This window comes from Polypterus senegalus, chromosome 4 (assembly GCF_016835505.1).
Source record: "Polypterus senegalus isolate Bchr_013 chromosome 4, ASM1683550v1, whole genome shotgun sequence".
In the NCBI taxonomy this organism is placed as follows: Eukaryota; Metazoa; Chordata; class Cladistia; order Polypteriformes; family Polypteridae; genus Polypterus; species Polypterus senegalus.
Genome location: NC_053157.1, coordinates 251892979 through 251949685, shown reverse-complemented (window position 1 = coordinate 251949685; position 56707 = coordinate 251892979). Strand labels below are relative to the sequence as shown.

At 40.9% G+C, this 56707-nt stretch overlaps 2 protein-coding genes across 2 annotated transcripts; one reads left to right on the top strand and one right to left on the bottom strand.

Moving 5' to 3' along the window:
• Positions 1-4131: 4131 nt before the first annotated feature.
• Positions 4132-20200, bottom strand: LOC120529045 (tripartite motif-containing protein 16-like). The gene is made up of 7 exons (XM_039753106.1): positions 19997-20200; positions 19622-19963; positions 14391-14486; positions 8459-8692; positions 6710-6920; positions 5800-5865; positions 4132-4673 (listed from the first exon to the last, which is right to left on the bottom strand). The coding sequence occupies exons 1-7, from the start codon at positions 20198-20200 to the stop codon at positions 4132-4134; spliced, it is 1695 nt and encodes a 564-aa protein (XP_039609040.1).
• A 19511-nt stretch (positions 20201-39711) lies between these two features.
• LOC120528473 (zinc finger protein 391-like) lies at positions 39712-53064 on the top strand. The gene is made up of 2 exons (XM_039752642.1): positions 39712-40179; positions 50650-53064. Exons 1-2 carry the CDS (start codon positions 39774-39776, stop codon positions 51531-51533), a joined length of 1290 nt encoding a protein of 429 aa, XP_039608576.1. The 5' UTR covers positions 39712-39773; the 3' UTR covers positions 51534-53064.
• Positions 53065-56707: the final 3643 nt, after the last annotated feature.

Sequence of the window (56707 nt, the reverse complement as noted above, 5' to 3'; positions counted from 1 at the left end):
TACAAATGAAATAAAATTAAAATAAAACACAACACATAAATCACCATACGCAGATTTGCAATGTGATGGCCTGGCAGCCTTCAGCAGACCGAGACAGCGATCTGTTAAACTGAGGATTCATTCTACTCATGCTGGTGCTCTTTATTAATCAAAATGTCCATGCCATAGTAAGTTCTCTTTTCTAGCGTATCAAAGTTATAAGAATGTTAGGAGGAGAAGAACCAATTGATTGATGTTAATCTGTCTAATAACTCATAACCAGTTGTGTCAATGCCAGGATTTAATTTTATTATCACTAAAGCTCACACTTTATTTTCCTTACCTTTCTCTGTAGTTGAAGTTCCCAGCTGTTAGACTCCCATTAACGTAAACAATGCACCTCATTTTATGAAACAGAATAATCCATCCATCCATCCATCCATCCATCCATTCATTCATTATTCAACCTGCTTACACAGTGCAGGGCCATCGGGAAACTGGAGCCTATCTCAGTAACCATTGGGGGGAGGCAGGAACAACCCCTGGAGTGGGTCCCAGTCCATCACAAGGTGAACACACACACACACACTCAGGCCAATTTAAAATTTATTATAAACACAAGGATTATAAAAGTATGACCCTGATTATATATTGGCATATTGTAATTGTCCCAGATGACATCCATGTGTGTGTGTGTGTATGTGTGTGTGTTTGTGTGTGAGTGAACCCTACCAAGTACAGGCCTCCTTTTCTCAGTTGTTTGCTGTCTTTCCTGTGGTCTTCCAGGTATACTCATGACCCTGCACTCCACTAATGGCTTATTTCTCTTCCTATCCACAGCCTTGTAAATCAGTCCTTATTATATAGCGCCACTCTTTCACTGATCAAACTTAATCCACTTTGCTAAGCACACACATGAATGTGTTAATGTGCTGATCAGCTCCATCATGGTGTGGTATGTGGACTGTAGTGCTGCAGATCACAAGTTACTACAGAGGACTGCTAGAACAGCTGAGGACGGACTTCATCGGTGTGTCTCTGCACTCCATACAAGACACCTATAATACATACACAACCTTCACAAGGTGTCCAGCATTGTGGCTGACCCCTCACACCCAGCACATGGGCTCTTTGAGCTCCTGACGTCTAGCAGATGGTATTACAGTATCCGAGTCAGATCATCCAGACTGTGTGACAGTTTCTTACACCCTGCTGTCTGACTCCTTAATATCTGAGCACCTCCCACTACTCGATGTTGAACTCTGAACTGTTACGTTTAAACTATTTGCGCATTTGAAAACTTCTAAATCAAATGTACACATTGCTCTTTATGAGTGATAAACAGTTATTAAATTTTTGATGTACATTTGTTATCTTCTTATATTTCACCTATTTAACACAGTAATGTCTCGTCTGCTGTTAAGCTGTTACTGATCCAGTTAGAACTGATCTGCCTAGAACTTGTCCTACCGTTGTCGGGTCAGTTTACTGCACATTGTCTTGTCTGTTTGCACTGCATGTTGTATTTGCACAAAGATTTAGGTGTCAGTCACACATCAGGACACGGACTTGAGCAACAAGGAATACAATCTGTGATCACAGGACGGCAATTGGAGTGTGCCAAGTCAAAGAAAAAAAGGTCAGACAAGATGAACAAATCTCAATTCTTTATTTATTCAGGTTATCTTACAGTGGCACAGACACACAAGCAGCACACTCACATGATTCACTGAGCTCCTTGAGGTTGTTCATCTTGCCCTTTGTCCCTCTGACAGTCTCCTGTCTCACTATCACCCCTCACTCCTTCTCTGCTTCTTTCACTACCTTTTAACCCCCGTCAGTCTCCACCTGCTGCTTAGGCCTGTAATACAGGTGGTCAACCAGGACCTTAATCTGCCTGTTTATACAGACTGACGTCAGGAGACATGCAGCATATTCAGGGGTCCTGAGGGAATTGTGAATTAGGGTTAGATAAAAGTGTTCAAAGGTATGACATGTGGTGGGTACTTTAAATGTTGACAGTGATGGTACAACAACAACAACAACATTTATTTATATAGCACATTTTCATGCAAAAAGTAGCTCAAAGTGCTTTACATAATAAAGAATAGAAAAATAAAAGACACAATAAGAAAACAAAAATATGTAATATAAATAAATATATAATGGTGAAGTTAGTCAGCTGACTCAGCTATGTTTGAGCGACCAATTGAGGGCAATAAATGTTTGGTGAGGGGACAGCAGTCTAGTTACCTTTGTCACTCGTACACATGTCTGTCAATAGCTCTTTATACTGAGGCCTTTATAAAGTCTTTCATTTGTGTTGCTCCAGCCGGTCCACGTGTTTGTCCTACCTAACAGGTGACATTCAGGGGACACAGCAGTTATTGATGTCCCAGCCTTTAATATATGTATTTTAGCACAACAAAGTAAGTGACCCCTTTAGATTTCCATGGATTTGATTTTTACTGAAATGTGCTCTGATCTTCATCTAAGTCACAATTCATAGAAACAGAATTTGACTAAACTAATAACACACAAACTGTTCTACTTTCCATGCTGTTATTAAGCACATTGAGTCGTCATTAGACAGTACAGGCTGGACAAGGTAACAGACCCTCAGTGCTAGTGACTTCTCCTAAAGCTAAATTCAGTACATGTACGTTGTTTCAATAAAGGGGTGAAATTATAAGCCTGGCAACTGATAACTCTGATCTTTTCAAGTTAAAGTGGTTAGTGTGAACCTCACCTCAATTCAAACAAATGCCACAGGACCTTAGAAGACTCATCGTAGAAATGCATGAAGCTGTAAAAGGCTACACAAGCATTGCTAAAGACCTGGTTGCTCATCAATCCACGGTAAGATAAAATGTCTACAAATGGAGGAAATTCAGGACTGCAGTTACTCCCTAGGAGAGTCCATGATGTAACAATCACTCCAACAGCACAAAAGGCAAACCTGAAAGAGGTGCAATAGAACCCAAGGATAACAGTGACAGGTCTACAGAATGTGAAAGTCTTTGTTTATGTGCCCACCATCAGAAAGCCACTAACAAGAATGGTGTTCATGGATGAACTCCAGGAAAAGGAAACACTGCTGTCAAAAAAAAAAAAAAAAAAAATTGCAGCAAATCTTAAGTTTGTTCAGGACCACCTGGATGTTTCACAATGATCCTTGGACAATGTTAAATGGACAGAAGAGACAAAAGTTGATCTTTTTGGCACAAATGAACAATGCTAGGTTTGGTGAAAGAGGGCACTGCACATTAACACCAAAGCCTCATCCCAACTGCAACACAAAGTAGAAGAGAGAATCATGGATTGGGTCTGCTTTGTTAATTCAGGGCCAGGACACAACACAAATAATAAGGGAACAAAGAATTCAAAAGTCATTTCAATATCAAGAAATGTAAGGGCAGCAGTCCATGACCTCAAGCCTAAGAGAGGCTGGATGATGCAGCAAGACACAAGAACATCAACTAAAGAATGGCTGATAAAAAAGTTAGACCAAGTCAGAGTCCTGACCGTAACCCCTTTGAGATGCTGCAGTGTGACCTGAAGAGAGCTGGGCAACCAGAAATACTGAGGAAGTGAAACAGGTTTGTAGGGAGGGATGGTCCATAAGTCATCCCAAAGATTACACAGGTCTTATAAGTAAGAAAATGAAATGTTTGGTGGAGGTTGTGGTAGATAAAGGAGGATCAACGTGTTATTAAATAAAATTAATTAAATAAATAAAGCTTGGTCAGTTAGTTTTACCAGTCTGCAGTGTGCCTGACAAAGACATGGAAAGTGCAACAGTTTGTGTGATTTTAGTTTAGCCAGATTATGATTGTCCAGAATTGGGCCTTAGGTTAAGGTTAGATGACATTTTAGTAGGAATGTAAATGTAGTTGTAAATCAACAGTGGCCCCTGCTGGTCAGACTGCTATGTATAGATCTGAGGGGTCACTGCACCTCACAATGACACTCACACCTCATTTGCTACTCAAAGATTAAATCAAACCCAATTTTAATGGGGACCCTGACATCAGCACTCGCCCTGAATTCTACTCCCCAAATTCAGTCACATAAGAGCTTCTCCACACCCATCCTGTGAAATTCATTTTGACACTAAACTGGAGACATCAGATGACGATTGGAGTGTACTGGTCAGTGGTCACCTGCTGTCAGATGGCAGATTGTTACACTGGAGTCACAACCAAGCAAAAACCCTGGATAGAGGGGCTCAGTGAAGGAGGTGTTGTACCTGTGCAGGAGAGTCATTCTGTGTGAGACGCTATAAAATGACAGAGAGCCAGCAGGCCAGTCCAGATACACACCTATTCTGGGGCTGTAGGGGGCGCTGATTACAGTGTCTTTGTTATTGTGACACACAGAGTACTCAGAATTAGAACAAAACAAACTCCAAGACTTGTCGTTGTGTCCAAGGCAGCAGTCTAAGCTCCATCCTTTCCTACTCATTCCTTTATATGCGACTCCTATCCTGAGACTTTCACCAGTACACTCCACCTCCCAGTAACGGCGAGTCTCAGTCAGAGCCTCTCTGCACAGAACTTGAGGCCAGCAGTCAAACCTCTCAGGATGATTGGGGTATTTGGTTTTTGTCCTGTCATGTGTCACCTCCTTGTTCCCATCAGACAGACAGAGCCATCTGTGGACTGTGTTGATGTCCAGTGTGAGGGGACAGAAGTCTGAAAGGAGAGAAAACAAAACGAGTGAGGAAATCTGGGAGTGTGTAACGTGACTGGGGGCGGAGCACAACACAGACAATTAACAAGAGCCAATCAGGAGCTGCGCTGAGGAGACTCCAATGTGCTGTTGATAGTAAAGAGCTCATCTGATTGGACAGAATTCTGTGGGGATTTAAAAGGAAATAACAAAAAGTTGACAACAGACAACAAAGGCAAAGACAGGCAAGCCATACATTTGGAAAGAAGTCTCAGTTGACAGGAATTACGATAAACGCCATATGTTTACCATTGAGGACAGAGTTTTAATGGACAGTTCACACTGACATTTGGCTGCCTGAAAAGTCAGTGAGGAAAATATCCTGACATTTTTAAATGGTTACACTTACTCAATGTGTTCTGTAAATGACCACAACACTTACTGGAATTTCTATTATTTTCAAAAATAGTCACAATTCACTTTAATATTTATTTTACCATTGATTATCTTTATGAATATTAATACTGTATGTTAATGGCAATGGATTTTGAAAATTGTGTTTCTAGCACATGGGCTTCATTCATTAGATAAAAACAACAACATAAATAATTATTACAGTATTATCATTAATATTTTAAAGGCGAACAAGCAAAATAGAAAAACATGCAGTATGGAGAAACTAGAAAATAAAAAGTGCAGTAAATGTACACAGGAAAAGAGGCCAAAAGAAAGAAGATAAACAACATTGCATTTCTAATACAGCTGAAAATCACACAAGTATTGTCTCACTGGGCTTTAACTGGCCTTGTTCATTCACTAAGAAGATGAGAAAAATAATGGATGTAGGACTTGGCGTAGTCGGCAGGATTTCATTTGCTGTTTTTGTGTTTTTAACTTCCTGTGAATTCAATTGACTCTTAAGATTGATTGATTCAAGTCCAACAGACTGCTTTGGTACATCAAAGTCCAGAATCTCTCGTTCCCATAATGCACCTGTCACAGGACCCCCATCATTTTCAGCTCAGCAGTCACACAATATTCACACCACACATTCTGCTGGTTACACTTTCATATCATAAGCCTGGACTGAGATATTAAAGAGAAATTATTTCTATTGTGATGATCCATTTAATTAAAGTACAGACTCACATTGTAAAAACTCCTCTCTGCTCTGAGATTCAGGAGGCTGTAGGGTGAAAACTGGAGCTTCACAGCCTGACCATAAAAAGAGAAGAGAAGAATGGAAACTGTGAAGATGATATTGTGCAATGGTAGTAAAATTCTGAAACACATTTTAAAAATGAACTGCAGGAAAATAAAACACAAAATGACTTGCAGATAAAACAGACAATATAATCACACAACGACAATGGATGAAGACCTACTTCTTTGTGAAATTAAAAAATATTTTTTTATTTTAACTCATTAAAGCTGTGAATGTAATTAAAAGAAGGTTTTAAAAACATTTATAAATTCAACTGAGTGTCATCAGCCTACACAGTGAAGATGATATTACATTTCAGAGTGACATCTTAAAATGAGCAAACAGGACCAAAACACTAACAGCCACAACATCAGACCATGAGGACGGCAGGAATTGGAAGTTCTGTAAATAATAAAAATGAGTTGATAAATAAGAAGTAAACCACAAAAGGAGAGCATCTGACCATCCAGCTAAATCTCAAAGGCTAAAATCTTAATAAATTGTGTTCAATCAGAATGTCATTTATAATGTGAGTTACAGCAGTTTCTGAATTGGCGCCAGGTAGTAAGGCACAGTTAGGTTTATCTTGATTTAATTTTTTGCAGATAACATTTGAGTGGCTTCATTACCTGATTATAAATTTGATTTCTTTAGCATTTTTAAAAACAGCTGTTTAGAAGGCATCAGAGAGAAAGTCTTTATATAAAGATTTAGTAGTAAATACCCATGTGACCCTGTAGTTAGGATATAGCTGGTTGGATAATGGATGGATGGATGTTAATGACACTATATTTCAGTAAAAACATAACAGCAAAGGCTGATGGGTAAAGAGCAGCTCCTTCTAATACATCTCACCTCTCCGTGTCCTCTTATTGGCACTCTGGTGACTCTGAACAGACGCTCCACCTGATCGCGTCCATGTGATGATGTCCTCCTGGCTGATCTTCTCCACACTCTTCATCAGACATGACAACTCCTCTCTCAGGTCCTCAGAAGAGAAATCAGCAGTGAGAGTGAAGCTGAGTGAGTCTCCATCATCAGGAAGGACACACAGAGATGAGAAAGTCTGCATCAGGAGAGACAAGGAGATGAGATTACATACAGGAGAAACAAAGAGAGATTGAGCTAAGAAGAAGCTCTTCACATTTATGTACTTGTGTGGTGGGCATTCAATATGGTTTTTGAAGGGGTGATCACATCTTTTTAATTTATTGGTCATTTATGACATTATTTCAGTACAGTGGAGCATAGGAGCTTATCGACTATGGCTTTCAGTAAACATTTCACACAGGACTCCATGATGGGTGACTCATCAGACTGTAGAGGACTGAGGGGCCATCAGGCAGGATGGTGTAGAACTGATCCAGAAACCAAGACATCATGTTGTGAAGAACTTTGGAGGAATTAAAGTCAAAATTGGAGATTGCTTTTTTACAGTTCTTTTGGGTTTTTATAATATAGTTGAAATAATTCAATTAAATATGGAAACCTGCACTCATTAAATGTAAGCTGTTCATTATAATTATACAGTTAAAGGTCTGCAGGTCAAAAGTGTCACTAGTGGGGAAGACCTGGAAGACGTGTACTCATCACTGTCTTCAACTGACAGGGTAGATAGGGCTGGTGGGAAGTTGAATTATATGAATTGTATCTAATCTATTCTAATCTAATCGAATTTGTTGTCACTGATGGGAGTCTGAGGAGCATCAAAGCTAACAGTTTCTTCTCTTTTCCTTTCCCTAGCTTTCTGAAACAACCCATAGAAGGCAACTCGGCCACGCCCCCACTCAAGTAAGCCACACCCCTTAAGGTTGGATGGTATAAAGATAAGAGATCATGGAAGGTGGCTTCTCACTTGAAGCAGACCCTCTAGAGAGAGCTGATTGTTTCTAAAAGCCAATGAGGCTAACAAGGCCATTATTATGCCTGTTTTCAGTTATGCCACTGTGTGCTCATTTTTGTTCTATGTTTTGGACGATTGCACTACACAGGGTTGCCCAATTAGCACCCCAAATTTTTTTTGGCTCTCCTGGCCCTTACTTATCACCTCCACACTCCATATAGCACCCACAATTTGTGGAGAATAAATCAAAAATAGAATCTCCCTAAGCTTTACAACACACTTGGGATTCCACATCAGTATTACTGGATGCAGTTTTGGTCTCCATATTAGAGAAATGATGTAACAGCATAAGAGACAAGGCTGGATGGTGGGGTTTGACCGATGAAGAAATACTGAAGGATTTGAATCTCATCATTTTAAGTGTGACAGAGGTGTTTAAACATATGCTTTTTAGATAGTGTCATCTTTCATTAGATGTCATTTTAAAGAAGTGTGAATTTCATATAATTTTAGTTTCTCACACAGACAACTGTAGATAGATAGAACAAGTCACCCTGTGGTGGAGATTAAAGCAGAAACTTTGACACTTTTATATGTATTGGCAATGGTAAACCAATATGAAAAGACAATCTGTATTGGGCTGAATGGCCTGCTCTTGTCATGTTGGATAAACACTTCAGATCTTTTGAATTTTCCTCTAAATGTTCTTCAAGTTCATAACCCCCAGGCTGATCAGATTTCCAGTGAAGTGTTACTCTCACCTGCAGGAAGTGGACGTGATCCTTGGTATCTAAAAGCTTCTTCAACTCCATGTCTCTCCTCTTTAGCTCCTTCATCTCCTTCTCCAGTCGCTCCATGACTCCTTCAGCTTTCTCCACTTCTTTCTTTTCTTGTTCTCTGATTCTCTCATTCAGTTTCCTTTGAATGTCCTCAATGCAGTGAATCAGATCAGCTAAGCTCTTCTCATTTTCTTCTATCTTTCTTTCTGCAGAGATCTGATTGGAAGGAAAAAAACATTGAATTGTCACATCTAATAAGAATGTCCAGTTACAGGACACTTATTGAATTTAAATGTTGTAAAGGAGAGTTTGGGTGGGTTGGCACACCAGCTAAGATGGCTAGTGGGACCTTCAACAGATTGGAGGTCAGAATAAAGGAACGGAAGTGGCAGACTGTCTCCCTGGGAAAAATGTTAGTCCAGTATACTTGGTGACAACCTCCTTCTGGAATTGCATCCCACTGAGCACCCAAACGTCTCTATGATGGTGTTTCTCAACCAGTGGGGCGCGACCTCCTGGGGGGTGAGAGATATCTACAAGGGGGGAGGTACGAAAATAAATGGAACCTTAAGTAGAAGCTATTTATTGAAACAAACTCGTTTGCTGCAACTGTTTATGGTAGAAAATCACACCGAGAATGTGGACTATCGGTTCCATGGTGTTCGTGTAAATAACCAAGTGTCATGTCGTTCGCCTCTAAGAGCCGATTCTTTATAGAGAATGAGAGGAGCCAAGTCCCGTCAGGGAGAGCCGAATCTTCAGAATCCATACAGGCAGGGGCGGGACGTTACCTTGATGGACACACCATGCGGCCAATCACAATCAAAGACAGACCAGGATCATACCATCATGTGAAAGAAAGAAGGGGGGGCAGACACTCTGAAGACAGCGAGTGTAGTGGTACATGCCAGGTATACAGAGTGACAGAGACGGGGTGTCAGATTGAAATACAAACGCGTCGGGAAAAAGTGAAGAAATAAATGAAAAGCGAAAAAGAAGCAGCATCTGGCTACATTTCAATGATATTGGAGACTGCAAAGCTGAGTGCAGAATTTGTAAAATGAAAACATCCGTCAGAGCAAAGCAGGGTCAACACCAAACCTGCACAGATATCTAAGGCCAGGTTTACACTTCACGCGACGTGGCGCATGCTGCAGCGGACGCTCCTGCTATGCAAGCGTTGTACTGTTTATACTTGCGTACGTACTTTACGTAAATCTGGAAGAATCCACTGAAATCACACATCCAATGTATGTGTGTGCTTGTATTCACCTTGCGATGAGCTGATGCCCTGTCTAGGGATTGTTTCTGTCTCGTGCCTAATGCTTGCTGGAATGGACACATCACTGGATTGATGGATTTAATCATTAAACATCCTATTCATAGATATTGCGGCAAGGTGTCATCAGAATTTAATGGCTGTTCCAGGCAATTCACAACACAGCGAAGCCGAACCTGTTCTCACCATGATAATATCTTGCACTGCCACCTGGTGGACTCTTCTAGATTTACATATTGTACGCGTGCAAGTATAAACGGTAACACGCTTGCGTAGCAGGAGCAGGGCCGGATTTTCCTATAGGCTAACTAGGCTTCAGCCTAGGGCCTCAAGATCAAGAGGGGCCTACATTCAAATTGTTAGCAATTTGAACAAACTTAAAAATGGGAGGTGAAAGGGCCTCATAAGTGGAATAGCCTAGGGCCTCTTTTCATCTAAATCTGGCCCTGAGCAGGAGCATCTGCTGCAGCATGCGTCACGTCACATGAAGTATAAACCTGGCCTAAGAAGCGCTCAGCAGTCCGTGCCGCTGGAGGTGAGCTCGTCCTCTCTCCTCAGACTGCCATCCACTGACCTGTGAAGAGTGTCCTGTTTTGAGCCAAGAACTTCTGCTGCAGCATCCACTGTCTTGTCTAAATTTGCAGGTGTATCACAGCCTTCTGCCACTCAAACAAAATATGCACATTTATTCCTAAACAAATGACCCCTGCCAGACAGGTAAGTGTCAATGAGAAGCTGATAAAATGATAGCCTGTGACTTTCAGCCATTTTCATTGTGGAGGACAAACGATTTAAAACTTTTGTCCAGGCCTTAAACCCCATGTTTGTTCTCCCCAGTAGAAAAACCTCATCCCAGACAATAATTCCATGACTATATAACACGGAGCGTGCATTGTGGCGAGATAGGGTCAAAAAAGCTTCAGCAGTTTGTCTGACAAATGACATCCAGAATGACCTGCTCATACGTGTCTGTCACTTGTCACTTTATTGGAAACTTTAAGGTGACATCCTGCCTTCTTGGCTGTTGTGAGTTTACTGAGAGACGTACTGCAGAAAACCTGCGGAGGAGCTGCTGAAAGTGACAACAGAGTGACAAGTAGATGACCCAGTGGCGTGCTGTGTTACTGATAATGCATAACGCGACATAACATTTTGCAGTGGACCCACCAGCCATGTCTTGTGCACAATAAACCTGATGATTAAAGATGCGCTGAGGGCGGTGACACCAACTGTGGACAAGGCTGTTGTTGAGTTTTTCCACAAAAGCTTGGTTGCACAGAGAAGCTGAAATCTCATCAGCCCTTCCAAGTTGTGGCATCTGGTATTTCTGAATTGTTTAATGTAAAAAAATGTCATAGAGTAACAATAAATCCTTTGTATGAACAAAAGAAATTTAAATAAACAGTACATTTAACTTATTATTTCATTATTTTTTCATTGTATGTAAAATTTGTATGTTTTTTGACAAAAATGGAGGGTACCCTGTATCGTAAAAACTGGATGTGATAGCAAAAAACTGGATTCATTTCTGGATTCACCACCCCAAAATAATTAAAAAAAAAACAAGTGCAAGATCTAACTCAACAAAAAATTAGTTCCCCAGTGATATGTTCTTTCATTTATTCATTTATTCTGTTTCTTTGTAAAATGTTAAAAATTGTATGTTTATATTTTTTGTTTATAGTTTTCACGGTGCTCATGACGGTATAACAACGTTAATAAATAATCTAAAGTTTGAGACGTGAATAAAGGTAAAGGCACCAGTCTGTGACTCTCTGCGTGCCGATTCAATTAAATTAAAGAGGCTCATACAATTAGTGGCGTCACTCGTCATTTCAAGACTCATCTAGACATGCGTGTACAGTAGTTAGGGCTGACCGCCCGCAAGCAGACATCAGAATTCAAGTGCAGTCCTCTCTCTCACCGTTAGACGTAACTTCTGTAATCGCTAATACTGTATGTCAGTTATTGTTTTAGAAATAAGAAGTGATAGTATTTATAATATTTGTAATTTAATTATTATTATTATAGAATGGACTCATTTAAAATGTGGAATTATTAAAATTATTTTTAAAATTAATGAAATTTAATGAAAACCACAGAAATGTTTGAGTTTTACATATATTTTATCACATGAATTGTAATTTGTAATTGTAAATGTCTGACTGTATATTTTGATGATTAAAAAAATATTAGCGATGCTCCAGTCTGATCCAGACTTAAGCATTTCTGCCAATAGTGCATTCCCAAATTAAAATTTAGTGCTGTTGGATGGATCTCAATATAATCAAAAATTAGAAAATGTGCATAAAAACGTAAGGGGGGGGGGGTGGGGAGGCACAAAACAACGAATATGAAAAAGTGGGACACATGGAAAAAAGCTGAGAAACACTGCTGTATGGGGTATAAACAGACAGCCCTGTAGATATTAAACTCTAGTGCTAGTGGTTGGTCAGGGGTTTCTTACATCATTTCATTTCATGAACACTTTGTGTTAATACTGCATCTCCATCCTTCAATGTTTCATTGCAATACTCAGCATTGTAAGTCTTTTTTTTTTCCATGGTTGATGTATTTGTATTTCATTTACTGTTTTAACTCCTCATTATGCCATTGCCATTACAACTATGGCTATTATGAGTATAACTCACCCAGGTATCATTTGGAGAACTGGCATTTCAAAATAGTAAGAGAGGAGACTCCAAACCAGAGGGATAGTTAAAGGTAGGTAACAGTTGGACGTAAGTGAAAGGTAAGAGGTGAACACTGTCTAGTGATCTCAACCCCAAAGCTAGAAGTGTCCATCCATTTTCAGTAACTTGCAGACCTGGACGGCTAAACTCTGATAAAGTACGTAGGGATGGAAAGCCCCAAATGGTCACCTCAAAACAAATCCCCAGAAAGAGGGAAGTATGATAGTCAGGAACTCAAATGTTAGGGGAAGTGTGATGCAACTTTTCTACAAAGGCAGAAAGTCTAATATGGTGTACTGCTTTCCTCGCATGTAGGTGAATTATAGCCCTTGACAATGGGATGGAATCCTGGTCAGGGTAGTTGGAGGAAAAGATGTCATTGTCAGTGCTGCCCAGTTGTCCCTGAACAAGTGACATAAGTAAGGTCAGGCTGCCAGACTGCAGGATAAATTTAAATAGTTTGGTACAAAGCTGGGGAGCAAAACTGACAAAACGTCAAACATCTCCATAGGTCTTATCAGTCCAGTTAGAGTGAGGAGATTAGAAGTCTTAACACAAACTTTAAAACCTGGGGTAGGATAATGGAGTCAGTGTGGGTTAATTTGAACTAGATGACTAATAATGTAAGATTAACTTGTATCAAAGTGAAATTAATTAAACCGATAATTAAGGAAAGTTTGAGCAGCACATATCAAAAACAGGAGTATTAGTGGACAGTAGTGATGAGTGAATATATTCTCTTCTGCAACCTTCTTCTCCACGTACTTAAACATTGTGAAAATGTATTCTGGTGTAGAATACGGACAGTGGGATGGTGCAAACAGACAATATACTGGTTTTGATGGAGCTGTGAAGAGTGAGTGCTGATGGTGTTACCTCTGATCCCAAATGAATGGTGTGAATAAAATCTGTTGGCATGGATGTGTTTGCAGGCAGTGCATGAGGAACATGAAAGTTTGTGGAGACACATGGAAGGAGACATGAAGAATGGGGGTAACAGCATTAGCATAGTGAGTGATCAAGGAAGAAGACATTAGAGTAACCTTTAGAGACCTTTATTTATTGCTTTCAGCCTCATACAACATTGACTACCCCTAACAAAGAAAATAAAAAGCATATTAAACAGATTTTTGTATTTTATTTTACAATTGTGAAATTGCATGCAAAACAAATTTCATAATGAAAATCAGTTTGTGAAACAAAACTTTGCCTTTTCTCTCCTTACTAGTGAGCAGTCAGCAGGGGTTTAGATGGGGATTTTAGTTTTCAGCAATATGCAGCAATTCAATGAGGGAGCAACAAAAGCAGACAAGCATAAAATCAGTAAACCAGTGGGGAGGCCATTAGGTCAGGCCGGCTCTCCCTTAGTCACTTGTCCTTACTCGACTGTCATGTCTGTCACTGTCTGACTTAAAGAAACCCACACTGCCAATCATATTGGACCAATTTAGAGTTGCTGCCAATGAACCAAATCGAAATATAGGAATGTGGGAGAAAAACTGGAGTAGCTGGAAGAAAACACAAAATATATTGGAAAAAGGGATAAAAGTCCAATGGACAATAAATGAAGGACAGTGGATCTGTAAGGCAGCAGAAGTGAATAGTAAATTTAACACATTAAGCTGTGAAGAGACTATTAAGGAATGTTACCCCAAATGATCCAATTCAGTGCCAACCTGCCGTTAAGGTAATGTGGAGGGGGTACATGTTTAAAGCTCTGGGGTGACAATTAAGTGGTCATTAAGGTCATGCTGTCTTAATCTGTAAAGAATAACACAATAAGCACAGTTGATGATGAAATGGCATGAAGGACACAATGAAATGTCCTCTCCTTATCCCCCTCTTCCCTGCCATTACATGTCACTGGTAGAGAAGCTGTGCCAAGTCTTCAGGTTTAATTTCTTATGTTTCTAATATGAAGTGTCATCTTAACTTATCTCACCTTCATCTGCCCCATCGCTGTCCTCGTTTCCTTCAGTTTCTTCTTTCTCTTCTCAAGTCTCCTCCTCATTTCACTCAGTGTCACCCTGAGCTCTTTCTGTTTAGAAACACAAGAGGACATTGGTGGTCTTATCAGAATTTACTTTCACTTTATAATTTCTTGTTCTCTTTCTGTACCCTGAAATTAGGGTTATGGTTAGGGTTAGACATGTACAATACATTTGTCTTATATTACATGGCACAGCTTACTTTTTCAATCATACTTGCCTTTACGTTGAAATTAAGACTTGACACAACAAATATGAATAACAAGAAAGACTAAAAGCAATGTTTAATTTACATTTTAGATTGAAAATAGAGTTTGTGCGTAAAGAGTGTTACAAATAAAGAAAACTGCTCAAAGGCAAAAAGGTGTCTGAGTTACTTCATCAGATTTGGGAGACATCACATCGACGACCAGGATATCAGACGTTCCCTCATTAAAAACAAAAATGAACTTTTAGTAAGACAACATGCCTTTAGCATCTTCAAATTCCAGCAGGACTTTTAAACATAATGGCTGAAATTGTAGGATCTAAAAGGCCATTCCAGAGTTCACACTTGGGAGAACATTGTTTTTATTATTTCTTTGAGTCAAATGAGATGATTGAGGCCTCCAAGATTGAGCGATTCTGAGGAGTTCAGTAAGAAATGAAACTAAAATACTGATGAGGAGTTTGATGAGCTCAGATTACATTTTGGTAAATCATTCATTTTCAACCACTTATCCAAGACCAGGCTGTGGGGTGACAGTCTTAGCAGTAAGGCCCATACGTCCCATTCCCCAGACACACTTGCCAACTCATGCTGAGGGATTCAAAGTCATTCCCCTGCCATCTGGGAAATATAATCCTCCCAGTGAGCACTGGGTCTTCCACAGTGTCTCCTCTCAGCTGGTTGTGTCCATAAAACCTCCACAGGGAGCCATCCAGGATGCATCTCTATCAGATGTCTGATCCACCTTAATTTGCTCCTCTCGATGTGTTGGGTCAGCAGCTCTACTCTGAGCCTCTTCCAGATATCTGTGATTCTCAGTCTGTCTCTAACAGAAAGCCCAGCCACACTACAGAGAAAGTTCATTTCCTCTGCTTGTACCCACCATCTTGTCCTTTTGGTCATTACCCGAAGCTCAAGGCCTTAGGTGAGGGTAGGGACATAGACCAATTGGTAAATTGTGAGCTTGATCTTCTGGCTCAGTTCCTTCTTCACCACTACAGATCTTTATAGCAACAGCATAACTGTGTTCACCTCCCCTATCCATCTGTAGTTCTCACCACTCTTTTTCCTTCACTTGATGTAGTAACTCACCTCCTAGGACAGTCCACCTTTTTCCTACAGAAGACCATAACCTCAGATTTGGTGGTGGTGATCCTTATCCCAGCTGATTCACTCTCAGTCACAAACTATTCCAATACATACTGGAGTTCACATCCCAAAGAATCCAAAAGGAACACATTGTCTCCAAAAAGCAGTGACACAATTCTAAGGCCACCAAAGCTGATGCCCTCTCCTACCCAGCTGTGCATGGATATCCTGTCCATGAAAATTGCAAACAGCTTTGGATATAAAGCACAGCCTTGATGGAGTCCCACACCCACTGAGAACAGTGGCGATATTTAACGGAGTATGTGGACACAGGTCTCACTGTGATTATGCAGTAACTGAAAAGCCCTTATTAAGGGCAATGGAGCACTAAATCTCCCAGAATCCCTAGAGGATCACAGTCATTCACCTTCTCAAAGTCCATAAAACACATATTTAGACTGATTGGCGTACTCTCAGGCTCCCCAGGATCATCATGAGGGCATAGAGCTGGTCCACTGTTCAAATGGCCTGAATGCAATCAACATTACTCCTTCTGGATCTGAGGTTTCATGACTGAGTAGAGTCTGTTTTTTCAAAAGTAGGGACCACCTCCCTGGGACACAAATCTTGATGACAAAAGAGCATCATTCATGACAGCCCAACAATGTTCAAAGCCTTCAGCATTTCTGGACATCCACCTCTCAGGGCTCGCCGCTGTGGAGCTGGTTAACTACCTCAATGACCCCATTAATAGAGATGGGTATTGATTCCTCATCAGCTTCTGGCTCTGTCTTCCATGTTCGTTGGGTTCAGTAGCTCCTCAAAGTTTCCCTTCCACTCCCACACTTCACCCTAAGTATTGGTCAGCTTTTCTTGACCCTTGCTTATAACAACTGAGTGAAGGCCTGCCTTCCCTTACTAAGCCACATGATGTTTTGCTAGGACCTTTTTAAGGCTGATCGATAGTCTCTTTCCATGGTTTGTCCAAAATCCTCACAAATCTGGGTTTATGCTTCCCTGACAACCAATATAGCAGACCTTTTGGTACCCCTATGCTACTTTGGGATTCTCCTGTGGAAGGCCTTCTTCTTCAGCCTGATGTCATCCCTTATCTCTGGTGTCCACCATTGGTGCCTTGTTTGGCCACCTTGAGAGGCACCTATGGCCATAAGGCAGCAGATGGTGGTAAATCAAATGAGAAAATAGTGAAAACATTTAAAATACACAATAACTGAAATCCAGAGAAATTGGAAATGATTCAAAATGCAATTCTAGGAATAAGAAGAAAAGTGAAAGTTAATTATCACAACTTTCAGTTATGAAAGTTAACAAATGAAACAGGGTGGGCTATTATATGGTATAGAACAGGACCACATTCAGCCTTGATTGCTAACAGTGAGTGAAGTGACAACTGTGAATGGACAGAATTGAACAGGCAATTGAGACGGTCAATAAAGACAAGCAGGACTTGCAAGACAAACCAGGGGGCTGCCGCCCGAGGATGCAAATCAATCATTGACATACAATCTTGTCATGAAGGTGACACCAAGGGATAAGGTCTGCAAGACAACACAGAACAGGTAGGCAGGTGAACTCAGAGCAGAAGAATGACATTTCTGAAAACAAAAATGTCAGCAAAAATACAGTAAACACAACACAAATCAAAAACAAACACAGTAGGAAACTGCACAGGGCTCATTCACGTGTTGATGGGTTCCAAAGGAAAGCAGAAGCAAACTAAGATAAAACTGGAATTCTGTCACATTAGTAAAGCAATGGTGTGGAGGTGGGTAACATAACTAAGACATTTAAGGTGGAGTTAGCTAGCATGAGATGTGATAGAGAACTGGAGGAGCTAAGCCAGGTGACCTTCATAGAGATGGTGGTCACACCTAAAGTGGCAAAGCCACACCTTAGAGGATAGGTAAGAGGGGCACTCTGTCTGGTGGTATCAGCCCCAAGGTGTAGGTGGTAGGTGGTAATGAGGAGCCCAGCATGTCACCTCTAAACCAGATACAGCATGGGGGCTCTTTGCTGTGGTGAAGGTTCATTAGCAGTTCCTTGGTTGTGCTGATGTTGCAGACAGTTCTCAAAGTTCTCCAGCTGACTCCTATTCTTTGTGTTAGTAAACTCCATGATTGCAGACTCACCTGAGAATTTCTACAAGTGACCTGGCCTGATGTTATATTTATAGACCGAGGTGTAGAATGTGAACAGAAAAAGTGACATGCCTGTTCCTCGTGGTGCTCCGGTGGTACTCACACAAACTGTGGCCTGCAGGACAGACAGCCCACTATCCAGGAAACCACAGGCTCATTCAGCTGACTTTACCCTTTAACATGTTGGCTGGATGGTATTAATGGGTACTTTAACTCTTGTGATCACATACATGTTTAATATTGATTTAGGTGTGAAATCAGACACATTTTCAAATGTTTTACACTCCTAATGGTGAGTTGGTGGGGTTGGTCATCATACAGTACATCTGGTGGAATTATCAGTCAGGGTGTTCTAAATGTTCTTATTACAATATGAAATTAAATCATCTCTGTTCTCTAATGGAGTGCATAATTCATTAATTAACAAGAGAACAGCTATACTGTAATACTATGCTGATATTTAACAATACTGTAAGAATTTTAGAGCTCATTCCGAAGAACAATATTGTAACGGCCGACCCCTTATTCCCAGCCGGCAGCTACACCTCCAAGACCTGTGGCCTGGATAATTTACTGAGAAACCTTTCCTGTCCAGCCGTACTCCTACACAGATAAACTTTCCCCACAATCGACGGTTTGAAATGCAAAGACACAATAGGCAGAATGTAAAATTAAACAGGAATAAATGTATGAAATGAGACAAGACACGCCACAAGACAAATGCACACCCAATTATTCCTCCACCCCAACAATCCCAAAGCAAAACTGAAAATATATATACAAATCCCCTCCCTTGTCCACGTAACATATAACATACACCACACAAACGACAAATGACTAGCAAACAGAATGATTGTGAACTTGAGTCCGATACGTGAGTAAATGTCCTGAATACGGATATTGATTAGCGGCAATTGTAGCGTTTGTATTTCCCGGCGTTTGGAACAACCTCACCGTGATTCCTCGGCGTGTGGCGAATGATGATTCGACCCTGGGGTCTTCACCGGCAAGCAGGTTGAAAGGCAGTCCGGATGAATGAAAAACAAACTGGGTCCAAGCGCAATGAAAATGAATCGGCAAGCAAGTTGTAGTCGTGAATGCGATATTGATTCTCCTCCCTCTCCCTCTCCCTCTCCCTCTCCCTCTCCCTCTCTCTCTCTCTCTCGTGCTAGTTCTCCTTTCGTCTCCTCCTCTTCTCCTTAAATAGTCCGTGACGGCAGTAATCGATTGATTGATACACAGGTGCTTTCCAGATTAGTGGTTGTGAACTCCTCCCATCATCCATCCTCCTTTACGGGGACAACATTAACTGCTACACATACACACAGTCAATGGGACAATGAAACGAGACACACACAGAACTGACATTTAAACACTAACTATGTGGCACCGCTACAATATTAACTGACATGTGACAATAATGTGTTTCTATATGAGGCTTGAGATCTTCAAAACACAAAGTGATCAGAACACAAAGAACCTCAGCTCAGTTTAATGACAGCTCTCAGCCCACTCAACTGTCCATGGATAACACTGGGGGTCTCATCTTGGGTTGTTTCGTGTCTTACACCAATCTGACCAGGATGGGCTCCAGTATTCATTCTATCTATACAGTCTGCACAATCAAGTTTATAAAATGGACAAATGCATTTTTCTCTTATATTACATTAATAAATCCCTTAACTCTTTAAACTTAATTTGTTTCTACTAGACATTAAACCCCTCTCACCTGCTTTTCGTCTCTTTTCGTCTCCAGTGTGACCATTTTATGACCTTCATGTCCACTCACCACACACATCATGCAGATGCACATCTCATCTGTGGTACAAAATATCTCCAGACGTTTCTGATGTTTCACACAGAGTTTCTCCTTCAGATTTCCATCAGGATCAGTCAGCATGTGGTCCTTCCAGGTGTCAACTTCAAAGTGAGGCTGCAGGTGAGTCTGGCAGAAGGAAGCCAAGCAAGTCAGACATGAATTCACCGCTCTGAGCTTCTTCCCAGTACAGAAGTCACACTCCATGTCTCCAGGGTCAGCGTAATTCAGAGACTGATGCGGGCCAATTGCTGTCTTCTTCAGTTTCTTGATCGCGTCACTCAGCACGGTGTTTATGTGTAATTCAGGCCTTGTGGTGAAGGTTCTTCTGCACTGAGGACAGATGCACTCTTGGCTCTGATCCCAGCAGTCCGTGAGGCACTTCATACAGAAACTGTGACCACAGGGGATTGAGACGGGGTCACTCAGGGTCTTCAGACACACCAAGCAGGTGAACTCATCCTGAAATACTAACAGATGTGCTTCTGCCATCTTCAGTCAGTGGAGTGACAGTCAGGCAGAAGAGGAACTGACTTGTGAAGAAATAAAGCGAAAGTTTATCTTTACTTAGTGAGAATGAGGTGGACTTTTAAAAGGAAACCTGAGAGCACACAGAGATTACATCTGAGAAAACAATCGTCATGAACAATTAATGTGAGACATGAGACCAAACACTGAAGATGGTGTCCTGATGAGACAGGAACAGAAGAGATGAGCAGCGCTGGGGTGTCTGTTAAAGTTTAGTTCAGTTTAGCTAATGTGCTGAGTATTTATAAGGCCTAGTGAAGTTCTCACTGGGCAGACTGAGGGCTTTGTACACTTTTATAAATTTAAAATAGTCAAAATAAAATCAAAGCACATGTCTCAGCATGAACAGACGTGTATTGTGACCACCGTACAACCCTCAGCAGACCAACACAGAAGCCACAAATTCTCTTACTCTCAGCTAGTCCTCTGCAATTAGCAGCAATTAAAAAAGAGTAGCAGCAAATAGTTTAGTACATGAGATTACTAAAACAAAACACAAAATGTAATAATAATAATAATAATAATAATAATAATACATTTATATTGCACTTTATATTACTAGTACTTACTATGTACTACAAGTCACACTAAGTGTACAGTCAGATTTACTGATGATGTATCCAAGAAGAGGCTGCTCCTCATCCTGGCAGTGCCAACTAGTAAGGGGTGCAATCTACTTCCTGATTGGGGCGCAAACAGTCCATGTTCAGGATGAGTGACATCTTCCATAATGAAGGAGGCTTTACTTTTGAACCAACTGGTGTAAAGTGTCCTCTGTAGGGTGCTGTCAATGATCTGTTGTGCACATCTGATATAGGCTAATTCAATAAGAAATAAGCAAAGAGAAACACGAATTAATATACTTATAACAATAAATGACAAATGAGAAACCCTACAAGAGATTGCACTGAAAAGAAAGAAAGAAAGAAAGAAAGAAAGAAAGAAAGAAAGAAAGAAAGAAAGAAAGAAAGAAAGAAAGTCCTGCTCAGTCAAATAGTTTGTCTTGAGGAGCTTCTCCTGGTAGCCCAGACAGCAAGTCTGGAGCTCAGTAACTCTTCCATCATGAGATGTTATTGGCTTGTTTCAGGTTTAAAAAATCGCTTTGAATTTCCCAGTTTGATTTTAAATGTCAGACTTAAAGAAATTCTTTATGCAGAGATTGATGGGAAGTGGAATTTAAATACAAGGACAGAGTTCATGCACTTTAATAAAAGGACAAGTGTCTGTCTGTAATTCTTTTAATAATTCTTTGCATTTATATAGCATTTTTCTCACTACTCAAAGCGCTCAGCAATTTCAGGTTAAGGGCCTTACTCAACGGCCCAACAGAGCAGAGTCCCTTTTGGCATTTACGGGATTCGAACCGGCAACCTTCTGATTGCCAGTGCAGATCCCTAGTGTTTCTGTCCAGCTGCTGCGTCTCTGTCATTCCAACAGATGGCTCAAATGGCACATCTTATATATATGTAGTAGTAAAATGACGCACCATCTGTTGGATATTTATTACTACAAATGTCTGTAGTGATGAAAGGCACTATATAATAAATAGAGGACTGTTGGAATGAAGCAGCGCTGCGCTGTGCCACCATGCCACCTTTCAATTTAAATGTAAGTGGCACTCTGTCAGCGTTTAATGTAAAGGACCAAACATGTGAAGAATATTGTGAAATTCTCAACCAGTTTTTCAAAGCAAACAATATTCCAGACAAAGATCGCCAAGCAGCCATATTGAATCGTGTGGTCTGAGCACTAACGTAGCGTTTAATGTGTAATCTTCTCAGTCCGGAGAAGCCTAAAGATAACGCCTGTCAGCAGCTGGTAACCTTACTGAAGAATCATTTGGTCCTAAAGCTTAGAGATCCAAGTTTGACTCGCACTCTCGTAAACCGAACGAGTCAGTAATGAAGTTTGTAGCTCCAGACTCAAGACTGTAACTATGGCACGATGCTGCAGCAGATGTGTCTGTCGAATTAATGACCAGAGAATGCAGCGACTGCTTTGATTGGAGGCAAACCTAACAATCGAAAATGCCTTAAAGATCGCATTACTGATGGAGGCAGCACAGAGGAATACGCAAGATTTGCAAAGTAGAAATGAAGCCACGATGTGCTGTAAAATAAACAGACACACAGGGAATAAAGAATGTTACCGATGGAAAGGAGTCAATGACGGCACAGCCGAATGTAGATTTAAAAGTGAAAGATGCCGTGTTTGTGGAAAGACAGGACACATTGCCAGAGCCTGACAGACTAAACTGAACAATCAGGGGCAGATGAGAGGAAATAAAAGTAAATGGAAGACGAGGCATTGCTCACATAAAGTGGAGGAGAAGTCATAGAGGGCAAGTGCATACAATCAATCAGAAGAAAGAAGATCCTTAGACTGAGGACTTGGAAGTAAATGATAAAACAGTTCAATCTGAAATGGACGCTGGCTGCAGCCTTACAATGATGAATGGACGGAAGTTCCAGAAAATGTGGAATAAATCAAAAAAGCCACAGCTTAAAAGAACTGAAATCAAACTTGAAACATACACAGGACGGCCTATTAGAGTAACTGGAACTGCACAGGTTTCACTTCAGCACAACAGGCACAAGAAGAGTCCTGGGTCAGGAAATGGACCTAACCTTTTAGGAAGAGGATGGTTAGAAGAAACTTCGGTTTGCAGTGGGATCAGATAAAGCTCTCCTGGGAGATGCATTATAGGAAAACTGCAAGTGAAGCCTTACAAAGAGTGAAAACTGAATAAGGAAAGGTGTATATTTAGGAAGGATTTGGGCACCATGACAGGGTTAAGCCCACAATTCAGGTTTCTTCTGATGAAAAGCCACGTGTATGTCGTCCATGGTCTGTGCCATTTGCCACGAGGGCTGAGGTAGAGGAAGACTTACAAAGATCAGAATAAGAGTGCATCATTAAACCTGTCCAATTGTCAGACTGGGCTGCATTAGTAGTTCCTAAATTTAAGTCAGATGGTTCTCTGTAGGACTCTGCGGTGAATCGAATAGCAGCATTGGGACATTAGCCATAGCGAGAGTGTAAGACCTTTTGCTACCCTGTCAGGAGGCAGACAATTCTCCAGACTCGACATGAGCCCTGCATCCCAGCAGACAGCAGTAGATGAGGAGACTCAAAGGGGTTTGACAGTGAAGACCCACTGAGCTCTGCATGTCCATCTATGCAAGGCTCCCATTCAGGTCGGCCTCTGCACCTGCCATATTTCAGCGAGTAACTGAATGTCTGTTGCATGGAATGCTGAAGATTGTTGCATATTTAGATGGCAGACTTGTCATGGTAATTGACCTGGAGGAGCATCTTGACAATTTGGACAAATTCTTAAAGAGATTGTCTGATGCAGGCTTACGTTTGATACGAAATGTGTGTGCTTTCTTGAGTGACAAACTAGAATATTTAGGGCTCAAAGTGAATGCACAGGGACTTCAAAGTCAAAGCTATCATGGAGGCACCCTCGCCTCAAAACACAGCAGAACTAAAAGCATATTTATGGCTGTTAAATTATTAGGGGAAGGTTTTGTCCACCTTGCTAGCACCATTACATTATCTGAAAGGAGGTGCACTGGGAGTGGAAGAAGGAGCAGGGAGAGGCCTTCACATAGTCAAAGGTGTCACTCCAGTCGGCCAGTGTTTTAGTGCACCACTCAACAGACAAAGAACTCACACTGTCATGTGACACCTCACCCCATCGAGTGGCTGCATGAAAGATGGATGTGAAAATCCCTTGAAGTTTGTGCCACACACTGTCACATCTTCAGAGAAGTGCTACTCACAGCAGGATGGACAAGGAAGGCTTAGCAGTGATCTTTAAACCTCCATAAATTCCATAAACATCTAGATGGCTGACAATTTAAAATGTTCACAGACCATAAGCCACTAATAGCACTTTGTAATGAAGAGAAGAGCATTCCCCAAATATGTTCACTGAGAATCCATAGGTGGGCTTTGCTCACAAGACTACCATTGTATATAAAGCAGGGACACACCATGTAAATGCTGACGATCTGAGCAGACCACCAGTCCTGGAGGCTGGAGAAGACGATAAACAGACAGAACAAGTGTGAATGGTAGACGTAACAGGTGAGACCCCCGTAGAGACAAAGCCAGCAAAACAATGGACAGATACAGATACAGGTCTGTCTCAAGTCCATGAATTTCTCCTTACTGGCTGGCCTAGTGAAGTCAATCCAGAGCTCAAACCATTTTCAGAGTAGGCCAGAGCTACCTGTGAGGGTGGCTGTGTTCTGGGGGGACCCAGGGTTGTTATACGGATACAAGGATAAAAAACACTGCTTAAGTTGTTACACCAAAATCACACAGGTAACTTCAGAAGGAAAGGTTTAGCCCGGTCTTATTTATGGTGGCCAGGCCTGGGCCAGGATGTGGAGAGCGAGGAGCAACTATGTGAAGAATGCCAGCGGTTACCCCTTTACATCCTTAGGAGTGTTTAAAAACACCCTACTTGGGAAGCCATGTTGACTATGCTGGACCTTTACTGGATAAAACATTTTTAGTTATCATGGATGCTCGTTCAGAATGGACGGACATTTATGTGATGAATAATGCAACTCCTCAAGCCTTCTCAAGTTTTCAGACTTCCCCAAAATTCTAATTTCTGATAAAAGGACATGTTCCACAAGTTGTTCATCAAGCAGAATGGCCTACAAGATGTGAGATGAGCAGACTTCTTCAAATGGACCAGCTTAGAGAGCGCAAAGCAAACTGCCTGATGGAACTGAAGAAACCCAGGAATCTGATATCAGAGAAGCAGTTAGGCCAGAATGTCTTCAGGAAACTGCAGAAGCGAAAATAAACGCTGAACAAGCGGCACCTACCTGTGTAGGTCAGCAAGAGAAAGACATTTTCAAAAGCACTGAAATGGTTTGTAACAGAAAACAGAGAATTTTCTCCTCACAAGTCATAAATGTTATGAACATTACGCAGTTTGTTATAACAAATGTGAGATTGAGAAGTGCTAAATAATTACAATTCAGAAAAGTTAGTATTTTTTTTAAGCTTAAGGGGTGAAGGGGATGTAATATATTGAGGAAGAAAGTTAATTGTTAAAGTAGAGAGGTAGTAGAGGACCCCTCCCTAGTAAGTACAAGCAGCAGCTGGGGTCGGCTGGTAAAAGGGAGGTGCGTGAATCGTGATGTATGGCGCTGGCATTTCTCTAATGTATAACGCTGTGCCTGAATTTGTCTTGTTTTGAGTGTTGCATTAAAGAAATAACCTAACATGCAACTGTGTGATGCCAGAATACAAGTTACTATACCAGGTAATATGGCCAGGGCCGGATTAAGACGAAATTGGGCCTGATGCTGCAGCACAAAAAAAGCTTTTTTTTTTCTCGGCATTGGTGCATTCGACACTCACCATACATGCGCACTCAGACCAACCAAGGAGCCTTAACTGCTTGCGATGCCACCAGCCAGCCTTTACTGAACATGAATACTAATAACGACATAGTATCGTGACAACTCGAGATGAACATCAAACTATGTAACATCAACATTCAATAGCAATTGTCTGAAAAGTGCACTTAATGCAGAAAACCTAACAATAAAATACACAAATTTTCACAATTCTCTTACGAAACAGAGTAAGAAAAAATGAATTTGCAGAAACATTGGGTCAAAGTGACTCAGTTCAGGCTCTTGAGGGTAAAAATTTGTCCACGATTTAAAATTTCATAATAGACCAGAATCCTGTCGAGGATTTTAAAAATTCTAAACACCAATGTAGGACCCGCAGGCCGACTTTTAGTTTTACCTTTACAGATAACAATTAAACAGCCATCGATTTTTACTGTACAACTAACTTTCAAGGTGAAAAATTTACCAAGTGGCACTTACCAAACAATAATAAAGTGGCAAGAATCCCCAAGATATTGCAAAAAAACGCAGCTAAATTACTAAGTAAACTGTTTAACGTAAAACTGATAGCATTAACTTGAAATCTTCGGTTAACAATAAACACAACGACGTTATAGTTACGTCACAGCGCAAAGAACAATAATAGGCTACTGTATAATAAGTAACGCTGTGTCTAAGCGTCCGAAAGCCGGACTCCAAATTTCATTCTAAGAATTATTTTGAGGTTAATATAGCAAAGGAAAACTGTTCAGCTTCCGGAAAATTCTCGTCTGTTTTCATCTGGGCCGATTTCAGGAATGGGCCTAATGCTGCAGCACCAATAACAGCCACCTTAATCCGGCCATGAATATGGCCACCAGTACGGCTCACTACCTCCTGTGATGTCGTAACACCCCAAAGCCAACTATGATGGCCCTGAACATCTCAGCAGGAAAATAAATGAGCTCATGTAAAAGGTGACGGTGCTGTCACGCTCCGACTTCATGATGCGTGTTTGTATCTGTGTCTTTCGAACTGAAGTCAAAGTCTCTTGAGATCTCATAATTTGAAAGTCGCGTCCTGACTGTTTAATATGAGCCAGTGAGCTGCTGAGGACCAAACCATGCACTCCGCCTTCAAATCCACGTCAGCACTCCAATTGTATGCGGCTGCAGGTCGCAGACTCGGCCTTCCGCGCCTCCAGCCTTCCAAGCCACACCCCAAGCATTCGCATCCGTCCTGTGTCGCATCGCTTTCATTGAAAAACTAGTAACGCTGATTTGCCCTGTAATCCTAAACGACGATATTAATATGACTTCTTGCAATCACGAGTTTCTCTTTATGGGATTATTCTCGTATTTACTTTTAGAAACAAAAACAGTTTTATAATTTCTGAGTCAGGTTTCGATATAGTTAAAAGAAAGAGAGCATAACATATTTTTAGATTAAGGAAACACCTTACTAAATATGAATGTGGTTGCTCTAACTGCTATTATACAGAATTCTATCATTCAAAATATATGAAGTTAAATTTTATGGTACTTTTGTACTAAATGGCATGTCTGACATTATTTCTGGAACCTCGTTCAATAAAGGAAAATTCCGTTAATTTATTTTATTATGTTTCAAAATAAATGATGATCAATAACACAACATAACAATCGACAGGCATGAAAATGAAGGTCTAAACTTTCGAGTTCTCAGTAAAAGAAACTTTTGAAATTGTTTGAATTGAACAAGTTTTTAAACGATCCAGCTTATTATACAGTTCATATCTTCATTTCCATTGTCTGTCTTGAATTGTGTTTTCTTAATTTTGTTCTACGCTGCTGCTATAATGTTGATAAATTTCAAGTGGAGTTATTAAACTTTCAAATGTTTACCCGTTTTTTAATTTTAATGCATAATGTTCTCCCTGAGACCCTAACTTATAAGTATATACTTATCAAAAAAAGTGAAGCAAATATCTTAAATTGCTTAATAGATATTATATTGTTTGTTTTTCTAAAGAAATGTAAAAATTAGCATTATTGAAAGTTGCACTTCCGTAAACCGTCTTTTTTATTTATTTTGGAACTGAACCAACAGATTTTAAACTTAACTTTAAAAATGTTTTGTTTTGGTCGATGGAATAATTACAAGTTTTTTAGTGCTTTTAAATCCTTTAATCACCATATACAATTTCTTGTACTGCATTAGGAATTTTGTCGTTTGTCGCATACCCCAACTTACTCTCCAAACGGAGATGTACTTTTTTATAAATAAGATTACTGTTATTAGGTCATCGGTCTCACTACTTGCTAAGGATTCATCTCTTCCCATATTGTGCTCAGCTGTCTTTGACCATTTTGTGCCTGTGTGTGTCATCATCTCTGTTGTCTGAATCCTACAAATTGCCCCCTGGACAGCAGTGTCCCCTCTCGATTATTCGGTGTTTTTTGATTCTGTCACACCAAGTATTGTTACCTTAATAAATGCTAGCTTGATTTCTTGTTCTGTTCCTGCTGCCTTGAAACACGCTGTGGTGCAGAAATGTATTAAAAAAAACAAAATAAGGACCCTCTAATGTGTCAAGTTTCAGGCCAATTTCTAAACTGCCTTTTTTATCTAAAGTCTTAGAAAAAGTTGTCCCAACTCAAACATTTCTACATGAAAATAGTATTCTGAAAAAATTCCAATCCAGAAACAATTGTTCTTGCAGCACTGAAACATCCTTGTTAAAGGTTAATAGTGACCTCTTCCCAATTACTAATGCTGGAGATTCTGCCGTTCTTGTACTGCTAGATCTTACCTCAGCTTTTGATGTTGTGGATCTTACGATTTTGACATCCTGCCTTGAACAGTATGTAGTCATCCAAGGTAATGCCCTGAAATGGTTTAAATCTTAGCTAAGAAATAGGAGCGTTTCTATTCATTTGGGTGAGTTCTCATCCTCTGTAGCTCCTTTTACTTGTGCTGTTCCATCGATCCACCTCTTTTTGATAGGCATGTTACCTTTAGGCTCCATTTTTAATAAGTATGGCTTCTCTATACTGATGACACTTAAATATATTTGCCACTAAAATCAAAGCGAGAAAATACAGACCCTCCATGCATGCTTGAATGATATAAAAACCTGGATGGCAATGCATCTTCTTAAACTAAGTGATAATAAAACTGTGATCATGGTGTCCAAAAGTTAAGAAAGTTTGAGTGTCTCTGATGTTGCTCTTGGACCCCTTGCCATATACAGTATGTATCATAAAGCTTCAGTTAGCCCTGGCATGATCTGTGACAGCTCATTCAGACTTAACAAACAGATAAATTGTGAGGTTAAATGAAGCTTTTTCCAGCTGAGACTTTAAAGGCTTTTCTTTCTTTCTGTGATCTTGAAAAGGCCATCCAAGCTTTTACAGCATCTCATTTGGACTATTGCAGTTCTTTGTATGTAGGTGTTGGTCAGGACCTGTTATGACACCTACAACTATTCCACAAACTTGCTGTTCACTTATTGAATGGCTCTTGTAAGTGTGGCCATATTTCACCAATACTGACCTTGCTGCATTGGCTTCTGGTTCATTTCAGAAATGATTTTAAAATTCTATTTCTTGTTTTCAAATGTTTGAGTGGATCAGCCCCATCTTGCCTCTTGGAACCTCTTCACTTGTATGTGCCAACAAGACGCCAGCGGTCTACTAGCCTGATGCTCTTAGTTGTGCCAAGGTCAAGGCTGAAGCAAATGAGGAATCGGGTGTTAAGGTGGCTGCTCCTTTTCTCTGGAATGGCTCACCTTATTATGTTAGGTCTGCTCCAGCACAGGCCATTTTTAAGTCATCATTAAAGTCTTATTTCTTCTTGCCGCCATTGGACTCTGCTAGATGTTGCCATTGTTTGTATATGTTGGCTCACGTACATTCATGATTAGAAATATGTACGTATGAGTATTTAAAGTTTATCTTTTATGTAATGGTTGGTTATTCTTGCAGTTTTGTGCTGTGTACACACAGTATATTTGAACTGCTTCTTTACCCTTTCTTGTACAGCACTTTGGTTCAGTTCTGGCTGCTGTTGTAAATGTGCTTTAAAAATACAAATTGCTTTGCCCTGCTTTATAAAACATTATTTTAATACAAATCACTAAGAAGTGCAGATCTGAGACAATGGACTGTAAAGATGAAGTTGGTTTGCACCATTTATGACAAAAAGTTAAAGAATATATAAAATATAGAACAAGAATTGTAGGTTGTAACTGAACAATAAGGGACATGTATGTTTGTTGCATTTTCTGACAAAACAGTCATTTTCCTTTTTCCTCTCACGTTATCTAAAAACAGATGCATGTCTTCCATATGTGAAATAAAGGATGATGAAGGGTCTAAAGACACATTCCCTCTCCTCTTCTTCTGGAAATGCAGACCTCAAATCAAATTTCTAAAGGGCCTCCTCAATGTCGTCTTTGTCCTTTGACAGTAACGAGGGAGTGAGACGTGCCACCTGAACACAGAAATGTTCTAAGCACACCACTTCTCTACTTTGGTAAGATGCTGAAGGATTCTGTGTTGCTGTAATACGTTTTATTAAAAAAAAAAAAAAAAGAAAAAGAAAACTCTTTAAGTGGTCATCATAAAGATTATAGCCATTTCCTCCACATTTACAAGAAATGTAAGGAAAGTAAAAAAAAAAATAATGTACAGTATATTTAATTTGTTATACGTTAATAACATTACTGCTTTCAATCACAGATTCTACAAGTCTTCAATGTTTCTTACCATTACCACACTATTATTAACACAGCACACAATGCATTTCAAATGTTTTAAGGCCGTTAAGAGTTGTACTAGCACTCCAGTTTGTCAGAAGATGTAAAACAGGCTTTTAGTCTTTTGGGCTTTGACTCCTACTGGTTAACGATTAACAGTCGGCATCTGAGCCAAGCATGAAGTCTTTTTATACATTTTATTCACTATACCATAGGCATTGTAAGCCAGCATCAACAAAACGTAATTCATCTTTCTTATGGAAGTTTATAAAATGAGGTGTCTGTACCTGCTCATCAGTGCCCTGTGCCGGATGTTGAAGGGTGGCTGACGTTTCTTCTAAAAGTAAACACCTGAAACCTGCAGAACGCAGTCCTATGGAGCAGAATAGCAAGACTTTTTTTTTTTTCCATTTCAGATGTAGTGCCAAGTCTTTACTCTGTCTTCTCATTAATGGCTCAATAAAGTCTAAACCTAAAAACTGAGAAAATGATATTTACCTAAGGAAATGTTAAAAAAAGAACTAAAAGAATAAGCACAATAAACGACCCTGTCCTGGCTGTCCATTATTTTTGTACCTTCTAATTTTTTGTTTGGTTCTTGGCCTTCACTTAGAAAGATGTTCGCTCACTCAGTCTGATGTGAGCAGTTACTTCAGTGATTTCAAAAAGTAGCATTAAGTTTATACTGGTAAACATTTTGACTATTTGTCTTTGATTAACAATATGGCTAAGTTTATTTGTCACATTACCGCAGAAGTGAATAAAAGTTATTAAAGGAAACTTAAATTTCTTTTTCCTCTTGGTGCTGGAGTTCTCAAGTAACATTCTACACCAGCACTTCCTCAAAGCTGGCATGTCATTCTAAAGTGAACTGAGCAGAGTCACATTGTTAAAATGGAGTTTAATGTAACAAAACTATTTATGTAAACCATTATAAACATACATTTAAAATATCTGGATTTTGAAAGGTAGGTGCTTCTGGAACTTCAAAACCACTATGGGCAGTATGCTGAAATTTAAAAAAAAAAAAAATCAAATATAATAAATTAAACATAACACAAATCGTAGAAGGTGACAAAAATGGGAACCAGCAACCAGATATAATCCTCCCTCTACAAATACTACAATGAAAGAAGAGAGGACTAAAGTTGAGACACACCTCGTTAAAATTGAAGGGGGCTTTGAGGATGAAATACAGAGACACCACAAAAGGGTCCTTTGGAAATCTAGACACAACATTAAATACAGACATACAAGAAAAGATAGTTACAATATGAAATGGTCACACCATCAACATGGAAATTTCACAGTAATGGCTAATCATCTGACTTGGAAGGCCCTAATACATCCATCTATCCATCCATTATCCAGTCCACTATATCCTAACTACAGGGTCAGCCAACACAGGGCTCAAGGCAGGAAACAAACCCTGGGCAGGGTGAAGGCAGGGCTCACACACACACACACACTAGGGAGGCCCTAATACAAGGGGTAAAAAAAATTAATCAAAGAAAAATGTTAAATACTGACATACAGTAAACTGTTGATAATGCCTTTTAAACAAAAACGACAATGGAATTGCCCGCTTGTTACACACCCTGTGTTACGGTTCAGTGACAAAAGCGCGATAGACATATGCGCCCTGACAAAACTGCGACGGACAAATGAGCGCCAACAAACCCGCTAACTGGTTTTCGACAAATGCACGCTAACAAAAATCGCCACGACAAAGCCGCCAGAGAGGCAAAGAGAGTGGGATGCATACGTGTGCATTAGGTACACATTATGTGCTAGGTTATAACTGTTATAACTGCTGATGACATGCCGCGAACAAATAACTCAGTCGAGGGTTGGCATAACGCGTCGTATACAAAGCGGAATTACCAGCAGTCAGGCAGCCAGCAACTCTAAATACGCTCAACTATCAAGACGTCTTGCTGCAATTCTTCCTACATATGCAGGGCGTGATCTTAAGGACTATCTGCGTGCCATGCTGATGGCATGCCACGTCTCATAATATTGACTTCTAAAATAAACATTATTATATATGCTTTAAACTAGTAATTCATAATTAATGAAACTTTCGCAATTTTGTCTGCGCGATTTTGACGTCGCGTTTTAATCGGCGCTATTTTGTCGGCGTGCATACAGTATGTCTATCACGCAAATGTCGGGTCACATGTGTTACATCTGTAAATAGTAAAACCTGCCAAACAACGGATAATGCTCAGCTTTTTAAACTGTATTTTAAAAAGTTCCCATTCAGAAATCTAAACGTCAGTATTGTTTGTAAGCACACACTCCTGGCATACACACACTATCTGCATACTTGACACTGTGGTCTTCATGACTCTGAACAAAGAGGGCACTTGGATTCATTTGGATATTTAAACAATGTAATCAAAGTTGGTTTTATATTCTCTGCCTTTATGGAGAAATGTGACTGTGGAAATTAAGACAAAAATAATATGGAATACTGATTTGGCAGAAAGCACTAACATGCTTTTATTAATAGCTAACTTAACTAAAGAAAAATCAAGTTAAATAAGATATTTAACAAACGTTAATGATGACGATAAACATAAATACCTTTCATATTGTACGCTAACATTGCAGATTCTCTACATAATATCTCATAAATAAGTGAAAAAGTTAATATAGATGAAATAATATGGCAAATATTAAAAAGAAATAATACAAGAGGTATCCATCCATCCATCCTCTTCCGGTAATCCTGGGTCGGGTCGCGGGGGCAGCAGCTTGAGCAGAGAGTCCCAGACTTCCCTCTCCCTGGCCACTTCTTCCAGCTCTCCCGGGAGAATCCCAAGGCGTTCCCAGGCCAGCCGGGAGACATAGTCCCTCCAGTGTGTCCTGGGTCTTCCCCGGGGCCTCCTCCCGGGAGGACGTGCCTGGAACCCCTCACCAGGGAGGTGACCAGGAGGCCGGTTGTAGAGAGACTGAACAGCTCTTATCAGGGGGTCCGGTACCCCATACTCCTGAAGCACTCCCCACAGGATTCCCCGAGGGACACGGTCGAACGCCTTTTCCAAGTCCACAAAACACATGTTGACTGGTTGGGCAAACTCCCATGCACCCTCCAGGACTCTGCTAAGGGTGAAGAGCTGGTCCACTGTTCCGCGACCAGGACAAAAACCACACTATTCCTCCTGAATCCAAGGTTCGACTATCCGACAGACCCTCCTCTCCAGAACCCCCGAATAGATCTTTCCAGGGAGGCTGAGGAGTGTGATCCCTCTGTAGTTGGAGCACACCCTCCGGTCCCCCTTTTTATAGAGGGGGACCACCACTCCGGTCTGCCAATCCAGAGGCACTGTCCCCGATGTCCATGCGATGTTGCAGAGACGTGTCAACCAAGATAGTCCTACAACATCCAGAGCCTTAAGGAGTTTTTTGACCACCTCGGTGACCACCTCAGAGTCCCCAGGCTCTGCTTCCTCATTGGAAGGCATATTAGTGGGATTGAGGAGGTGTTTGAAGTACTCCCCCCACCGACCCACAACGTCCCGAGTCGAGGTCAGCAGCGCACCATCCCACCATATACAGTGTTGACACTGCACTGCTTCCCCCTCCTGAGACACCGGATGGTGGACCAGAATCTCCTCGAAGCCGTCCGAAAGTCGTTCTCCATGGCCTCCCCAAACTCCTCCCACGCCCGAGTTTTTGCCTCAGCAACCACTCCACTTGGCCTGCCGGTACCTATTAGCTGCCTCCAGAGACCCACAGGACAAAAGGGTCCTATAGGACTCCTTCTTCAGATTGATGGCATCTCTCCAAGCCGGTGTCCACCAACGGGTTCGGGGATTGCCGCCACGATAGGCACCGACCACCTTGCGGCCACAGCTCCGGTCAGCCGCCTCAACAATAGAGGCACGGAACATGGCAAATTCGGACTCAATGTCCCCCACCTCTCTCGGGACGTGGTCGAAGTTCTGCCGGAGGTGGGAGTTGAAGCTACTTCTGACAGGGGACTCTGCCAGCCGTTCCCAGCAGACCCTCACAACACGTTTGGGCCTACCAGGTCTTACCGGCATCTTCCCCCACCATCGAAGCCAACTTACCACCAGGGGGTGATCAGTTAACAGCGCCGCCCCTCTCTTCACCCGAGGGTCCAAGAAATATGGACGCAAGTCCGACGACACGACCACAAAGTCGATCATCGAACTGATACAAGAGGAAAAAAAAAATTAAAACGATGTGCTTAAAAATAGGATATGTCAGTAATGACGATAAACACAGAACACTTGGATTCGCTATATAGTATCTAATCGTACATCTCATTAGTTTTGTTTAATGAATCTAAAGTTTCTTTAAATATACTGAGCTTTTTATTCTGTGAGTCCATACCTGGTTCTGTTGTGCCATTGTTCCGTGTCGGAAAACGTTTTCAGATCGTTTTCTTTTTCGAATTTGAAAAACTATACAGCAGCTCTTGGCCTTCTCTTTCTACGGACTGTGGGCGGTTGTGGGGCGGACTGTGCAAGGCAGGGGGCGTGGAAGGCCAAGTCTGCGACCTGCAGCCACGCGCCTCGTGCAGTGCGCGTTCCCGCTGATCTCAACGCGCAGCACCGGACTAAACCAGTCGGGCATTCCGTGAAGCGTGCATGTCAAACTGAGACTTAGCTGAGTGAGCCTCACGGGAATAGCCGGAATGGTGGAAATCTGTCAGAACTTCAGCTGCTGCATAATCACTATTAATGCGTTAAAAACATGTGGTCATTTGTTTAACCCAACCCCTAAATGTGTTAATATAATCCTGTAAATTTGATTGTGCATCACATGCTTCTCAAGCGCAAGGGTCTCATAAAAGCAAACCAATGACGTGCCGCTGGTTGCTGACGTATCGAGCTTTCAAAGCGCCGCTATGATGCTGATTTGAAATACGACTGTCACGTGATTTTGAGGCACTCGTCGTGGCGTCATTGATATCTGCGCAGTCAGCAGCCGATTGGTCAGCCCCTCATCTGCTGACCGGTTTTGGCTTAAGAGCAGTTGGCCCTGCTGTGACTGTAAGGTGTGCAGACGCGAGTTTAAATCCTAGTTAGGTTCCTATAAGGCCCCTGCCCAAAGATTAGAAAATGACTTTTCAAAAAGAGTTATGTAGTACTTGTCTGTAAGTTAAGAAATACGATTAGCAGACATTATAAACGATTAACATGGGGCACGTCGTTTCTTGTTGTATAGTCTTGTCCACCTAGAATCTGTAACACATTAATAAGCATATCTTGCGTAAGGCAGCGCGTATTATAACAATCCGGCGTCTCTTCTACCCCATGTCGATCATATCAGAGAGGCCAAGAAACGCTTCACCAAAGCCGACTTGTATCTGCGCACGACACTCCTCATTAAACGTTTTTACTACTCAGTGATTCCCAGATCTGTAGCTGATTTGTATTATTGATTTATAAAAAGCAATGTGAGTAAAAGCGAGCTCTGCACAACTAATCACAACTGTCTTTAAAACAGAATCAGTGCAATCGACAGCGTCTTCTACAATTTAGGGAAAGCCTCGGGATTTCTGCGTTAATGAGACAAACATGTTGAAAAGAAACTTTGAGAATTTATAAAGAGGTAAACATAAAGATCACTCAAGTACTGACAAAAAGGAGCACCTGGATAAGCACATCTGGAGCTAAACTTTCAAAAAAGCACCTTCAACATCCATTCCTTGTGAAATCATCTTTAAAAGGGGGTAAATAAATAATCTTCCGAACTGCAACACAACAGAGTAAATCATTGATGGAAATAGAATTCTTGAAAGTCTAAGCTTTTGTCGTTTCTGTTTTCTTAAACCATCTTCAGTCCCACAATCCCCCGCAGTCACTGACACGTTTAACGTTCTCTGCTCCTCACCTGTCGTGTTACCCAAAGCATCAACACTGAGTTTCATTCAAGGCTTTACCGTCCGTCCTGTCACACACATAAAATAAGACAAACATGTCCTCTACATACGTGTTCAATAATAATAATAATAATAATAATAATAATAATAATAATAATAATAATAATAATAATAATAATAAACTGGCAGGAATAAGAGTCTGTAAGGCATCATGGTGAGGAGGTGCCTTGTCTCCCGTTACTTCAGCTCGTCTGCCGCCCCTCACTTACATTGGGAAGGGGATGTGGTTTGGGGGCGGAGCAAATGCAATGGAGAATACCGACAATGTACACCTTCAGAAGTGGAATAAATCGACTGTACACTGAAGCATTCCATTGTCAAACGTAAAAATACAAAGGAGAACATTTCAGATAAACGACGAGTTTTGTTAATTATAAACAATACAACATAACTGTTATATGTGTTGTTACTCTTTTATTTATTCTCACCAAACATTACATACATACATGGGAAATGAACATGAGTAATATGTTTACAATAATTCTGATTAAAATATATTAATGAACAAACTGAGACACATTGGCCTTTTATCACAAAGCGTGTGCGCTGTCATTTAGGACACAATGCATTGTTAACGTCACGCACTCTCTACTGACGCGATGTCACGAAAACAAAGAAACAGCGCAGTCCATGAAACTCACAGCTTCCTTGATTTCTGACCTTATGATTAATTGTCAATATCATATAAATAAAGTCATTTTAAGAAGATGACAAGTCTGCTATAGTCAGTTCAATAAAGACTCTGTTTAAAATGTTATACGGAATATAAAACAGAATCTCAATGAAGCGGGACTCGCGAGTCGTTACGAATAATATGTGACACTGAGAAATTATAATTCATAATAACGGGAACAAGTAAAACTACGACTTCCTACAACGGACACTGTAAACTTAGGCATTTCCATAACTCATTTAGGAGGCTATTCTGTCCTAAATGACAGCGCTAACACTTTTTGATAAAAGGCCAATGTGTCTCAGTTTGTTCATTAATATATTTTGACAGTGTATTTTAATCAGAATTATTGTAAACATATTACCATATTAATTTCCATTTAGATATGTAAAGTTTGGTGAGAATAAATAAAAGTGTAAGAACACATATAGCTATGGTGCTAATGTTCTCCTTTGTATTTTTACGTTTGACAATGGAATCCTTCAGTGTACAGTCGATTTATTGCACTTCTGAAGGTGTACATTGTTGGTATTCTCCATTGCATTTGCCCCCCAGTGTAACGCGTGCCAGTGTAAGTGAGGGCCGGCAGACGAGTTCACGTAACGGGAGACAAGGCACCTCCTCACCCTGATGCCACGCAGGCTCTTATTCCTGCCAGTTTATTATTATTATTATTATTATTATTATTATTAGTAGTAGTAGTAGTAGTAGTAGTAGTAGTAGTAGTAGTAGTAGTAGTAATGAACACGTATGTAGAGGAAGTGTGTGTCTTATTTTATGTGTGTGACAGGACGGACGGTAAAGCCTTGAGTGAAACTCCGTGTTGATGCTTTGGGTAACACGACAGGTGAGGAGCAGAGAACGTTAAACGTGTCAGTGACTGCGGGGGATTGTGGGACTGAAGATGGTTTAAGAAAACAGAAACGACAAAAGCTTAGACTTTCAAGAATTCTATTTACATCAATGATTTATCTGTTGTGTTGCACTTCGGAAGACTACTTATTTACCCCCCTATAAAATGATGAATTCACAAGTAAAGGATGTTGCTGACAAAGTCGGATGTTTTTAGAAAGTTTGGCTCCAGATGTGCTTATCCAGCTGCTCCTTCTTCTCAGTACTTGACTGATCTTTATGTTCACCTCTTTATGAATTCGCAGTTTCTTTCTAACATTTTTGTCTCATTAACACAGAAATCCAGAGGCTTTCCCTAAATTACAGAAGACGCTGTCGATTGCACTGATTCTGTTTTAAAGACAGTTGTGATTAGTTATGCAGAGCTCGCTTTTACTCACATTGCTTTTTAGAAATCAATAACACAAATCAGCTACAGATCTGGGAATCACTGAATACTAAAAACGTTTAATGAGGAGTGTCGTGCGTGTATACAAGTCGGCTTTGGTGAAGCGTTTCTTAGCCTCTCTGATCGACATGGGGTAGAAGAGACGCTGGATTGTTACAATACGTGCTGCATTACGCAAGATATGCTTATTATTTTGTTACAGATTCTTGGTGGACACGATTCTACACCAAGGAGCGAGGTACTCCATGTGAATCGTTCATAATGTCTGCTAAACGTATTTATTAACTTACAGACAAGTACTACATAACTCTTTTTAAAAAATATTTTTTTACTTTGAGCTGGGACCATACGCGAGGTCCAACTAGGATTTAAACTCGCGTCAGCACACCTTACAGATGCAGCAGGGCCAACTGCTTTGAGCCAAAGCCGTTCCGCAGATGAGGGGGCTGAGCAAGTCTGCTGCTGACTGCGCAGATATCAATGACGTCATGACGCTAGCGTGCCTCAAAATCACGTGACAGGCGCATTTCAAACATGCATCCTAGCTTCAGTATCCAGCAGCACATCGCTAGTTTGCTATTGTAAGACCCTCGTACTCAGATTTCTTCACGGCCATAAGATCAAGCAAAGGTGCGGAAGGTGAGACAAAGTCGAACGTGGGGATCGCGGGAGGCAGTGAGGAAGAGATCGCGACATGCTGAGCGGCTTTAACTTTGAGGAGGTGCCTGACGCCGTGTGGTTCGCATTTAAGTGTTGGGGATTGAGCGCTACGTGGAGGAGGAGGCGGCGGCACAGCAAATCGTACCTTCACGAGTTTATTGCGGAGGACGAGGGTCGCGCACTTTTTTTGTTACTGCTACGTTACTTTATTTTCCGGTCTGTATCCCGTGATATGGAATGCTACATCTGATTTGGCGCAGGCGCGTTAACTCGGGACTGCTTCTCTCTTCGCACTCCTGAACCTCCTAGAAACCCACTCTCCTCAAACCCCGAATGTTCCACAAATAGGAGTTCACATGTATAAGGTATAGAATATAACAATTTAACAGAATGAAGCTCCTGATGCGCAGTTCAAGTCCATCGAGGATATCCAACAAAGCCCTAATTATAACGACTTTAATAGACCTGTCATTGCTGTGTCCAAACATAATGGTGCTGAGGAGATAAAGTGTTGTCATATCTACATGGTGGCACTGAAATGTATGCAAATCTCCTTTAATGAAGGTCTGCAGTGCACTTTGACCACATCTGAATTGTCTGATTTGTTTTTTTAAACTGTGCGATAAAGGAGGAAATCGAGATAAATGTGTCTATGAATCAAACCTCATGGAGGGCACTGTGACCCTGAAGTGTGGTCATTATTTTTACTGACTTTATGATGTTAATTCTACACTTTTATTTTCACAGGGCTTTCCCATTTCACATGGCCATACACTGAGGTGTCTAATGGCCTCCAGCTCAGGGCTGTCCATGTGAGAAGTGAATCTGAGAAGAGAAGGGCAAACACTTAAAGAGAGAGAAGAGTTTCCCACAGAGCATGGCCTCTGCCAAAGAAGATGGTGTGAGTGAAAGAACGGTGGACATTAAAGAAGAGGACTGTGAGCGGCTCACACCAGAGGATGTGTGTGTGAAGCTGGAGGATCACGAAGAAAGAATTTCAGATTTTAAAGAGGAGGAGGAGTGCAATTGGGTGACTGTTACCATTAAAGCTGAGGATTTGAATGATTTCTCCGTTGGTCATGAACTTCAAAAGTATGAAACTGAGGATATTTTGAAGCCTGATGCCTGTGAAGAATCTCCATCCAGTTTACAGCCCTGGTCCACTAATACGGGACGACTGGCTACACAGGAGAATTCTGCAGAGCTGAAATCAGAGTCTGAAGAGAAAATCACCAAGCGAAATGGGAGTGAAGGAGCAGAGTCATCTGGGAGTGCTGGAATAAGTGAGTAATGTGATTTAATATAAAAGAAAGAGAGCATTTATAATCTAAAGAGTTGAGTGCATGACTTGAACATCATGAAGCTTTGACTGAAGCTGTGATGTATGTTAGTCCAACAGTGCATTATGTTTAATTAAAATATCAAAAGTCATATTTTGTTAAAGACTTGTATATTTCTTAAATTGTGCAGCAGTTAAGACTGAAATGTCCACAAAAAGAAATAAATAATAAGAATCAAATACTCCCCCTGTGCACTAAATAAGAGTGAATTTGCTTAGGCCAGTGCTCACCTAATATGTGCCTCATCTTTCTAATCGTAATCTCGTGCACTTTGATGTTAACAGAGCTACCTGAACGAGCCATGATGACATTCAGGGGGGTCTCGGGGTCTTCTTTCAGCATCTTGTGTTCTGCTCTCAGCCTGAACTTGCTGGGGCAACATGGCCTGGACAAGTTGGCAGTGGTGTGAAATCTTCACTTGGAGATGATCTTTGGCCCTTCTGTCTCCCACAGTCACATTGGTTCAATTTGGAGTCGCCACTCCACTTCACCTGCATGTTTTTGAGGATGAGGGGAAGAACCAGAATAACCAGAAATGTCATTCAGAGTCACTGTGTAGAACAACTGTGGGCAGGATTTGACCCCAGGACACCTGAACAATAAAGCAGCTGTGCTAAACACTGTGACCCCCTGACACAGGTGGATATATTTGTATGTTTAATTTTAGTCCAGATGAGGTTCTAGTGGATGTAAATATCATCACATACTTTACAATGAAGAAGAGAAAACACAAATTCAGACACATTATTGGGTAGGAAGGCTCTGATCTGAGTCTTTAGAGCTGATACTGATCACCCATTCTATTCCATTTGGATCTGCTGATGTCAATAATAATAATACTTTTTTTTTCTTTAGAATAATAAATGTAATTTTAGCCATACATAAACTTCACATTCCATAATAAAGTGCTACTGCATACAGTGTACACAAAGAACATTTACCCATAATGCACACATAATGGAACAAAAACAAGCTGAGCAATACTAAATGCATGTCTTAATCATACTCCACATTTCTAATCAAGTAAACGTTCAATTAGATATTTATAGCCGTCGACTACGACAAGAAGAAAACGAGACAGTCTTGTTGAACACTTCAGGTTCTTATCTAAGAATATAAGCATCTCTGCTTGTTCTGATGACAGTCTGGTCCTCCTGTCATCCACGACGTGTGCTGCTGTACTGAACAGACCCTCGCTGTCCCCACTCGTATAAGGAGGGCACAGGTAGGACGACGACTTTTATTGGTCCTCCAGAAAGCCAGTGACCCAGCATCTCTTGTGGTATGAGGTTCACAGAGATAAAGATTCACCTCTGATGCTGCTGGCTCAAATATCGTTTTTATCTTTATTGACAATTTCTTCATGCATTCTGCAGTTCTGTTGGTGTGGAGTTTCTTTGGATCTCTCGACTGTCGTTTGTCGCTCTGAGTGCGTCTGTGTGGTCAAGACACCGACACTAAGCAGTTTATGTGTTTGAGATTTGCTGTCATCTGGGTAGTATGTGTCCTTGTACCATTGTTTAAATTGGGGAAAAAATCATTATGAAAATAATATCTGTTACAGAATTCATAATTGTATAGGGACTATTCACATTCAAAGCTTATTATGCATAGTTTTATTTTATTAGGTCTAAAAACTAGGCTCGCACCATTCTACCCAACAAGCCAATAAGAGGGCAGATTACAATTTCTAACTAATCGACGTCCACTTGATAACGATTTATATTTATGTACCAGCTCAGTAAAACTCTGTATCCCTTTCCTCCCATCTACCTACACATTCACTGAAAGGCTAATAAAAGGGATTTTAGTCAAAATAGTTAATGGCTGGTTAATTAATTAAACAAATAAATGAGTCAACAAACACTCACTGGCAGATGGAATCGTGGATCTAAATGATCTACAAGGTGACATCTTCCAGAACTGAACGTGGCTGGTTGTCCAGGCTTACGAATTCCACTGTTTTTGCTGTCACAGTAAGTCTTTGGCGTTCTTCCTGTCAGTATTATAAGGTTGAGTTTTCTAAGTGCTGCCATTATTGGAGGTCGAGTGAGAGTAGGCGACTGAGCTAGACTAAGCTTGATGGTCACCTCAGCCTTTGAACAGCTCGCTCTTCACACCAGTCCCTTTTGTGTTGACTTCTCAGATGATGAATAAGATTTGTATTGTTGAAAGTGTTAGCAGAGAATCCTCCATCACTGACTTCTTTTTGCACATTTATTACAAACCACAAATTTGTTATCTCTTGTAGGAAGACAATAAAACTGTTAGACTGGCGAGGGCGTTTTTCTCTATTTTGGTAATGTTGGAACTTTGTCTTCCATTCTCTTTATCATTCAAGATCAGATGTTAAGATCAGCTAATTTGCTGATTATCGGTCAAATCATTTGGAGTCAAAATTTGATTTATGATCGATTGATCAGATCAGGCCTCTCTTTAGCATAGGAGAGAAAGGTGGAGAAATTGAACAGACAGCAGCAGAACATGTAAAGACCACACGTGGAGTAGCCAGACCATAAATGGCACTTCAGTGTGTGGAAGGAACTCCAGCCAGTGTGCCACCACTTTACTTGTACTGTGTCATTTATTTTTAAAGGTGGGTAGTGGTTAGGAACTTGGACATCAATCCCTGAAGTTGCTGGTTCAAATTCAGTCATTGACACCATGTGACCACGAACAAGTCACGTGACCTGTCTGGGCTCCAGTTGGAAGAACAAGTGAAATGTAACCTGTAGCTGCGTTTTCCCCAAAATTTCCAAAGTTCAGCAGCTCTAATATTCACCATGGGATTCAGCAAAAGCCTCACGTGTCGAAATGATTCTGCAGACCAAATATCTTCATTTGTAAAAGCTTTAGGAAAACTTCTAAGTAAAACAGTTGACACATTAAAGAGAAAATCAATATTGCAAAAAAACAAAAAAGAAAAGTTCTTGTTAAGAAAAGTTGTGTTATAAATCTTGTTTCATTTCTTATCTTTACATAATCACTTCTAAACGTTTCTGGTCCATTTCAGAACGGTCAGATAACTGCCTGCCTGTCCCATTTCTATGTTGTCTTTGAAGTCCCTGTGCACTCGGACCTGTTTAAACATCAACTGACTCAATTATCACACTGAGTCTCAGTTATAGTTAGAAAGTTCAATCTGTTATGAACTTACAGGCAGTAAAGACCATCGCATTGTCTATGGCTGTGACTAAGCAGACACTAATATGAATTTAACTTAACGCATTACTTCCCAAGTTTGGCTCTTACATTTCCGTCCCTAATTGGCTACGTAGGAGCACAGACCGTTACTATACCATACCTCAATATGAGACGTCTAATTTTACTTCTACATTAACTGTGGTTTTCAAATCACTAGCAGTAACACTGCAGACAAACATTTAAACAGTTCTCATTTCAAACATTGGCTGTTTCTTGGATTTGGTCTGCACACAAACTTAGGGCCCTATGGAGTCAGTTTTATTTTTTCACAAATTCCGTTTTGTTTTTTCTTATTTTTGGTTTTTACCATTTAATTTTTCCTTGATTTGGATGTTTAGGCTTTTTATTATTATTTATTTATTTTAAATATGGTAAGTAGCAACAACTGCAACCTCCATCCATCCATTATCCAACCAGCTATATCCCAACTACAGGGTCACGGGGGGTCTGCTGGAGCCAATACAGGGCACAAGGCAGGAAGCAAACACCGGGCAGGGCGCCAGCCCACCACAGGGTGCGCACACACATCTACACACACACACACACACACACACATACACAGCCACACACCAAACACACACTAGGGACAATTTAGGATCGCCAATGCACCTAACCTGCCTGTCTTTGGACTGTGGGAGGAAACCCACGCAGACACTGGGAGGACATACAAGCTTTATATAGGGAGGACAGGGGATGCGAACCCATGTCTCCTAACTGCGAAGCAGCAGTGCTACCCACTGCACCACCGTGCCACCCTACAGCTACAACAAAACAACTGATAATGAGATGGCACTTTACATTCCATTTTATGAAACAGCACACTAGCTCAGCTGAACCTTATTTTGCAGTTCCATTCATCAGGTAGGAGCCCAGATCCTCCATGATGTTGTGTGCTGAGACTTCACTAGGACAGCAAGTGCCCTCCACAACTGTAAGAGTCATTTAGTTTGACACATCCTCCTGAGATGAAGGTTCGCTTCACTTTTACAGTCTGGGATATTTGTTACAGCCTGAGCTGATGTGTTCTCGACCAGAAAGAACTCTTTGTAGAGGTGAAAATGTTCAGCGAGGTACTCTACTGATTCGCAGATTGAAAATTTGCATCATTACGTCTGTAGCTTCATGTACTGCATATCTTAAAATAATTAATTACAAAGCAAAAGCAAACTAAGCTGGAAGACGCTAAATCCGGGAATTAAACTGAATAAAGAAAGAGAGACCCGCTCTTAAGGGCTCGTTGCATCTGAGGAGACGCCTGCTCTTCTGCTCAGATTTGTAGGGCCGAGTTTTTAATGGAAGAGTCAAATGTGGAGCTCGCTTGCCTCTTCATCACCAGGTGAAACGTTTATTAAATCAGAAACATTGTTGTTAATTTATAAAAGGGAACCCGTTAACAACCAGTGATGTTCACTAATAACAGTTTACTACGGGAAAGACTGTTAATACCGGTTAAATATAATTTCATGTACAATTAGAACTGCCTCCATAAAATAATCACCATACAGCCGAATGTTTACTCGCCTATCACTGTGTTGAAAACGCGGTGCTCTCGGCTATCTGTGCTGGCATCAACTACAACATAAATTTTCTTGCCATGAATCTTTCAAAGAATGGCCTCCATATGTTGTTCAAAGACACGGGCCAATGAGTTTGACGAAGACTGCTCTCTGTTTCTGGCAGTGCAGCTCCCTGTTTATGAAGTTAAATAAAGAAGACGCATCTTCGTCTTATTTTCGAGCAATACGTCTGACTTCGCACAAAAGGCCCCAAAGTCTTCCACAAACTGGTGTCTTGCATCTAACGATTTTGTTATTTCCTCTGTTGTTTCCTGAAGGTGAACACCTATTGATCTTAATTTCGCCTTGTTCTTGAGATGGGTTTTAGATTTGACGCGGCCATTACAAGTATCTTTTCGTGTCCAGTCCATGGCGTGCTGGCAAAATGTGCAGAAAAGTCGCCAGGATATTGCTGTGTCCTCAATCTTGCAGTTAAACTTTTGTTTCTTAGTTTTATGGACGTAGTTCTGATATCTGATACTGCTGGCTTTGACATTTCTGTCTCGTGGAGCTAGCTAATTTGTGTGTCTTTAACGAGAAAACATACAAGAAAGACGCACACAAACAGATAGAGGCGCAACTGAATTCCTACAAAGAATTGCGTTCGCTTGAAAAGCAACAAACTACAAAATAGTATCTGATTCCGTCCGTGTTTTCTGCATCACAGAAATCATAGGGCCCTACAAACTCTTCCGACTGCACCTTTGGTATCTGCCATTGTCTTGATGACTCGGCCCATTACCCTGGAATTGTGGGGTGCAACATCATCTACAATTAAAACAATGTCCCCTAGTTAAAAATTTTTTCTTGCTGTTAGCTGTTTTTGATGTTCTTGAAGTATTGGCAGATCATCTTTAGACCATCTTTTCCAAAACAAATGAGCCATGTGCTGAATTTGCTTCCAGCATCTTCGAGTGTTCTGGTAGTTTGTAGAGAAGAGCCCAGGAGGCATGTCAGGTTGTGTCTTCAGTAAGGGATTGGGTGTGAGTGGCTCCAAGTCGTTTGTATCATCTGATGTCTTAGTGAGGGGTCTGTTACTGATAATTGATTCCACTTGACACATCACTATTTGGTTTAGTGTTGAGTTTAGAATCTTTCTTATGCTTCTGATTTGTTTCTCCCACACTCCAACTTGGTGAGAGGCTGATGGTGGATTGAAAATCCATTTGATTTCTTTCTTCATCATAGCATTGCTGATTTTTTTTCTTGGTCAAAATTTTTACTAGCTTCTCGTTGCTCTCTTTCTGCTCCAACAAAGTTTATTCCATTATCTGAGCGAATGATTTTAACTTGTCCTCCTCTGCACATGAATCTGCGAATGGCCTGGATACAAGAATCAGAGTCTGAGCTGAGTGCAGTCTCTATGTGGGCAGCTCTGGTTATTAGACAAGTGAAGATTACTCCGTACCTCTTGACCAGACTTTGTCCTCTTTTGACGTGAAAGGGACCAAAATAACCAACTCCGACATTGGTAATTGGTGGTTGGTCAGGTACCAAGCGATCTTCAGGCAAATCTGCTATTTTTTGCCTACCTGCTTTCTCAATGTATTTTCTGCATGTTGTGGACTTTGAAATGATTTCTGTGGTAACTGTGGAGTTTGCTTGAGGTATCCAGTATTTCTGGCGTAACTGTGAGAGTGTATAGTTGTGCCCACAATGTCCGATTTCTTTGTGAATGTGCTGCAATTTGAGAGAAGTGATATGTGAATGTTTGTGAAGAATTGCAGGATGTTCAGCTTCTTCAGGCATTGCAGCTTTGTTGAGTCTTCCTCCAACTCTTGATACTCCATCTTGTATGATCGGGTCATGTTTGAAGATTTGACTGTTCTTGTTTACACAAATCTTTTTCTTTAAAGCCTTTAATTCATCTGGAAATTCTTGCAGTTGACTGAGGCGTATAAGTTCTGTTTCAGCTTTAGCCAAGTCCTCTGTAGAAATCAGGCTTGTTTTTAAAGTCCGTTTATATCTTTCTAAGTGTTCTGTGATGAGTGTTTGATGTTCTTCTGAATTACTTTTAGATTGACTGACTTCTGTTTGAAATGTTTTTCTTTCTTTTCTTAAGTATAGCAGTATGTCTTTACACTTGAGGAGCCAAGCCACTGCTTCAGTGATGCCAATCTGAAAAGTAGGTGACTAGTTTGTTGATGGGCTCAGTCGCCTCCTCTACTCTTGTCATGTTGGCTGCACAAGTTTTAATTTCCAGCTCATCATCAAACAGTGAATCATTCAGTTGATCTGGTCTGTTTGGCCACTCTTGTTCGAGTTTCATTAAGAAGCTTGGACCTTGTGATCATGAGGTGCTTTTGAGAAAGCTATCTGTGCTTAGCCCTCTGGATGCTTGATCAGCCGGATTAAGGGCAGATGTGACGTACCTCCACTGTGAAGGATGTGAATGATCTCTGATCACGGAGATTCTGTTGGCAACAAAGGTCTTGAATCAAGTGCTTTCCTTTGAAATGTATTTCAGCACTGTGCTGCTGTCAGTCCAAAATGTAGATTCTTGTAAGGGCATTTGAAGGTCACCTTTTAGCATTTTGTCCATTTTGACAGCAACAACGGCTGCTGTCAGCTTGAATCTTGAAATCCTGACTTGTTTCAATGGTGCAACTCTTGACTTTCCCATCAGGAATGAACAATACTTTTTGCCTTCTTTATTGGTTAAGACAAGGTAAGTGACAGTGCCATATCCATCTTCACTAGCATCTGCAAAATGGTTTGCACTGACTTTATGGTTCCAAATTGTTCAGGTTTAACGCATCCATTCACATTGTAGTCAGCTAGTAACTGTAAGTCATCCATTCATTTTTTCCATTTCTGAATGTGTTTGACTGCGAATTCTTCATCCCTCCCAAATTTCTCTTTGCTCAAGTCTCTTAGAATAAGCTTTGCTGGCAGTATGGCGGGTGCTAGAAAACCAAGGGGATCGTAAACTGAGCTAATAAAAGACAGAATACCTCGCCTTGTTGCGGGCTTGTTTTGTAACTTAATCTCAAATTTGAAACTCTCTGTTTCTGTGCACCTCTGGACACCCAGAGAAGGAGACTGTGGCTCAAGTCTAAGTCTTTGTGTTCAAGAGCTCTGTTTTCTTCAGGAATAGACAATACAACTGCTCTCTTGTTACTCACCCACTTGGTCAAATGAAATCCACCTTTATGGCATAACGCTTGGAGGTCCTTTGCCAGCTTTATTGCTTGCTCTTCTGTTGCCATCGACTTTAAGCAGTCATCTATATGGAAGGTATTGAGTACGGAGTTAACAACTTCCTCTGGAAATGTATCTCTGGCATCTTCGGCTTAAGCATAAGAAGCACATCTGGATGAAGAAGTAGGTCTTTCCTTAGGTTGCATTCAGACCACCATAAAAAGCGCAAGAAATCAGTGTCTTTATCTGGGACTTTAACTTGTTAGAACATTAGCTTAATGTTTGCCATCAGAGCTGCTGGCGCCTTTCTAAATCTTGTAAGGACGCCAATGAGAGTGTTAGGTCAGAATCTTTTAATAATTATTCATTAAGTCATTGAGACCTCAGACTTGTGAATCTGATAAGACAGAGCATTTGGTTATCATTTTTGGATCATCATCATAGTTACTCAGAGTTTGGTGGAATACTTGTGTAATTCTCCCCTGAAGGTGTAACTGTCCCTGGAGCCTTTGAGTACAAATTGTTACTGTACTACCGGGATTATAAAGGTGTATGTTTCTACATACCTCTTGCTCTTCTTAGATTTTACCTTAACAGGAACCACATACTCTACAGTGTACACTCCTCACCAGCCCCAGTAAAGGCACAAGTTCCAGTCTCGGCTTCCCCTTCAGTAGATGTTTCCACACTGGCTGTAGCTGAAGATGTCACTCCAACCTCTTCTTTGATGTGAAAGATATCTGGGTGCTACAAAGAACATGTCTGACATTTCATCCTTTCTTTGCAATTCTGTTTGAGACGGTGAAAACATAAACCATTAGATCTTAAAAAGTCAATTCTTTCTTTATGCAGCAGATCTTTGATTTTACTACACTCAGAAAGGATACGCTGATCACTACAAAATACACAAGGCTTTTTAAACAAACAGACTTTTTGACTGAGGTTTCTCGAGTCTTCTTTCCAGTAGCGTCAGTAATACTTGTAGTGAAGACACTTCCTGCTTTCTGACTGCTCTTCACAGGAATCTTAGCGTTGTCGCTCCATTCTTATTTTTTTCTCTGTGCTACTTTTTGGGTCCTTTCCATACACAGGAAGTATTAACATCCTAGCCTGTCAATGTATAAAGATAGTTGGACCGTAAATATCTTCCTCTTTGTCTACTCCTCCTTCAAGCTGTATTTCGACGCTTATCTTGTAAGGAGTGTGGGAGCTTTGTGATGATAGTACAGATATGTCAACTGCTGTTGAATTCATCCTGGTTCCTTGCGTCCATACAGTTATCAAGAAAGGCTGCATAGTCTCTCAAGGCCTTCGTCATTTTGTTTTATTTGAGGCCACTTCAATGCTTTATCTATGTATCCATCAACTATCAATATTTGGTTGCTATAGTAACTCTCAAGTTGCTTTCTGGCCTTTTCATAGCCTTGACTTTGTGACAATCGTGCACAACACCTAATCGTTTCCTGTGCAAGACCTCTTGTGTATTGAATCAAGTAATCTCGTTTATCTTGAGGGTCTTCTAGCACTTCGCCTACAGCTTGACCAAAGGCTCTGATAAAGTCTGTGTAAGCCAATGGGTCGCCTGAGAATAAAGGGACTTGTCTCTGTGGTACTTCACCATGTGGCGCAGGAGGAACAGAAATTGGAGCTTCCTTTTTTTTGGGCCATTTCTGTGACTGCCTTCTGAAATTCGACTTGATTTTGAATGAGCACCTCAATTACGATGTGTCTGTAAGTCTGAGAACAGGCCTTGTATTAGTTACAGATCGTTCTTGTCTGTCACACTCAAGTTCATTCAGCCTTTGTAGGATGGTATTGAGTGTCGATTGTTCAATTACAACTGTTGTAGGGAGTGATGTTACCGATGCTCTTAGCTGGGAAGACAAGCCACATTTCTTATCGAGAGTGCGCTTTAACTGAGAAGCTTGCAGGACTCTAGTTTCTGTTCGATCTTGTTCTCGAAATTGCATCTCTCTGAATTGATTAACTAACTGTATGTCAGATGAGTGTGCTAAAAGGCTCTTTGTACCTTTCAGCCATGTTGCTGTAGTGTCACAAAATTTTCCCATTTCTTAGAATTTACTGCAAATGTTGTTTTCTGTTTGTTAATTGTGGTTTCTTTGCTTAGCTTAGATATTACTTTTTATTCAGCTCTTCAGCTTGACCGCACGTCTCACAAATGATTTTAAACAGCTGCACTACTTGAATTTACATCTTGCCTGAAGAAGGGGCCTGAGTTGCCTCGAAAGCTTGCATATTGTAATCTTTTTAGTTAGCCAATAAAAGGTGTCATTTTACTTGGCTTTTCTCTTCAGTTATAGCAAGAAAGTTCTATCTCATGCTAACTTATAGGGAGGGAAAAGACTATAGTATTGTCTGTGACTATGAAAGGAATTTATATTAATATGAATTTAACTTGAAGCTTACAGCATTACTTTCTAAGAATGGCCCTTAAATAATCTATTGTGTCTCAAATGTATGTAAAATATTTAAAATGTTTGTGTTATTTCAGATTTACAGAAGAATGGCAGCTTCTCTCCACCTTCATTTGGTCAGCCCTCTCTTCAATACAATGACAAATGTATGAAGACATCGGCAAGAGGATCGGAGAACCTGACAGCAGCCTTTTTGCAGTGCAGTTTTCTCCCTGCTAATGGAGTAACACAGACAGAAGCCATCACAACTGATCGACAGCAAGTGGAGAAAGAAATCCAAATTCACACTGGAAAAAAATGTCTGTCGGAATGTGGCAAACAATTCATACATAAAAGTGATCTTAATAAACATATGAAGATTCACACTGGAGAAATAAAATATTGTTGTCATGAATGTGGCAAACATTTCCCAAAGATCAAGAATCTTAACAAACACATTGAAATTCACTCTGGAGTGCAGAAACCTCATTGCTGTAAAGAATGTGGCAAACGATTCTCAATGAGAAGTCGTCTTCAGAACCACAGAAGAAGCCACACAGGAGAAAAACCTCATTGTTGTCCAGAATGTGGTAAGTCGTTCTCATGTATAAGCTACCTTGAGAGGCACAGAAGAATCCACACAGGAGAAAAACCTCATTGCTGTCCAGAATGTGGTAAGTTGTTCTCAATGAGAAGCAATCTTCAGAGGCATAGAAGAATCCACACAGGAGAGAAACCTCATTGTTGTCCAGAATGTGGTAAGTCGTTCTCAAGCAGAAGCCAACTTCAGAGCCACAAAAGAAGCCACACAGGAGAAAAACCTCATTGTTGTCCAGAATGTGGTAAGTCGTTCTCATGTATAAGCTACCTTGAGAGTCACAGAAGAATCCACACAGGAGAAAAACCTCATTGTTTTCCAGAATGTGCCAAGCAATTTTCTGACAATCCCAGTTTTCAAAGGCACATAGAAATTGATACTTAAGGGAAGCCATATTGCTGTTCTCAATGTGGAAAAAGGTTTTTCAACATTAGCTGTGTTCAAGTAAACACACAAACTTGCACTAAAGAGAAAATACAATACATATGTTCTGAATTTGGCAAATTTTATACGAGCCAGAAAAGTCTTTACAGACATGCCAAATTCATACTGAAGAAAAATGTCATGGCTGTTCTGAATGTGAGAAACGATTCTTAGATTTAAGCATAATTCAATGCCACATCAGAACTCATACTGGAGAGAAACCTTATTGTTGCCCGGAATGTGATAAGCAGTTCTCAAAACAAAGCACCCTAAAGAGACACATCATACATCACACTGGAGAGAAACCTCACCATTGATTGGAAAGTGGCAAACAATTCTCATGCCTCAGTTCTCTTTGTAATCACAGGAGAAGTCATACTGGAGAGGAGCCTTACAGCTGCATCAAATGTGATTCTCATATAACATTTCTCTTCACAAACATAAAATAATTCATTCTGGTAAGAAACAAAGATGTTCTGGCTGTGGCAAGCTTTTCTCAAATGGCACAACTCTTAAAGACCACATGAGAATTCTCTCTGGAGGAAAAACCCTATTACTGACCAGAATGTGGCAAATGATTATCATTTCTAAGCGTGCTTAGATGCCACAAAAGCACTTTGAGCTACATTTTTTTGTATGAATATGTGCTATATAAATAAATGTTGATTGATTGATTGATCCACACTGGAGAGAAGCAGTACACCTGTTCTGAATGTTGTAAAGGATACTCTTCCAGAAAAAAAATAATTCAGAGATGCACACAAAGTCATAGGACATCACAGAAAAGTCAGGTACCAACTGAAAACAAAACAAGAAAGCTGATTGGTGGAAAGAACTGTCAGTAACTCCTGAGTGGACTGCTGAGGACAGCCGTGGCATTCAGACTTCAAAGTTCGTGTTTTTGATTTCAAACCTGTGATCATGCACTGAATAAGTCTGTTATTTATCAGTTAGCATGTTCTGAAACTGTAATGTCATCACAAAGATCACACAAACATATAATGTGGCATTTGTGGTCAATCACTTTTGATGATTTTTGTGTCACCATTCATCAGCCCTGTATAGAGTGACACTTCCAGATCGACAACCCCACTGCACCCCGTGGCACATTTGGAGTTTGGGGCTGGAGCATAAAGTGGATGGCACTCGGAGAAGGACAGACTTGTAAGACGTGAACAAAGCCAGCTGCCCTCCCTGGACTGTCTTCATTCAGAAGGACTCACCTGAGTGATGGGATTGTTCTGCGGCGCTCCTGTTAGCCGACATTTCATCAGCTTGCTTTCTGTGTTTCATCTGATAACCAGCAGAGCTAATCAAAGATGAGCCAGGACTGTTACAGTGTGAACATTCTTGGCATTTTGTTTTACTATTTTTTCTACTTCTTTACTTTGAGTTCTTATAGGCCTTGTACATTAGAGATTATTAATACATGAGCATGTGGTGTTGTTAATGAATTCATAATTAATAAACTGTTCTTATTGCTAAATTGTAAGTGTGGCTTGTTGCCATTTTGTAGCTTTATCCTTCTTGACTGTGTTGCCTGGATGTGTTGCACTGTTGCCTCCCTAGAATTAAGAGACACATCACCGACGCTCAGCTTCACACTCTTCATCACACGTGAGACAGAATCCAAGATTGCTGATCCAACTGTTAATCAGCTTCAATGTGTGAGTATAAATTCATCCTTATTCTCACTTTGACCGTGTTAATGGCTCAGCGTCTAGATTTTGGAGACGGATCGTCGTCTAGTTATCAGCTTGTGACAAATCTCGCTTTCTCTCCGTTAAACGTTTTGAGTGTAGATATTTATTGTGTTTCTCCTTTAAATTATTGTAAGTTTTGAGTCAATGGCATGAGGTTGAGGGTTTAACCTTCCAAGAAGTTCACTGTGGTACTCATAGGATTGATGATCAATTCAGAGAAATACCATTTTTAGTTTGTTTGAAGTTTTAACATCGCGATTTAAGGCATATCTTCTAGTCGGTGACTGCTGGTGATTTTTATTATGACTCCGTTAAGCACTTTGGTTTTTCTCAATGTCTGCTTTGATTCTTTTGCTATTGAGTCCTGCTGCAGTTTCTCGATGTGCAAACATCTGATTAGCCACATTTCCTCTTCCCAAATGACAGTTATCACTGAACCTCAAAAAGCAGGTGGACATTATTCATGCTGCCGTCCAGCAGATCATCTCTGGATATTAGTGGCTGACACAGCAACACCGTCCATTCAACATAAGGAGCCACAAAGCCGACCCCATCATCTTTGGCTGATCTGCTGTTTTATTCACAATCAAAGCAGCCTGTATCCTCCTTATAGGTATTGGAGTTGGACATTCTGAAACTTCTGTGACACTCCCGGGGGGCTTTATTAGCTCTGTGCCATTATGCTGGTTTGGGGGCTTCAGTGCCAAAACTCCTGAATCAAAAAGAGTCAAGACAAAGAGCCTAAGAGTGAGCTGAGGAAGACAACGTCAGACCAAAGACCTGAAGAAGGAGCACATCAGAAAGACAATGAGTGCGCTCCACTACCAACAAGGGTCTTCTCTTGACCCCTGAGCACAAACACAACTCCACAGAGCACTGGACATCATCCTTAAAGGGTTGGCATTGTTAAAGTGGCATGAGTGTGTCAAGAGAAACGAGGACTCTTAACAAGTGACTGAACAGCCAGGCCTGCTTTGCTATGAATTGTTACGTGTGAGAAGCTCCTGATTAATGGTCTCATTTAAACTTCTCACTTTTACAAGACTGAACTCATCTGGAGACTCAAGAAAGTTGACAGTTTGGTCCTCGCTGACCCAAAGCTGCCCTTCAAAGTGAAGGCACATTGACTGGCATGTCATGCAAGAAATCTTAAATGAGGGAACCTAAATTAATTTAGATAAACTTTACGAATCCCAAGGGGTACTTTGGACGATTACTGCAGCAGAAATATAAAAAATGAAAGATGTGGACACAAAAGACAAATAATTCAATCAATTAATCGATGTAAATTGTGTAGAAATAGCTAATTGAACATAACGAGTATCAGCATTTAGTTTAGGATGTCAGGAGGAAGCATTGCATTGGGCAGAAAAGACCCCCAAGGTGCTTCTTAGCACACTGTGGTGGAATGAGCCGGTGGCTTAGAAAAGTCCCACAAACAGCCCCACCTCAAGGGGATTTTTCCTGATTACTTCCAATTTTGCCCCCATGGCGTTCACAGCGTCCAGTGTGTCCAGAATTTGCCCTGTGATGGTTCAGCTTTACTAATTGGTTTCGTCAGTCCTTGTGCTTTGTTTGAATGCCCCAGAAGACCACAGAAGGTACAACACACAGGCTACTCCTGACTTTTCCAGCAGCTTGCTGCACACATCAAAAGATCTGAGTCCGCTCAGGAAGTCCAGACTGCTTCGACCCTTCTTGTACAGCACCACTGTGAGGTCAGACCAGTCCAGTTTGTTGCTTATCTGGACCAGGTACTTGTGCTCTGCACCACATGCACGTCCTTCCTTTGAACAGCGAGTGGTCTCAGAGTATCTTTGGCCTGCCAGAAGACCACCACCAACTCTTTGTTGTGCTGATATTCGATCAGCAGGTTGTTCTCCCTGCACCAAAAGCCAAAGTCCTTCACAAGATTCACAGATTCTTGGTCTCGTCCGATGCGAGAGATGGACGTCTGAAGTGGAGCTCCGCTAGCAGTGGTGCTATTTTTCATATTATTTGCTTATTATTCTGAGATATCCTGTATTTATTCAACCCGAGAGGGACCGCTACAGTATATGTAAACACATATAAACATGGCCAACAAGAAGGGGGGTCCGAAAGAATCGAAGACTAAAGCTACATCCAAGCTGCGATCAGCAAGCCCTAGTTCGAGATACGGCCTCTCAGAGACAGACCTGGATCAGATGGGCGAAAGTACAGACTCCTCGGGACCACGGTCCGCTACATCGTCGCCGGCTGAGAGCGAAAAGGGAAGCGAAGGTGCGATCGTGAGTGCAGATGTGGATAGCTCGCCGATTGGAGAGGATTACCTGAAACTGGAAAAGGCTGGGAGGTCCGCGGCTTCAGTTACGCAATTACGCGGGACTGGAGCAGCGGGACACCGCTTCAGCAGAGTCTGCTGCTTCATCTACGGTACAAGAAGGCACATTTGAGCTATCTGAACTGAAAGTGTTGCTCGCTGAGCTCAGGCAAGATATAAAGAAAAGCGAGAAGGCTAATGAGAAAGCAACGGCAAAGGCACATGAGAGACTGAAACAGGAATTAAAACAGGAAATCCAACAGGCAAACGAAAGGCTGCGTCAAGAAGTACAACTTGAACTTCGACAGGTGCTGGGTAAAATTGAAGAGCGCATTGAGAAAAACTCGGTTAAACTGAGCACGCTTGCTGATCGATTGGAGCATCTTAGTGAGACATTCACGAATCGGATCGAAATAGCCGAACATCTAGCTGCCAGTGCCGAGGAAAGAGCAGTAAATGTCAGTTCGAATGTAAAAACTCGGAGAAAAACTTGGAGACAGACTGGCTGCTTTAGAAGATGGGAATAGAAGGTATAATGTCAGAATTGAAGGCTGCGGAGAATCGAGAAAGTTTAAACCCGTGAAATTGCAACTGAACTTTTTCTAAAATAATCGGGGCGACTTTAAAGCAGAATCTGAGATAGCAGCGGCTTACGCACGCGGATCAAACACCGTCAGACCCCGACCAAGATCTTTTATAGTCGTTTTGAACGATTATCATTTAAGTTAGAGGTGATGGAACTCCTCAGGAAAAAAAGGAAGATATTATATATGAAGATTGCCACATTCGCGTCTTCCCTGACTTCTCTCCAGCAACAGCTATCAAACGCGCGCCTTCTATAATATTAAACAGCGCTACGGCAAGCCAATGTCAAATACGGCCTCCTGTATCCGCAAAACTGAAAGTGGAATGGCAGGGTCATTTCTATGTTTTCGCTAGCAAGGAGGAGGCAGAAAATGAGTTAAGAAAGCTGATCCCGGACTATTCTGATACATAATTGTGAGTCATGGCGGTAAATGATAAAGCTAGGATTAATAATCTACTGTCTGATCTATTTGTTTTAAAATACGGGTTTTTATCAGCATATATTCTCATATTCTTATATTATTATTACTTACTTATTACTTATC

Coding starts and splice junctions, on each gene's coding strand:
- LOC120529045 (XM_039753106.1), bottom strand. CDS start 20,200: ATGGCAGAAGCACATCTGTTAGTATTTCAGGATGAGTTCACCTGCTTG. Junction 5,866..6,709: donor CAATAAGAGGACACGGAGAG/GTGAGATGTATT, acceptor TTTTATGGTCAG/GCTGTGAAGCTCCAGTTTTC. Junction 4,674..5,799: donor CAGAGAGGAGTTTTTACAAT/GTGAGTCTGTAC, acceptor CTCTCCTTTCAG/ACTTCTGTCCCCTCACACTG.
- LOC120528473 (XM_039752642.1), top strand. CDS start 39,774: ATGGCCTCTGCCAAAGAAGATGGTGTGAGTGAAAGAACGGTGGACATT. Junction 40,180..50,649: donor ATCTGGGAGTGCTGGAATAA/GTGAGTAATGTG, acceptor GTGTTATTTCAG/ATTTACAGAAGAATGGCAGC.